General features: G+C 40.0%; 1 protein-coding gene across 3 annotated transcripts; it reads right to left on the reverse strand.

Moving 5' to 3' along the window:
• Positions 1 to 26253: 26253 nt before the first annotated feature.
• On the reverse strand, positions 26254 to 38600 carry LOC109211071 (transmembrane E3 ubiquitin-protein ligase 1-like). Of its 3 annotated transcripts, none has more exons than XM_019374574.1 (15): positions 38156 to 38600; positions 35614 to 35689; positions 35186 to 35313; positions 34140 to 34249; positions 31670 to 31730; positions 31031 to 31097; positions 30873 to 30950; positions 30654 to 30766; positions 30469 to 30528; positions 30255 to 30348; positions 29724 to 29891; positions 28412 to 28740; positions 28075 to 28191; positions 27805 to 27972; positions 26254 to 26622 (listed from the first exon to the last, which is right to left on the reverse strand). In XM_019374574.1, exons 1-14 carry the CDS (start codon positions 38279 to 38281, stop codon positions 27871 to 27873), a joined length of 1629 nt encoding a protein of 542 aa, XP_019230119.1. In that variant the 5' UTR covers positions 38282 to 38600; the 3' UTR covers positions 26254 to 26622; positions 27805 to 27870. The 3 variants fall into 3 exon arrangements, with proteins under 3 accessions (XP_019230119.1, XP_019230117.1, XP_019230118.1); XM_019374572.1 differs by having other exon boundaries at positions 30609 to 30766; XM_019374573.1 differs by having other exon boundaries at positions 30609 to 30766; positions 35614 to 35686; positions 38156 to 38599.
• Positions 38601 to 72089: the final 33489 nt, after the last annotated feature.

Here is a 72089-nt window from a genome sequence, read left to right on the forward strand (position 1 = left end):
AAACTTGAGGGTGCGACGTCTAGGCTCGTTTGTAGACTCGTAAATTATGCCTTAATTGTGCAGACCTTGTCTTGCTTGAACACTCATGTGAGTGTGTTGACAAACTAATTCGGAATGAGTTACATGCCAAGTGTGTGTGAGGAAATACTTGTATTCTGTGCTTGCATGCGATACCTAGAACTTGCCCGGTGTATTTGCAAAGCGAAATAGAAGTTGTTTGGTCTTAGAGATGATTGAGGCATTTCTTTCTGTAGCCGGTCTAATTATGAATCCACCTGTACATATCACCATAGTTAACCCCTTTGAGCCTAAAGCTTGTTTCTTTGATAACCTTGCAATAACCTACATCCATGTGTTGAATAGCTTGACTATTTGACCCTTTGCCTCCTAGAAGCACTTGAATTGTTAAAGATCATGTAAAAGTCAAAGTGTGGGGTGATAAGGGAGTAGAAAAAGGGAATCAGGAAAATACTTGGATGGTGCAATGGTAGTTTAAAAAAAATGTATATATTGAAATATAGAAGAAGGACCTTGCAAATAGATGGTCCTAAAGTAGTGAATGGCAAGAAAAGCCAGTTGCACCTAGAAAAGCGGGGGTAACTTATGAAACAAGTGTGGAAGGATGACTGGGCTGAACATGGAAATCGGAATAAAGGAAAAATGTATTAAAAGTGCTTAGGGAGGGTAGTCACTATATCCAAATATATCCTACCCATCCCTTAGCCTACATTACAACCAAATAAAGACCTCTTGATCTTAGACTAAAACAACTCGATTAGTAGAGTATTACACTAAGGGCAAGCTTATGGTGTATCTGTGTGGCATATGAATGTTCTTTGCTGAGAGTGAGTGAATTCTTTCTATCTAAAGTTCTTTGTGCTTGATTCTATATGTGTGGAACTTCTCTCAATTTATTGATGTGAGGGCATGTGACTCAGGAAGAAACAGCAAGTTTTCACCTATGTAGAGTTACTAGAGTGAGCATGTGTGTGGCATGGCATTAGAGTCTGCATCTGAGGTGTGACAGTTGCACTGCTTAGGTTGTTCTTTCATAATGGCGGGTGTGACATAAAATTGGGTAAACTCGTTGAGCAATTTCGGCCTAGAAGTGTGGTTCAACTTGCTCGAGGACGAGCAAAGCTTTAAGTGTGGGGTGTTGATAATAGGTGAATTGAACTATGATTAAGCCTCAAAAGAACCACCTTCTTGTAGAGTTTTTATTGTAAAAGTGATAGCAAAATGCTCTTATTGGTGCTTTTCATGTTTTTCAGGTTACATACAGTAGAAGAAGGCTATGGAGTGGTTTTGTATCATTTATGAAAGAAAAAGAAGCCAATCTCACCAAAGTCGCCAAATGAACCATGTGAAATACACAAACAAGGCCTGGAGGTGAAGTGCCGCGGTCCCGGCGTAACCGCGGCCGGACCGCGGCGAGCTGCTATATGAGATTCAGAGAGGCCTTTTGGCCGCGGTCCTAGCGTGGGCTCGGCCAGACCGCGGCAGGCGACGAGAAATTGAAGGACTGAAGTGCAAATTCCGGAATTCTTAGCCCAAAACCCTATTTAAATACTAGAACTCGCCCAAGGGAGGCAGGAAATATTTTAGAGAGTACTTTGGCAAGGAAAACAAGTGTGAGAGATCACCCAAAACATCATTACTCTTATTCTTCTTTATTTTTCTTGCAATTTATGATGATGAATCTTTTAGTAGTTTATTTCCCCATTGTCATGAGTAGCTAAAAACCTTAATCTAAGGTTTTGGAGGAACCCGTTGGGGATGACTTGGTTGTTTTATTAATATAATTGAATTTGGTTGTTAATCTCTAATTGTTCATCTATGTTTTGATTGTGGATTAGTTGAAAGAGCCCTCAATTATCCGTTCCTATTTATTATGCATCTACTTGAGAGAGAGTGCATATTTAGGTGATTGTATGAACAACATCACTCCCGGAGTATAGACGAGAGTCATAACCGAGGGTTTAGGGGTTGGATTAGAGATAACGAAACCCCGGGTGCAATCTAAGTGAATTGTATTGTGAAATTAGCTAGCGTAGCTTGAGAGAGTGCATCTAGTAGATTATCATAATTACTTGAGAAAGAATTGTGATAGCTTGAGCGTTCATGATTGTTAGAGACAACTAAATCATAGTTATAAGACATATACAACCAAGGAAAGTACCAACGGGGGAAACCATTGCCTTAGACTTTATTTCTACTGTTTACACATCAAGTTTAGTTAATTTTCAGCTGTTAATTACTTTCAATCTTTAGTTGTTAGAAAATCAACCATTGTGAATCAAAAAGTTTGGGAAAACAGATTGTGTGAATTTAGTAAATCTGACAGTAGTGATTGATAGGTTAGTTCCCTGTGGTTCGACTCTGGGCAATAATACTCAGATTATATTTTAAACGCCCGCATAGTCTTTTGTGAGACTTAGTTGAGCGTGATCAGAGGCCAACCCTGCACTACTATTGAGTAGCGAGAGAGGTCGAAGCAGCTTTTACCCGACTAAGGCCGGGATCGATTTCCACAGGGAGCTAGATATTGGAGTTTGGAGTCTATCAAAAGTGGAGTTGTGTATTTACTCGAAATTGCACTTCTACGCATTTTTGGTTTTGATAATGATTCTAATTTAATAAAACTACAATGCTCAATTAAACTAAAATAAGCTAGGGTTAATGTCACGACCCGGATTTCCCACCCTCGGGAGTCGTGATGTCGCCTACTAATATGAGCTAGGCAAGCCAATTATTGAACTAACTACCTTTTTACCCAATTTATATCTTTAACACTTATAAAACAATAACGTGTAAATAGCGGAAAATTTAGAATAAGCGGAAGAAAGCAATAAAATATATGAACATGTAACTATTACAACTGATTAAGCCTTAACCATCCAAAACTAGTGTCACAGTGTCACAGACAATCTAAGAGTGTTAAATACAAAGTCTGAAAATAAAAGATACACTATTTCTGGATCAAAGAGATGAAACAAGAAATAAAGGATAGAGGAGACGCCAGGGCCTGCGGAGGCCTGCAGGTCTACCTTGGATCTCCGGGTGGACTGAAAGTAGCCATCCAATCTATGGTCCAAAGTCTACAGCACTGGGATCTGCACAAAAGAGTGCAGAGTGTTGTCTCAGCACAACCGACCCCATGTGCTGGTAAGTGTCTAGCCTAACCTCGGCGAGGTAGTGACGAGGCTAGGACCAGACTACCAAATAAACCTGTGCAATTCAACTATATACAGCGGAAAAGAAATACAGGAATAAACAGTCAAGTATGGGAGGGGTAGCATGCTGCGGGAGGGGGGGGGGAGGGGGAGGGGGGAGGGGGGAAGATATCAATTCAGAATAGAAAGACAACAGGTAAATGGAAAAAACAATATATCTCAGATATCCACAGAGGACCAGAAAGCAATAAGTGCACGGCATCACCCTTCGTGCTTTTACTCTCGTCCTCACCAAAACAATCAAGTAATGAAAATGTGCAAGGCATCACCCTTCTTGCTTTTACTCTCGTCCTCACCATATAATCAATATAATCGGCACGGAATGGTACATCGTGCGGCACGGCATCACCCTTCGTGCTTTACACTCTTTCCTCACAATCACACACGGCATCACCCTTCGTGCTCTACACTCTTTCCTCACAAAACAATGCATGACATCACCCTTTGTGCTTTAACTCTCTTCTGCACCCAAACAACAATCACAAGCAATACGGCAAGGAAATAAATGAAATTACAATAAGAACCCCGGCAAGGGAACAATATTTCAACAACAAGTCCCGACAAGGGACAACATCAAAACAACAACAATATCCCGGCAAGGGAATCAATATAATGATTCTTTTCTCTTTTTCACCTTTGTTTCACCATTCACTTCACAACTCGAGCCAATGCTAAAAAAGGTTCCAATTACCGCTCATACTTTCACAATTCGTTATACAACTTGAGCCAACGCTCCTCAATAATCAAACATCACAATTACTTCCACGAACTTTGCCCGACAAATAAAAATCATCACCAAGATATGATTAATACGACGAAGTCATACAAAATTACATTAAGAGACTCACGGGCATGCTAGACACCAACGTATAGATACTCATCACTATGCCTATACGTCGTACTCAATAATTATCACATAGAAAATAGGACTCGACTCGTAATCCCTCAAGCTAAGGTTAGACCAAACACTTACCTCGATTCCACGAACACAATTCACGTCTTAATTATCGCTTTACCCCTTGATTCCACCACCAATTCGCTCGTATCTAGCCATAAGTTACTTAATTATATCAATAAACGCTAAATGAATCAACTCCAATGCATGAAAATAAGTTTTCCAAAGTTTTACCCAAGAAGTAAAAAATTGACCCCGGGCCCGCTTGGTCCAAACCCGAAATTCGGACCAAAACCCGATTACCCATTCACCCCCGAGCCCGGATATATAATTAGTTTTGGAATCCGACCTCAATTTGAGGTCTAACCCCCCAAATTTCAATATTCTTAGGTTTTTTCCAAAATTCCCAATTCCACCATGAAAACCCTAGATTCTAGGATGAAAACTTGTAAAAAGAAGTTAAGTAGTAAAGAAAATGAGATCACTTACCAATGTTTTGGAGAAGAAAGGTTGTTAGAAAAATCGCCTCTTTCTTTTTGGGATTTTGAAAAATAAAAAATAACTAAAAATCCCGTCTAAATATTACCCTCTCAGACCCCCTGTGCGGACCGCACAAAATCTAGTGCCGCCGCACAGCTCTCCATGTGGACTGCAGTGACATGCTTTAGTGTTTTGGTCACAACTTTCTCTACAGATGTCCAAATTATTATTTCTTTACCTTTCTGGAAACTAGACACGAAGGGCTACAACTTTTGTTTTTGAATCATCTCAAAATTCCTTATCGATCAAAAGATATAGGCTTCCGAAGTCGGACCAGCGAACCTGTGCGGACCGCACAAAATCGAGTGCGGCCGCACAACCCCCACCGCGGACAGCACCAAATCCAATGCGGTCAGCACTGGCGGGTTCAGAGATTTGCACTTCTCTGAACCTGCAACATCCATGTCTTAAGCCTAAGACATACCGGAACCTACCCGAAACTCACCCGAGCCCTCGGAACTCCAAACCAAGTGTGCATACTAACTCAAAGACATCATATGGACCTACTCGTGCGATCACATCATCAAAATAACATGTAAAATCATGAATTAAACCTCAAAACTCAACATTTTCATCAAGAACTCTCAAAGTTCATAACTCTTCAACCGGAGTCCAACTCACGTCAAATATACTCCGTTTTTCACCAAATTTCATAGTTATCTTTCAAATACAATAACAAGTTGTACCGGGATCCGGAATCAAAATACGGGCCCGATAACACTGGTTTCAAACATTTATTCTTTTGTTCATTTCTTAGATAATTCAGTAAAACAATTTCTTTCAAAAATTGATTTCTAAGGCTTGGGACCTCGAAATTCATTTCCGATCATACGCCCAAGTCCCATATTTTACTGCGGACCTCCCCGGATCGTCGGAACACGGACCCGGGTCCATTTGCTCAAAATGTTGACCAAAGTCAACCATAATCAAATTCTTAACTCTAGAAATTTCTATTTCTTATATTTTTACATAGAAGGCTTTCCGGATATAGGTCTGGACCACGCACGCAAATCAAGGTGAGGTAAAAATGAGGTTTTTAGACCTCGGAACAATGAATTTACTTGCAACACAAGTGATGACCCAAAGGGTCATCACATTCTCCACCTCTAAAATAGCCGTTCGTCCTCGAACGGACATAAGAAGGAAGTACCTGAGTCGGGAAAAAGATGGGGATAACGGCTCCGCATATCAGACTCGAACTCCTAGGTCGATGCCTTAGCAGGCTGACCTGTCCACTGAACATGAACAGATGGGAAATTCTTACACCTCAACTGACGAACTTGCCGGTCTAGAATAGCCAGCGGCTCCTCCTCATAGGACAATTCCTTGTCCAACTGGACAGTGCTGAAATCTAACACGTGGGATGGATTGCCGTGATACTTCCGAAGCATGGACACATGAAACACTGGATGCACGACTAATAAGATCGGCGGAAATGCAAGTCTATAAGCCACATCTCCCACTCGATCAAGGATCTCAAACGAGCCAATGAATCTAAGGCTAAGCTTGCCCTTCTTCCCAAATCGCATCACGCCCTTCATAGGCGACACTCGAAGAAATACTCGCTCTCCGACCATGAAAGCCAAATCTCGAACCATGCGGTCGGCATAGCTCTTTTGCCTGGACTGAGCGGTACGAAGCCTATCCTGAATAATCTTGACCTTGTCCAAGGCATTCTGTACCAGATCAGTACCCAACAACCGAGCCTCTCCCGGCTCAAACCATCCAACCGGCGATCGACACCGCCTACCCTATAAAGCCTCGTAAGGAGCCATCTGGATACTCGACCGGTAGTTGTTGTTGTAGGCAAACTCTGCTAAAGGCAAAAATTGATCCCACGAGCCTCCAAAGTCAATGACACAAGCTCGAAGCATATCCTCTAAAATCTGAATAGTCCGCTCGGACTGCCCGTCCATCTGAGGATGAAATGCTGTGCTCAACTCAACCCCTGTGCCCAACTCTTGCTGAACTGCTCTCCAAAAATGTGAGATAAACTGCATACCTCAGTCCGAAATAATAGACACGGGCACACCATGAAGACGAACAATCTCTCGGATATAGATCTCAGCTAACCTCTTGGAAGAATAGGAGACTACCACATAAATGAAATGCGCTGACTTGGTCAGCCTATCAACAATAACCCATACTGCATCGAACTTTCTCTGAGTCCGTGGGAGTCCAACAACGAAGTCCATAGTGGTCCGCTCCCACTTCCACTCAGGAATCTCAATCTTCTGGAACAAACCACCAGGCCTCTGATGCTCATACTTAACCTGCTGACAATTCAAACACCGAGCCATATATGCAACGATATCCTTCTTCATTCTCCGCCACCAATAATGCTGCCGCAAATCCTAATACATCTTTGCGGCGCCAGGATGAATAGAGTACCGGGAGCTATGGGCCTCCTCTAAGATCAACTCTTGAAGCCCATCCACATTAGGCACACAAACTCGACCCTACAATCTCAAAACTCCATCATCACCTAAGGTAACCTGCTTGGCACCTCCGCGCTGCACCGTGTCTCTAAGGACACACAAATGATGGTCATCATACTTCCGATCTCGGATACGCTCCAATAATGAAGAACGAGCGACTGTGCAAGCTAACATACGGCTGGGCTCAGAAACATCCAACCTCAAGAACTGATTGGCCAAAGCCTAAACATCCAAAGCAAGCGGTCTCTCACCGACCGGAATATAAGCTAGAGTGTCCATATTGGTTGACTTTCTACTCAGGGTATCGACCACCACATTGGCCTTACCCGGATGGTATAAGATGGTGATATCATAGTCTTTCAACAGCTCCAACCACCTTCTCTGCCTCAAATTGAGCCCCTTTTGCTTGAACAAATACTGCAAACTCTTGTGGTCCGTGAACACCTCGCATGCCATGCCATATAGATAATGCCTCCAGATCTTCAACCCGTGAACAATGGCTGCTAACTCCAAATCATGAACCGGGTAGTTCTTCTCATGAATCTTCAACTGCCGTGAAGCATAGGCAATGACCTTGCCATCCTGCATCAATAGCGCACCAAGTCCAATACGAGATGCATCACAATAAACGGTATATGGCCTAACCTGTGGGCAAAACCAACACCGGTGCCGTAGTCAAAGCTGTCTTGAGCTTCTGAAAGCTCGCCTCACACTCATCCGACCATCTGAACTGGGCACCCTTCTGGGTCAACCTAGTCATCGGGGCTGCGATAGATGAAAACCCCTCTACAAACCGACGATAGTAGCCTGCCAAACCCAAGAAACTCCGGATCTCTGTAGCTGATGCTGGTCTAGGCCAGTTCTTGACTGCCTCAATCTTCTTCGGATCAACTTGAATACCCTCTGCTGACATAACATGACCCAGGAATGCAACTGAACTCAACCAGAACTCACACTTCGAAAACTTAGCATACAACTAACTATCCCTCAAAGTCTGAAGAACCACTCTAAGATGCTGCTCGTGCTCCTCCCGGCTGCGGGAATATATCAAAATATCATCAATGAATACTATCACGAACGAATCCAAGTAAGGCCTGAACACTCGGTTCATCAAATCCATAAAAGCTGCTGGGGCATTTGTCAACTCGAATGACATCACCAAGAACTCATAATGCCCGTACCGAGTGCGCAAAGCTGTCTTAGGGACATCGGATGCCCTAATCCTCAACTAATGGTAGCCAGATCTCAAGTCAATCTTTGAAAATCCCTTGGCACCCTGAAGCTGATCGAACAATCATCAATCCTCAGCAGCGGATACTTATTTTTGATTGTGACCTTGTTCAATTGCCGGTAATCTATACACATTCGCATCGATCCATCCTTCTTCTTTACGAACAACACCGGCTCACCCCAAGGCGACACACTGCGTCTAATGAAACCCTTTTCAAGCAAGTCTTGCAACTGCGCCTTCAACTCTTTCAACTCAGGCGGGGCCATACGATACAGCAGGATAGAAATGGGCTGGGTGCCCAGAGCCAAATCAATGCAAAAGTCGATATCCCTGTCGGGTGGCATACCCGGCATGTCTGAAGGGAATACCTCAGGAAACTTACGAACAACGGGCACAGAATCAATAGAAGGGACCTCAGCACTAGAATCACAAACATAGGCCAAATAGGCCAAACACCCCTTCTCGACCATACGCCGAGCCTTCACATAAGAGATAACACTGCGGGTAGAATGACTAGGAGTCCCTCTCCACTCTAAACGAGGTAAACCCGGCAAGGCTAAGGTCACAGTCTTGGCATGACAGTCCAAGATAGCGTGACAAGGTGATAACCAGTCCATCTCCAATATGACATTGAAATCAACCATGTCCATAAGAAGCAAATCTACACGAGTCTCAAGACCCCCAATCACAACTATACAAGAACGATGGACTCGATCTACCACAATAGAATCACCATCTGTGTAGACACATAAACAGGAGCACTCAAAGAATCACTAGGCATGACCAGATACGGTGCAAAATAAGATGACACATAGGAGTACGTAGATCCTGGATCAAATAAAACTGAAGCATCTCTGCTACAAACCAGAACAGTACCTGTAATAACTGCATCGGAAGCCTCAGCCTCGGGCCTGGCTGGAAGAGCATAACATCGGGGCTGGGCCCCACCACCCTGAAACACATCTCTGGGCCGGCCGGCTGCTAGCTGGCCTCCACCTCTAGCGGCCTGAGCTCCACCACTAACACCTCTACCTCCACCTCTAGCACCTCTACCCCCACCTCTAGCTGGCTGGGCGGGCTGGGGAACGCTCGGTGCCTGAACCATGGCACGGGAGCCCTGATGCTGAGAGCTATTCGGTGCTCGAGGGCAAAACCTAACAATGTGACCCATATCACCACAAGTGTAACAAGCCCTCGGCTGCTGAGACTGCTGACCCTAACGACCTGAATGACCACCCCGAAAACTTTGAAGCGGCGGTGCACTGATAGGAGCTGGTGGTGCACTGTAGGACTGCTGATCGAAATACTGCATCTGAGGACCACGGACACCTGAAGCACCGTAAGAAACCTGAAGTGCCGACTGAAAAGGCCTAGGAGGATGGCCTCTACCATACGAATCCCTACCTCCAAACGAGGTACCACTGAATCGGCCTGAATGACGAGGCCTCTTGTCAGACCCATGACCACTTCCCTGCGATAGAACCATCTCAACTCTCTGGGCCACATTGGCCGCCTCCTGGAAAGATATCTCAGTCCCAGTCTCCCTAGCCATCTGAAGACGAATAAGCCCGTCAATGAACCTCCTCACCCTCTCTCTCTCGGTGGGAAGTATGATAAGAGCATGACGAGCCAAGTTGATGAATCTGGTCTCATACTAGGTAACAGTCATAGAACCCTGCTGGAGACGCTCAAACTGCCTCCGATAGGCCACTCTCTGAGTGATATGGAGAAACTTCTCCAAAAATAGCTGCATAAACTGCTCCCAAGTCAAAGCTGGTGATCCGGCTAGTCTAGCCAAGAAATAATCTCTCCACCAAGTCTTGGCGGATCCAGACAAGCAAAAAGTAGCAAAATCGACCCCATTGGTCTCTACTATCCCCATGTTCCTGAGAACCTCATGACAGCTGTCTAGATAATCCTGGGGATCCTCAGAAGATGCACCGCTGAACGTAGTAGTGAAGAGCTTGGTGGACCTGTCCAATCTCCACAAAGCATCGGCAGACATAGCTGCTCCATCACCGACCTGGGCTACCACACCCGGCTGGACTGCTCCAACTGGCTGAACTGCTAGAGTCTAAAACTGGGGAGCTACCTGCTCTGGAGTGCGAGTAGCAGGAGTTTGGGCTCCTCCTCCAGCCTGAGAGTCGGTTGGTGCTACAGGAAGCAAGCCTACCCACGTGACACTCTCCATAAGGCCCACTAGACGGACCAGAGCATCCTGGAGTACTGGGGTAGCAATAAACCCCTCTGGGACCTGAGCTGGGCCCACCGGAACTGCTGGGGCTGGAACATCATCATCAAAGTCAACTTGAGGCTCCGCTGCTGGTGCTGCTGCCCTGGGCTGAGCTCTTCCCCTACCCCGACCTCTAGTACGGCCTCAGCCTCGCCCTCTGCCCCTCGTGGGAGCTGCTGCTGGGGGCTCGGGTTGCTGGTCAGCGGATGAGGAAGCGCGCTTTATCGGCATCTGCAAGAGAACAGAATAGAAATTCAATCAGCATTGAGAAACCAAACCGCACGACAGGAAAGAAAAGATGTGAAATTTTCCTAGCTCTATAGCCTTGGAGGATAAGTACAGACGTCTCTATACCGATCTCTCAAACTCTACTAAGCTTGTCTGTGAACTGTGAGACCCATGTAACCTAGAGCTCTGATACCAACTTGTCATGACCCGGATTTCCCACCCTCGGGAGTCGTGATGGCGCCTACTAATGTAAGCTAGGCAAGCCAATTATAGAACTAACTACCTTTTTACCCATTTTATACTCTTTAACACTTATAAAACAATAACGTGTAAACAGCGAAAAATTTAGAATAAGCGGAAGAAAGCAATAAAATATCTGAACATGTAACTATTACAACTGATTAAGCCTTAACCACCCAGAACTGGTGTCACAGACGATTAAGAGTGCTAAATACAAAGTCTGAAAATAAAAGATACACTGTTTCTGGATCAAAGAGATGAAACGGGAAATAAAGGATAGAGGAGATGTCATGGCCTGCGGACGCCTGCAGGTCTACCTTGGATCTCCGCATGGACTGAAAGTAGCCACCCAATCTATGGTCCAAAGTGTACAACACTGGGATCTGCACAAAAGAGTGCAGAGTGTATTGTCAGCACAACCGACCCCATGTGCTGGTAAGTGTCTAGTCTAACCTCGGCGAAGTAGTGAAGAGGCTAGGACCAGACTACCAAATAAACCTGTGCAATTCAACTATATACAACGGAAAAGAAATACAGGAATAAACAGTCAAGTATGAGAGGGGTAGCATGCTGCGGGGGGAGATATCAATTCAGAATAGAAAGACAATAGGTAAATGGAAGAAACAATATATTTCGAATATCCACAGAAGACCAGAAAGCAATAAGTGCACGGCATCGCCCTTCGTGCTTTTACTCTCGTCCTCACCAAAACAATCAAGTAATGAAAATGTGCATGGCATCACCCTTCGTGCTTTTACTCTCGTCCTCACCATATAGTCAATATAATCGGCACGAATGGTACATCGTGCGGCACGACATCACCCTTCATGCTTTACACTCTTTCCTCACAATCATACATGGCATCACCCTTCATGCTCTACACTCTTTCCTCACTAAACAATGCACGGCGTCACCCTTCGTGCTTTAACTCTCTTCCTCACCCAAATAACAATCACAAGCAATAGGGCAAGTAAATAAATGAAATTACAATAAGAATCTCGGCAAGGGAACAATATTTCAACAACAAGTCCCGGCAAGGGACAACATCAAAACAACAACAATATCCCGGCAAGGGAATCAATATAATGATTCTTTTCTCTTTTTCACCTTTGTTTCACCATTCACTTCACAACTCGAGCCAATGCTCAAAAAGGTTCCAATTACCGCTCATACTTTCGCAATTCGTTATACAACTTGAGCCAACACCCCTCAATAATCAAACATCACAATTACTTCCACGAACTTTGCCCGACAAATAAAAATCATCACCAAGATATGAATAATACGACGAAGTCATACAAAATCACATTAAGAGACTCACGGGCATGCTAGACACCAACGTATAGATACTCGTCACCATGCCTATACGTCGTACTCAAAAATTATCACATAGCAAATAGGACTCGACTCGTAATCCCTCAAGCTAAGGTTAGACCAAACACTTACCTCGATGCCACGAACACAATTCATGTCTCAATTATCGCTTTACCCCTTGATTCCACCACCAATTCGCTCGTATCTAGCCACAAGTTACTTAATTATATCAATAAACGCTAAATGAATCAACTCCAATGCATGAAAATAAGTTTTCCAAAGTTTTACCCAAAAAGTCAAAATCGACCCCGGGCCGCTTGGTCCAAACCCGAAATTCGGACCAAAACCCGATTACCCATTCACCCCGAGCCTGGATATATAATTGGTTTTGGAATCCGACCTCAATTTGAGGTCTAACTCCCCAAATTTCAATATTCTTAGGTTTTTCCCAAAATTCCCAATTCCACCATAAAAACCCTAGATTCTAGGATGAAATCTTGTAAAAAGAAGTTAAGGAGTAAAGAAAATGAGTTAGAAATCACTTACCAATGATTTGGAGAAGAAAGGTTGTTAGAAAAATCGCCTCTTATGTTTTTGGGGTTTTGAAAAATGAAAATAACTGAAAATCCCGTCTAAATATACCCCTCTCAGACCCCCTGTGCGGACCGCACAAAATCTAGTGCGGCCGCACAGCTCTCCATGTGGACTGCAGTAACATACTTTAGTATTTTGGCCATAGCTTTCTCTACAGATGTCCAAATTGTGATTTCTTTACCTTTTTGGAAAGTAGATATGAAGGCTACAACTTTTGTTTTTGGATCATCTCAAATTTCCTTGTATATAAAAAGATATAGGCTTCTGAAGTCGGACTAGTGAACCTGTGCGGACCGCACAAAATCGAGTGCGGCCGCACAACCCCCACCGCGGACAGCACCAAATCCAATGCGGTCAGCACTGGCGGGTTCAGAGATTTGCACTTCTCTGAACCTGCAACATCCATGTTTTAAGCCTAAGACATCCCGGAACCTACCCGAAACTCACCCGAGCCCTCGCAACTCCATACCAAGTGTGCATACTAACTCAAAGACATCACATGGACCTACTCGTGCGATCACATCATCAAAATAACATGTAAAATCATGAATTAAACCTCAAAACTCAACATTTTCATCAAGAACTCTCAAAGTTCATAACTCTTAACCGGAAGTCCAACTCACGTTAAATAAACTCCATTTTTTACCAAATTTCACAGTTATCTTTCAAATACTATAACAAGTTTGTACCGGGCTCCGGAACCAAAATACGGGCCCGATAACAATGGTTTCAAACATTAATTTTTTTCTTTATTTCTTAGATAATTTAGTAAAATAATTTCTTTCAAAAATTGATTTCTAAGGCTTGGGACCTCGGAATTCATTTTCGGGCATACGCCTAAGTCCCATATTTTACTGCGGACCTCCCGGGATCTTCGGAATATGGATCCGGGTCTGTTTGCTCAAAATGTTGACCAAAGTCAACCATAATCAAATTTTTAACTCTAGAAATTTCTATTTCTTATATTTTCAGATAGAAGGCTTTCCAGATATAGGTCCGGGCCACGCACGCAAATCAAGGTGAGGTTAAAAGGAGGTTTTTAGACCTCGAAACACTGAATTTACTTGCAACACAAGTGAGGTCATCACAGTTAAACTATTGTGAGTTGTTCAAATGATTAAAAGGCACTAGGGTAGTGACTTTCGCCTAGGTGGTTAATTGACGGATTCTTGAGTGTAGAGCTAGATTGTCACATTTGGGGAGTATGATATAACCATTGCTCGATTCTACTCACTCTATACCTCTCGGTAGTTCGAGTGATTTTGCCCGAATTGACTTTCTCAAGACCAATTGGGTAAGCAAATTTGCACAAGCAATTAAGGTTCCAGTCGGGTATTACTATCTCTAGGTTTAACCCTTTAATTGGGGCTGTCAATCTCTTGAGTACACCCCAATTCCTTGTTGGACCAATTTCAGAGACTTAGGCTCTCTTTCTCAAGAAGAGCCAAAGTCAACTAACCACAAACTAGTGTTTGCAACCACTAACTCAGCAATTAAATATGAAATTAGTCCAAATATCAAACACCCTTAGTCAATCAAGACCTAAAACACAAGACCCATCAATTACCCACACTAGGGTTGAGCCACAACCCTAGCTGATGGGTCTAGATACTCATAATTAAAGAGAAAAACAAAGAAATAGATGAAGATAAACTCATAATAATTAATTACTAAATAGAACTTGAAGATTCAATAGTGAAATTAAGCTAAAATTACTCAAAATAGCAAAAGAAACAAAGTCACGAGCGCAACTCTACGTACAAAACTATCTGATGACCTAAAAATGCGAAAAGAATCTATTTATACTAGGCTAAAAATCTCGGACAAAAATACCCCTGCGTAGCTAGTGTGGACCGCACAAAATGAAGTGCGGCCGCACTAAGGCTCTTGACTTGAATATCCAGCTCTGCAATGCGGACTGCACAAAGTCTAGTGCGGCCGCGATGGCTTCTAGTGCGGCCCGCATGAAATGGAGCGCGGACCGCATTGGGCTTCAATCTTCAAACAGGCATCTCTCTGAACCTTGGCTCTGCGGACCGCATTAAATCGAGTGTGGCCGTAGTGACTCCAATGCGGACTGCAGAAAATCCTGTGCGGCCGCAATGCCTTTTTGGCCTGAGATGCACACTCTATGAACTTCACTTGTGTGGACCGCACAGATTGGTGTGCGGCCGCACTGGCCCTGTTTGACTGAGCTTTGCCTTGTTTTGGTACTTGTGCAAGTTTCACTCTTTTTTGAGCTGGTATTTGACACCTTGTCACCTTGTTGATCAAACCTGCAATCAAGCACAACTTGTGAGCCTTTGCAACTATTTTGTATACATTTCTAATATAAACTTGAGCATGAAGGAGTGTAAAATGCATCATATTCCCTAGTTATCAGCCTGCGCCTCTCATATGCCTCCCGCCAAGTGAAGGCAGCTCTGGTAAACTGGAAGGTCGTAAATGCAACCCCGCTGGTCTCCAGAATACCCGCCGTGCGAAGAATCCGCTGACATCTGTCTAAGAAACCCTGGGCATCCTTATTACTCCTTGTTGCGGCACGAGATAGTAATACCTGACTTTCTCTATCCACCCTTATTACTCCTTGTTGCGGCGTGTAACCCGATCCCATCAGACAATCACAAATATCCCTTATTCCTCCTGATGCGGCGTGCAACCCGATCCCAACATATGTATATATCAACACCAATCACAAAGAAAAAACACAAGGTGTTTCACAAGTTAACTCAATTTCCACAATTCTTATACTTCAACTACACTATGGAATTTCGCTACGAATATGAAACTTAACTCATGAAACCAAATCAGCGAGACCAACCAACGTGCACCATAAGGCACCAATAAATCCATATAAACGAATAGGATAATAAAATGAAGCTACGAAACCATTAATACCTCAAACGGAAACATCAACAACTAACATGAAACAATTAGATAATTTAACGAAGAGAACAACAGTTAACATGAAGCAATTAGACATGGAACATTTGTGATCAAGTAGCAATTAAGGCATGGAAGTATTTATGATCGAGTAACAATTAAGGCATGGAAAAAGTTTAAGCAGGTAGCAAATAAGACGAGAAATAGTATAATAGGAAACAGGGAAGGGAAACAAACTAAAAACGGAAATTTGGTGGCGCATAGGTACTCGTCACCACACCTATACGCCACGCACATGAAATTTCATTTAGCACATACGTCGGGGTTTCTTATTCCCTCAAGTCAAGGTTAGACCAAACACTTACCTCAAGCCAACGGACAATTCAACACTGAACCACCGCTTTCCCTCTCGATTCCACCACCAATTCACTCGTATCTAGCCATAATTAATTCAATAACATCAATAAATGCTAATTAAACCAATTTTAATGCATGAATATGAATTTCCCAATGTTTTCCCGAAAAAGTCAAAACCCGACCCCGGGCCCGCTTCGTCAAAACTCGAAGTTCGAACCCAAACCCGATTACCCATTCACCCACGAACTCAAATATGCAATTAGTTTTGGAATCCGACCTCAAATTGAAGCCCAAATTCGAAAATCCTAAGTTCTACCCAAGAACACCCAATTTCCCATGAAAAACCCTAGATTTTGAAGTGAAATCATGTAAAAAGATGAAATAGATTGAAAAAATTGAGTTACCAATCGTTTACCTATGATTTGGGGAAGAACTCTCTTCAAGAAAATCACCTATGGGAGTTTAGGGTTTGAAAATTTGAGAAGTGAAGTGAAAATCCCGTCCAAATGATGTTTTGATCAGCTGCAGATGTTGCAATTGCGAACCTTCGTAATCTCTGCTACCTTCGCATTTGTGACAATTTTGTCGCATTTGCGACTTCTAGCCTACCCGGACAACCTTTGCATTTGCGAAATAAATCTCGCATTTGCGAGAAAAGCTGGCCCTGACCTTTTTTGCATTTGCGAAGCAAAAGCTCGCATTTGCGGTCACTACTTACATCGCAATTGCGAGATCAGGGGCCTGCTACACAGCTGAAACATACCAGCAATCTCCCTAAGTCCAAAATCACTCAGTGGACTATCCAAAACTCACTCGAGCCATCGGGGATTCAAACCAAACATGCACACAATTTTAAAAATATCATACGGACTTGTTCGTGCGATCAAATCGCCAAAATAACATCTCAAACAACGAATTTAACACCAAATCTCATGAATTTCACAAGATAGTTCAAATTTCTATTTTCTCAACCAAGGGTCCGATTTATACCAAACCAACTCCGATTCTTATCAAATTTCACAGGTATGACGTAAATATTATTTAAGCATGTACCGGGCTCAGGAACCAAAATACGGGACCAATACCATCAAAATTTTACACCATTTCATTTCTAAAAGTCCTTATATTTTCCAGCAAATAATTTTCTTTAAAAATTATTTTCTCGGGCTAGGGACCTCAAATTCGATTCCGCGCATACGCTCAAGTCCCATGTTTTACTATCGACCCTACGGGACCGTCAAAATCACGGGTCCGGGTCTGTTTACCAAAAATGTTGACCGAAGTCAACTTTAATAAATTTTAAAGGCCAAATTTAATATTTTTCTTAAAATTCACATAAAAGCTTTCCGAAATCGTGCCCGGACTGCGCACACAAATCGAGGAGAGATACAAGGAGGTTTTCAAGGCCCCAGAACACGGAAATGGACTCTAAAACAAAAGATGACCTTTTGGGTCATCACATTCTCCACCTCTAAAACAACCGTTCGTCTTTGAACGGACATAGAAAAGTACCTGAGTCGGTAAAAAGATAGGTATATCGGCTCAGCATATCGGACTCGGACTCCCAGGTAGCTGCCTCAATAAGCTGACCTCTCCACTGAACACGAACCAACGGATAACTCTTTGATCTCAACTGACGAACCTGCCGGTCTAGAATAGCTACCGGCTCCTCCTCATAGGTGAAATCCCTGTCCAATTGGACAGTGCTGAAGTCTAACACGCGGGATGGATCGCCGTGATACTTCCGAAGCATGGACACATGAAATAATGGATGCACAGCTGGTAAACTCGGCGGCAATGCAAGTCTGTAAGCCACCTCTGCCACTCGATCAAGAACCTCAAAAGGCCCTATGAACCTTTGGCTTAGCTTGCCCCTCTTTCCAAATCTCATCACGCCCTTCATGGGCGATACCCGAAGCAAAACTCGCTCTCCGACCATTAATGCCACATCACGAACCTCACGGTCGGCGTAACTCTTTTGCCTGGACTGAGCTGTACGGAGCCTATCTTGAATGATCTTAACCTTGTCCAAGGCATCCTGTACCAAATCTGTACCCAACAACCGAGCCTCCCCCCGGCTCAAACCACCCAACTGGTGATCGACACCATCTACCATATAAGGAACTGATCCCAAGAACCTCCAAAGTCAATAACACATGCTCGGAGCATATCCTCCAAAATCTGAATAGTACGCTTGGACTGTCCGTCCGTCTGAGGATGAAATGTTGTGCTCAACTCGACCCGTGTACCCAACTCACGCTGAAATGCCTTCGGGAAATGCGAGGTAAACTGCATACCCCTATCAAAAATTATAGACACGGGCACACCATAAAGACGAACAATCTCCCGGATATAGATCTCAGCTAACCTCTCTGAAGAATAGGAGACTGCCACAGGAATGAAATGCGCTAACTTGGTCAGCCTATCAATAATAACCCATACTGCATCGAACTTCCTCTAAGTCTGTGGGAGTCCAACAACGAAGTCCATGGTGATACACTCCCACTTCCACTCAGGAATCTCAATCTTCTGGAACAAACCACCAGGTCTCTAATGCTCGTACTTTACCTGCTGACAATTCAAACACCGAGCTACATACGCAACAATGTCCTTCTTCATCCTCCTCCACCAGTAATGCTGCCGCAAATCCTGATACATCTTAGCGCCGTCCAGATAAATAGAATAGCAGGAACTATGGGCCTCCTCTAGAATCAACTCACAAAGTCCATCCACATTAGGCACACAAACTCGACCGTGTATCCTTAAAACTCCATCATCTCCAACTGTAACCTGCTTGGCACCACCATGCCGCACTGTGTCCCTAAGGACTAGCAAATGAGGATCATCATACTGTCGATCCCTGATACGCTCAAATAATAAAAATTGAGCGACTGTACAAGATAGAACACGACTAGGCTCAGAAACATCCAACCACACGAACTGATTGGCTAACTCATGAATATCCAAAGCAAGCGGACTCTCATCGACAGGAATATACGCAAGGCTGCCCATACTAGCTAACTTCCTACTCAAAGCATCGGCCACCACATTGGCCTTCCCCGGATGATACAAGATGGTGATATCATAGTCTTTTAGTAGCTCCAACCACCTTTCCAGCCTCAAATTGAGCTCCTTCTGCTTGAAAAAATATTGCAAACTCTTATGATCCGTGAACACCTCACATGACGCGCCATATAAATAATGCCTCCAGATCTTCAGCGCCTGAACAATGGCTGCTAGCTCGAAATCATGAACTGGATAATTCTTCTCGTGAATCTTCAACTGCCGCGAAGCATATGCAATAATATTATCATTCTACATCAACACCGCACCAAGTCCAATACGAGATACGTCACAATGTACTGTAAATGGCCCTGAACCTGTGGGCAAAACCAACATCGGTGCCGTAGTCAAAGCTGTCTTGAGCTTCTGAAAGCTGGCCTCACACTCGTCCGACCACCTGAACTGGGCACCCTTCTGGGTCAACCTGGTCATCGGGCTGCTATAGATGAGAACCCCTCCACGAACCGGCGGTAATAACCTGCGAAACCCAGGAAACTCCGAATCTCTGTAGCTGATGTGGGTCTAGGCCAGTCCTTGACTGCCTCTATCTTTTTCAGATCCACTTGAATACCCTCTGCAGATACGACGTGGCCCAAGAATGCAACTGAACTCAACCAAAACTCACATTTTGAAAACTTAGCGTACAATTGACTGTCTCTCAGAGTCTGAAGGACGACTCGAAGATGTTGCCCGTTCTCCTCTCGGCTGCGGGAGTAGATCAAAATATCATCAATGAAGACAATCACGAAGGAATCCAAATAAGGCCTGAAAACTCGATTCATCAAATCCATGAATACTGCTGGGGCATTTGTCAACCCAAATGACATCACTAAAAACTCGTAATGCCCGTACCGAGTGAGAAAAGCTGTCTTAGGGACATTGGATGCCCTAATCCTCAACTGATGGTAGCCATATTTCAAATCAATCTTCGAAAATACCTTGGCACCCTGAAGCTGATCAAACAAATCATCGATTCTCGACAACGGATACTTGTTCTTGATGGTGACTTTGTTCAACTGCCAATAATCTATACATATCCTCATCGATCCATCCTTCTTCTTAACAAACAACACCGGCGCACCCCAGGGCGAGACACTAGGTCTAATAAAGCCCTTATCAAGCAAATCTTGCAACTACTCCTTCAATTCTTTCAACTCTGGCGGGGTCATGCGATACGGAGGAATAGAAATGGGCTGAGTGCCCGGAGCCAAATCAATGCAAAAGTCAATATCCCTGTCGGGTGACATCCCCGGCAGGTCTGCAAGAAATACCTCTGGAAACTCCCGAACAACTGGTACAGAATCCGTAGAAGGACCCTCAGCACTAGAATCACGAACATAGGCTAGATAAGCCAAACACCCCTTTTCAACCATACGCCGAGCCTTCACATACGAAATAACCCTGCTGATAGAATGACCAGGAGTCCCTCTCAACTCCAATCGAGGTAACCCCGGCAAGGCTAAGGTCACGGTCTTGGCGTGACAATCCAATATAGCATGGTAAGGTGACAGCCAATCCATCCCCAAAATGACATCGAAATCAACCATATCGAGAAGTAGGAGATCTACACTAGTCTCAAGACCCCCAATAACAACCACACACGAGCGATAGACACGATCAACCATAATAGAATCCCCTACTGGCGTGGACACATACACGGGAACACTCAAGGCATCACGAGGCACAACCATATATGGAGCAAAATAAGATGACACATAGGAGTACGTAGACCCCGGATCAAATAGAACTGAAGCATCTCTATTGCAAACTGAAACCATACCTGTCATAACTGCATCGGAGGCCTCAGCCTCAGGCCTAGATGGAATAGCATAACATCGGGGCTGGGCCCCACCATCCTGAACTATATCTCTAGGATGGCCTCCTGCTGGCTGGCCTCCACCTCTAGCGGCCTGGACTCCACCTCTAATGGCCTGACCTCCACCTGTAGCGGGCTGACCCCTACCTCTGGCTCCCTGACCCTTACCTCGAGCTGGCTGGGCAGGCGGTGCCTCAATCATGGCACGAGAACTCTGCTGCTGCGACTGAGCACCCACTAACCTCGGACAAGCCCTCCGGATATGACCGTACTCACCACACTCTAAACATCCATCTGAATACTGCGGCTGGGGAAACTGAGACTGACCCTTGCGGGCTGGCTGACCACGACAATAGCTCTAGAGAGGAGGTGCTCTGATAGGAGCTGGCGGTGCACTATGAGCTGGCTGCCCTAAAGGAGGTACATACGGACCACGACTCACTGAAGCTCCATGGGATACCTGAAGCGCTGAATGAAATGGCCTGGGATGGTGGCCTCTACTAAAAGAATCCCTGCCTCTAGACGAGGCACCACTGAACCTCAAAAATGATGTGGCCTCTTGTCAGACCCCTGACCACTACCCTGAGCTAAAACCATCTCGACTCGTCTGGCCACATTGGCTCATCCTGGAAGGAAATCTCACTCCCTGTCTCCTTAGCCATCTGCAATCTGACAGGCTGAGCGAGTCCCTCAATGAATCTCCTCACCCTCTCTCTCTCTCTCTGGGAAGTATAAGAAGAGCATGACGATCCAAGTCAATAAATTTGGTCTCGTACTGAGTATCGATCATAGAACCCTGTTGAAGACGCTCAAACTACCTCCGATAGTCCTCTCTCTGAGTGAAAGGAAGAAAATTCTCTAGAAATAGCTGAGAAAACTGATCCCAAGTCAAAGCAGGCGACCCGGCTGGTCTAGCCAAACAGAAATCCCTCCACCATTTCTTGGCGTAACCTGATAAGCGAAAAGCAGCTAAGTCGACCCCATTGGTCTTCACTATCCCCATGTTCCGGAGAACCTCATGGCAATTGTCCAAATATTCTTGGGGATCCTCTGAAGATTACCGCCATAGGTAGTAGTGAAAAGTTTGGTGAACCTGTCTAACCTCCATAAAGCATCTGTAGACATAGCTTCTCCATCACCGATCTGAGCCACAACATCCGGCGGGACTACCCCAACTGGCTGAGCTGCTGGAGTCTGAAACTGGGGAGCCATCTGCTCCGATGTGTGAGTAGCGGGAGTCTGTGCTCCTCCCCCAGCACGAGAGATGGCTGGTGCTACTGGAAGTATGCCTGCCTGAGTGACACTCTCCATAAGGCCCACTAGACGGACCAGAGCATCCTGGAGTACCGGGGTAGCTAACAACCCCTCTAGGACCTGAGCTGGTCTCGCTGGAACGGTCTGGGCCGGAACCTCATCATCAAACTCAACCTGAGGCTCCGCCGCTGGTGCTGCTGCTCTGGGTTGTGCCCTGTCCCTGCCTCGGCCTCGTCCTCTGCCCCTCGTAGGAGCTGCAATCAGGGGCTCGGACTGCTGATCAGCTGATGAAGCGGTACGCGTTCTCGCCATCTGCGAAAGGACAGAGTAGAGAGTTCAATTAGCATTGAGAGATCAAACCGCACGACAGAGATGAATGGAAGTGAAATTGTTCCTAACTTCGTAGCATCTGGGGGATAAGCACAGACGACTCCGTACCGATCCCTCAGACTCTGCCAAGTTTGTCCGTGAATTATGAGACCTAAGCAACCTAGAGCTCTGATACCAACTTGTCACGACCCAAATTTTCCACCGCCGGGACCGTGATGGCGCCTAACATTGTAGTCGCTAGGCAAGCCAACGTTACAGATTATTTCACTTTTTCTTTATCTTTTAGCAATTTATCAGTTAATATAAGTAAATCAGCGGAATCAAATGAAAGAACAGAATTTAACAAGTTATCTTAATACAACTGCGACACCATAATAAAACTCCATCCAGAACTGGTGTCACAATTTCACGGACCATCTACGAATACTACACATAATAGTCTGAATAAAGAAGTACACATCTGTTTCGAAAATAAATAAAACAGAAAAGAAAGGCAGGATAGAAGGGGACGCCAAGGCCTGAGGACGCCTGCAGGACTACCTCGGGTCTCCACTAGTCTGAAGACAGCAACCTCGAACTACGGTCCGTATGGTCCAACACTCGGATCTACACAAAAAGTCCAGAGTGTAGCATTAGTACTACCGACCCCATGTACTGGTAAGTGCCGAGCCTAACCTCGACAAAGTAGTGACGAGGCTACGGCGGGGCATAATAATATATATAACCTGCAACAGTTTATAATAAATAGAAAAAAAGTACGGAATGAAAAATAACCGGAACTTGCATTAAAGGAACACTGGACCCAACCAGTCTACCAGTATTCAACTATAACCAATCCTTAGGGAATTTCAACACCTCAATAATAACTTCAACTGAAATAAATGCCAAAAATATTAACTGATGCGGCATGCATCCCGATACCGCCATATGAATAATAGCAATATCAATATTTCCAAAAGTAACGGTATCAATATTCTCCCTTATTCCTCCTTGTTGCGGCGTGCAACCTGATCCCACATGTCCTCCCTTATTGCTCCTCAACACATATCACCCTTATTCCTCCTGTTGCGGCGCGCAACCCGATCCCACCTGTCCACCGTTATTACTCCTTGTTGTGGCGTGCAACCCGATCCCACCAGACAATCACAAATCTCCCTTATTCCTCCTGTTGCGGCGTGCAACCCGGTCCCAACATATGTATATATCAACACCAATCACAAAGATTAAACACAAGGTGTTTCACAAGTTAACTCAATTTCTACAATTCTTATACTTCAACTACACAATGGAATTTCGCTACGATTATGAAAGTTCACTCATGAAACCAAATCAACGAGACCAACCAACGTGCACCATAAGGCACCAATGAATCCATATAAACCAACGGGATAATAAAATGAAGCTACGAAACCAATATTACCTCAATGGAAATATCAACAACTAACATGAAACAATTAGATAAATCAACGAAGAGAACAACAGTTAACATGAAGCAATTAGACATGGAGCAATTGTGATCAAGTAGCAATTAAGGCATGGAAGCATTTATGATCGAGTAGCAATTAAGGCATGGAAACAGTTTAAGCAGGTAGCAAATAAGACGAGAAATAGTATAATAGGAAACGCGGAAGGGAAACAAACTAAAAACGGAAATTTGGTGGCACATAGGTACACATGAAATTTCATTTAGCACATACGTCGGGGTTTCCTATTCCCTCTAGTCAAGGTTAGACCAAACACTTACCTCAAGCCAACGGACAATTCAACACTCAACCACCGCTTTCCCTCTCGATTCCATCACCAATTCACTCGTATCTAGCCATAATTAATTCAATAACATCAAAAAATGCTAATTAAACCAATTCTAATGCATGAATATGAATTTCCCAATATTTTTTCCAAAAAGTCAAAACCCGACCCTGGGCCCGCTTGGCCAAAACTCGAAGTTCGAACCAAAATCTGATTACCCATTCACCCACGAATTCAAATATGCAATTAGTTTTGGAATTCGACCTCAAATTGAGGTCCAAATCCCCAAAATTCGAAAATCCTAATTTCTACCCAAGAACACCCAATTTCCCATGAAAAACCCTAGATTTTGAAGTGAAATCATGTAAAAATATGAAATACATTGAAGAAAATGAGTTAGAAATCATTTACCTATGATTTGGGGAAGAACTCTCTTCAAGAAAATCACCTATGGGAGTTTAGGGTTTGAAAATTTGAGAAGTGAAGTGAAAATCCCATCCAAATGATGTTTTGATGAGCTGCAGATGTCGCAATTGCGACTGGAGCTTCGCATTTACGAAGCTCGCAATTGCGAGAAAGGCATCGCAAATGCGAACCTTTGCAATCTCTGCTGCCTTCGCATTTGCGACAATTTTGTCGCATTTGTGACTTCTAGCCTACCTGGACAACCTTCGCATTTGCGAAGTATATCTCGCATTTGCGAGAAAAGCTGGCCTGGCCTTTTTCGCATTTGCGTAGCAAAAGCTCGCATTTGCGGTCATTACTCACATCGCAATTGCGGTGCCTGAGGCTGAAACATACCAGTAATCTCCCTAAGTCCAAAATCACTTGGTGGCCTATCCAAAACTCACTCGAGCCCTCGGGGCTCCAAACCAAACATGCACTCAAGTCTAAAAACATCATACGGACTTGTTCGTGCGATCAAATCGCCAAATAATATCTCAAACAATGAATTTAACACCAAAACTCATGAATTTCACAAGATAGTTCAAATTTATATTTTCTCAACTAAGGGTCCGATTTATACCAAACCAACTCCGATTCTTATCAAATTTTACAGATATGACGTAAATATTATATTAAGCCTGTACCGGGCTCCGGAACCAAAATATGGGCCCGATACCATCAAGATTTTACACCATTTTATTTCCAAAAGTCCTTATATTTCCAGCAAACAATTTTCTTTAAAATTCTTTTCTCGAGCTAGGGACCTCGAAATTCGATTCCGGGCATATGCCCAAGTCCAATATTTTTCTACGAAGTGCTCTTTTTCCTTGCTTATCGTTCGTTATTGTTCATCTGGGGACCGTCAAATCACGGGTCCGTTTACCAAAAATGTTGACCAAAGTCAACTTTAATCAATTTTAAAGGCCAAATTTAATATTTTTCTTAAGATTCACATAAAAGCTATCCGGAATCGCACCCGAACTGCGTACACAAATCAAGAAGACATACAAGGCCTCAGAACACGAAAATAGACTCTAAAACAAAAGATGACCTTTTGGTCATCACACATCAAGAGCGTGGTAGCTCGACCCTTGGTGGATGTTCATAGAACAGAAGGCCTCGCCCGTGGCAGATTTGAACAGAGTCTCGCTTTGATGCTAGGTAGATGAGATCCATAGATCTGAATATTCAGAACGACAGTTAACCAAGACATGAAGAAGTGCAATGCAAAAGAACACCTTTTTTCTAGAGGCCTCGGCAGTGGAAGATGAACAACCACAAAGGAATAACTTGAACTTAGAGGAAGTAAAGTAATACTGGCCAATTCCCCGGTATTCATAGAAGACTTCACACTTACCCCTGCTAATTATTTTTCTAATAGTAAGAAAGTCAAATTTGAAAACCAGTATAACAACAGTTCCAATTCCATCTCTTATTGGACAAATTCCTATAAAAATCATGATTCCTATTTACCTGTAATTCACCTATTGAAAGGTGCTGATCAAAGGCTACATTTCCCAACTTGGAATTTACAACTTGTTTTCTCAACCTATATCTCAAACAAAAACTGAAGTAATGGAATACAGGAAAAGAATCTAGAAATGTTATCACCTTGAACAAGAACTAGAATCTAGAAATGTTATCACCTTGAACAAGAACTACATTGACCATAATATACATTACAAGAACTGCACAAGGCAATCTGGTGAATCTGTGTTAAATTTTTAAAACCTACTGAAGACTTCTCAAGAATGCTCAGATCCACTCCTCCACCAACCTGAGAGAAGGTACAAAAGCTCAGTCACATTACACATTTCTTTCGGAATCACACGGAGGGGGAATTTTTCTATCTGTTGAGGGAAATAATCACATCACGCGTTTGGTCAGACAACTTATTTAAAAAATTTTCAGAGCTCATTGCCACCGGGGGCGGCCCTTCCCTAAAGCAGGTAAAGCAACTGCTTTAGGCCTCACATTTGTGGGACCCTATTTATTGTTACACCTAATAGGCTATATATATATTTTAAAAAAAAGTTATATGAAGTGAAAAAGTTTTATTTTTTTCTTTAATAAATAAAGAGAAGAAGATTTGCAACTGCGGGCAAAGATTTGCAACTGCGCGCTATGATTTCTACCAAGAAAATTGCATTTGAAATGAATATCAAACTCTAATTTCGTAAGAAATGTGTGATATATAAGAAGAAACAATTTGATGAGAATGTTGATAATGAAATTTCAAATCTCTCGAAGATTTTTAGAGTAGATTACTTTTTATACTTAGTAGACCTATTTTTTCACTTCAAAATAGATTTGAATAATTCGAAGCATATGACAATATTTTTGGTTTTCTATTTAACGGTAAATAACCGAGATTGCTAGATGATGGAAATTTGAGAAAAAAAATGCCTTGAATGTTCCTAGAAGCATAATAATCAATCTACTATTGATGGTTTAGATTTATTTTCTGAATTAAAAGTGTTAAGGAAAATATTGCAATTAGAAGATAACAGTTTAATAGATATACTCAATCAAATAAAAAGATTTGATTCTTTTCCAAATGCCTATATTGCTTATAGAATAATGTTGATGACCCATGTTACCGTTGCTTCAGCGGAAAGAAGTTTTTCAAAATTAAAATAGACAAAATCTTATCTAAGCTCAACAATGTCTCAAGAGAGATTAAATGGATTAGCTATATTGTCAATTGAGAAAGACTTATTAAGAGAAATTGATTATAAGAACATTATTAATAAATTTGCATCTAAAGAAACGAAAAAAATAGACTTCATAAAAAAAAAGTTAAGGCCCCTCATAAAGTTTAGCTTTAGGCCACAAAATTTATCGGGCCGACCCTGATTGCCACACTAAATTTCCGCACGTTTTGTATGGTAATATCGCCCACAAGAGTTCTAGAGGAAAGAATGTTACCGTTAAAACATATTCATGTACAGCCATTTACCTCATTTGACAGGTTGGTGGTGATGTGAGTCGCTCCATATCAATAGGAATTCAAAAATAAATCTATTCACGCGGGAGGAAGAGGACGTCGGCATGTTGGGCACTCCATCTTTATGTCCATCCATCTTTGTAAACAACCGGAATGAAAGAAATGATCACAAGGCGTCACCTGCAAATCAGTTGGCGCATTATAACCATATGGATTTTCTTTACCATATTTTGACAGGAATCCTACATTATAGCGAGAAAAGTTCAATACAACTTGCATTACCATCCAGTGATTTGCACGTTGAGTAAGATCAATAGCAGTCATGCAAATGACACAGTCAGAGACACGAGCTGCATCTTGGTTAAACCTTCTATAATAGCTATACTTCTCCGGTAAAATCTGCAAGACCTCAACAAAGCTTACGCAAGATAGATCACTGCAAAACTCAATAGATGATTGATGCTTTATCCTAAGAATCATTTTTTTGTCTAGAGCATCTACTTTTGTATACTTCATCAGAAAAGATCGGTCACCGCAAAACTTATTCTTCTCTGTTGTTTTCTTACTTCTAGTAGCATAATTGTTTCATCGAAAATCAACAAATAGAGCAGCATAATACCTGACGAGGAATGAACCACCGAGATCCAAGATAGTGCTGCAAAAGAAGAACTGATGCTTGGAATGCCATGAAAATTCCCAAGCAGATGCACCAATTTTTGCCGGGCTCTATCCGCATAAAATTGTGAGGACAACCAAAGACATATAGTGGGATTGCTAACCGAGTTATAGTCATTCCCAAGATATAATGAGGATGCAATGGTTTTCTCGAGTCACGAACAACATTAGTTACAACTTGAGGTATCCAAAAAGAGTGTAAAAGGAGAAGAAGAGGCCGCAGAAACTTATGGAACTCGTACATGACCAAAATGCCACCTAAAAGGATCCCATCTGCAAAACAATTTTGGAAAATAAAGATAGAGAAATGATATCCTTTTATCCATAGATTGCTAGTACTACCTAGAGTTTAACTGCTTTCTTAGCTTCGGTCTTATTTTTATCTTGTTGCTGTTCCTACTTGTTGCCATTACTTTTTTCATCCGTTCTCCCACCGAGGATCTATTGGAAACAACCTCTCTGCTCTTCCAGGATAGGGGTAAGACTGCGTACATCTTACCCTCCCCATACCCCACTTGCGGGAATCAGTGGTTTTGTTGTTGTTGTAAAGATAGATTACCCTCCCCATACCCCACTTGCGGGAATCAGTGGTTTTGTTGTTGTTGTAAAGATAGAGAAATGAGTGTGTCGTCCATGACAGTTGAAGCAGATCAAGCTGAGGGGGGGGGGGGGGGGTGTAGGAGGGGGGGATTGCTTTAGTGTTTCTCTACCAAATTTGCATGACTTCTTTCTCTTGAGATTTTTGGATGACAAAACGACATAATGCTTCTGCCCTAAGAGAGAGTTGCATTTGTTTTTGGGACAAAATTTCAATTCGTTAGGCCCATGGCACCCATCTGAAGCAAACCATGAACCATGTTGAACGGTGAAGTTCATTCATTGCTTATATTTTCACCCTAGACACTTATTCGTTTACTTAAACCTGTTATGTCAGATCACAAGTCACCAAATTTTGAAGTCTAGCGTGTATTGGACAAATTATTGCAAATCAGAGGTTAAATCCTTCTTCACTAGGTAGAGAAATGCAATAGAACCAGGAATAGTTCACGAATTCAGCTATATGAAGCAGGTAGGATTATATCAAAGAAAGATTTCCCAGATAAACCCAAATGTGTTATTTACTCTTCAACATCTAATTTCCCCTATCAGAAGAATTCATACCTTGCAGCTTGACAAATTAAAGATACAGGCAGATATAGTTGGTGACACAGTTTATTATTTATGCACATGTCCACATTTCAGCAAGGGATACTTACAGAAACGGCTGTACAGAACTGATAGCTCGCGCCTCATTGCTTCCCAACCCTCTCCACTACTCATAGGTCTATTTGCCTTCCATATTGCGAGAAGATATCTCATCTCAAATATTGAGAACACAACAAACTTGAAAAATGCAGCAGTTGCAAAAGCATTGAACAGGGATTCTGTAAAACAGCGAAAGATTAGCAGAGTGCAGAATTGCAGCTAGAAACAACATGAGTTTCTCAGAGAAAATCTTCAACAAGAGTCTATAAGAAGTAATGAACACATTAGGAACGTAAAATTCACTTGAAGTAGCCATACAAACTTCTAAGAGTAGGTAACAGGAAGGCAAAAGCACAACATAGTAATGACTTTTTAAGGCAAAAGCACGACATAGTAATGACTTTTTAAGAAATTACTAACTAGGAAGTGTTTATCTTAAGAGGGATACGTCATTGTTACCACCACTCTACAATTTCAGATAATAAAACCAGCAAAACGTGTTGGTTACAGTGACCTAGATACCAGCTACCCATCTAACTTACCAACAAGTATGCCTGCAGTCAGATGTAGAAGACAAAGATAAGAATCAATTATTCCCTGTTGTCCGATCATCAGAATTGAAACTTTGGAAGCTCCCTAAAAAAGGAACATCAGACATCATTCATTTGATTTAACACACTGAAATAGCAATAAAAAAAGAAAAAGAAATAAGTGAAGACTTGTATCATTGGATGTAATGGAAAGTGGTGGTCTTACTGATTGAGTGTTGCTATATTCCATTTGCCGAATGAGCAGGAGCACTTGAAGAAAAGATACCTAGGGTTTCCATAAGTTAAGGAACCACACAAAGTTTATAGAAAAAATAAGTCAATGACATAACAACTCTTGTAGGATACAAAGGTGACCATCAACGTATAGTTAACTGCTTTGTTGTAGTAAACCTCTATATTGACAGAAGTAGCATTTAATAGCATGGGTGAGAAACAGTCTCCATCGTCATCCACTGAAGGGCTTTCCATCAATCCTTCTAGATGATAATGATCACGATCTACATCTGGAAATGACAAGTAACCCGTGATAAATCACTTGCTTCCTGGTACTTGCTCAAACTACAGGGAGAAATTGGGTGAAAAGAAAGGTATTTAGGATAAATCAAATACCAGTAGCGGAAGATGACACACGAGAAACTTGTGCTGCAATTTCAACATTACAATGTTTCTCCATTTCATAAATAGGTGCTGCACAGACAGAGATAAACATAGTTATAGACAGGAATTTAAAAAATGTAATTGGATCAAGGTTGAGTAAGGATTATTACAATGTTTCCTTTTCCAAATCTTGTCTCGTGGAGACTCCTGGAAGACCTGAGATGAGAAAAGTCCAAGCTGTCCAGGAAAGGTAAGATAAAGAAAGAAATTGTCATTTCATAAATTATTAATGCCACTCAATATTTGTTTAGAATTCACTTGGATGGGATGTAAATCAATTTTTTAATATAATTCCTGAGCTAAAAAAAAAAACATATAGAGGGGTAAAGGTAACCTATCTGGGAGGGGATATGTGAATAATACAAGAAGCTCCCTCTATGAACTACCACTTTAAGAAGCAAAGTTTTCATAAAATGAGTAGTTTCATTTTTAAATAGATAAATGAGAAAAGATTTCCTAAAAAAGTAAACACCATAGAATTTTTGAATTTGCATCCCAATGCCTCAATATTATATAAAAGCAAAGCATGCCATTCATGGCTGCAAACCTTCAAACCGTCAGGTGCCAAAGCATTACAACTTACAAGCTTCAAATATAAAGGAAAATGCATAATGATAATGGAGAAATTTAAAGTAAAACAATTGATTAGCATGGGTAAAACTCACAAGTGCAGACGTCATAAGTTTGTCTATCAAAGCTACTATTCAAAAATTCATCTCAAAGACATAAAATATGGTCATGATTAATACCAAATGATATGGATTTGATAACAGATAATCGTCTTCCTGCCCAAGCTCACCCTCTTTGCCACTGCAAAAAGAAGCATAAATGTCCATTAATGAAGCATTCCAAATAGTATCTCCAGGCTTGTTATGCGAATTGAGAAGACTGAAGCAATTAGGGTTACTTTGTTAAGAAACAGTTAAAAAGTAAATTATATTCCTTCCCTTTACTTCTCTTTACAACAATATTCTTAAGATATGCAATGTCTAACATCTTTCTTGACAATGCTTCACAAAGCCTACTTGAGGCCTAAATCCTTCACCATGCTAAAAACCTAATAAGAGGACCTTTTACTTTCATGCGCATCCATAACCTAATATAACCAAACTCAACCGTTACAAATCCAAGTTGTAATCATCTATTGTCCTATGTGAGATAAACTGTCATGAGCTTTATAAAGACATTTTTCAGATTGTTATCTTTCAATAAGAAAGTGACCAAAGCTTTAAATTATTTAGGGAAAAGGGTCAATTTTGCCCCTCTACTATTGTTTATTGGTTGCTTGTGCCACCCGTTATACTTTTCGGCCATTCTCGTCCCTACCGTTAACAAAGTTTGCAAAATTACCCCTAACCCTAACGTCCCTCCACTGTGGCAGCTGACTCCATCAATTTTATCCATGTCAGCTGCCATGTCATCGACCCCACCAAATTAAAACCCTAACATAAACGACCCCCCCCCCCCCACTCCTCACCTCTCCACCTTCTCTCATCTTCTCTTCCTCACCTCATACCAAAATCGCCGGAAACCATGGCATTTTGCCGGAAAATTTTCAGCGGGCAGAACTAACTCCACGGTACTGGCTCCCCTCTTCGTCTCCTTTCTCCTTCCATTTTCTCTTTCTCTCTTTCACTCATCGATTGCACTGATTCTCTTCTCTTCTTTAATTTCAATGCTATTTATTTCTATTTTCCTCGAATTCTCAAATTATTAAATTTTCCGTTCATCGATTTGGTTGCTTAATCTTGGAATCTCTACCCTATCCCATTATATCACCCACCCTCAATCCTCTAAGAATGTTCTTCTAATCTCTTCTTGCCACATAAAAATACTCATTTGATTGAATTCTTTAGCCGACCTCTCACTACCACCTCTTTCCAATCCCATTCAGAAAAAATAAGAAGCTATAGTCACCGCCAAAAGAGTCACTCTGATATCGGGGTTTGTTCTTTCTTTTGGTTTGTTCTTCATTTTATTCTGTCTGGTTCTTCATTATTTTGTTGTGGATGAGAATGTGAAAAAATGGAGGAGATACGGTGGGGGTTTATGTGAAGAAGGTGGGTCTGTCAATTAATGGCGGTGTTAATGGTGGCTGGTTAGTACCGATTTGGGAGATGTATTTGAAAGGAGACTAAAATCACCATACAAAGAATTTGAAAAAGGTTGAAGAATACCTGATGGGTCTGTCATGTTCTCCAGAAGTTGTTGAAGTTCATTTTATGTTACTTGAATATAATGTTGAGGCTGAAAATTTTTGATTAAATTCTGATTTTGAAGCTTAAGAACAACTTGGTATGCCCAAATCTATGTTTGATGTTCTATACTTTGTTATGCCTATCATTTTTTAAAAGTTCGTAGAATTGTCATTATGATTTTTGATGGGCTTTCTTTAGATAAAAATATTTCAATGAGTGAGTGAACATGTTTATCAAGCTTATTAAAGTAGATTAGTTAAGTGATTTATTCTTTGTTGTTTTAACCAACATCAGTTGGCAGTGATGTTGAGGCAGAGAAGTGATATTACCATTTTCTTGTACTTCTGTTTGTTCTTTCTTATTTGTTAGTTGAATGCTTTTAATTGCTTTCTGACTGCAAAATAGTGCTAGAATCTGTACTTTGTTGAAGTGGGACGATACTTATGGTGTTAAAGTTCAAATCACAATGATGTTTCGATGCCTTGCTAGGTTTGTGTTAGTAACATAAACTGCATTTTAGTGATGACAAATTTTTTGGTCTCTCAAATATGTATGAACTTCCGGCGATTTTAGTGATGACAAATGCCATGGTTTCCGGCGATTTTGGTATGAGGTGAGGGAGAGAAGATGAGAGAAAGGGTGGAGAGGTGAGGAGTGGGGGGGGTCGTTTATGTTAGGGTTTTAATTTGGTGGGGTCGATGACATGGCAGCTGACATGGATAAAATTGATGGAGTCAGCTGCCACAGTGGAGGGACGTTAGGGTTAGGGGTAATTTTGCAAACTTTGTTAACGGTAGGGACGAGAATGGCCGAAAAGTGTAACGGGTGGCACAAGCAACCAATAAACAATAGTAGAGGGGCAATTTTGACCCTTTTCCCAATTAATTATATTAGTTAGGTGCACTTTCAATTTTCAACTATAAATATAAGGACCTTCCTACATCAATTTGTTCCATGGAGCAAGATAGGTGGCCGAACATACTTAGAGAATTTCCTTTCGGCCAAGTAACAAATTTAGTACCTGTAAGCTACCATCCGAAGTTGTTTGAATGGCCATACATATACACCTTCTACTCTAATTTGAGCACCCCCATGTTCATTGTCAAAAACATCATGGAAAATTATTACACCCTGTTGTCGGCAACAATAAATTATAGGAAGATAATGTCATTGAAATAAGTAATTTCATCATAAAAAGTATATTCAGCTCAGGTTACTTGACTTTTCAAGTACTATAACTATCAGGTTATACATCCCAAAAAATAGCAACCAGAGTAAGCACATCACACTATTCACTATCAGGTTCTGATTGTCGAGCTTACAACATAAGCTAATTCCATGGTTCACAAATTCGCAAGTGCCAAACAAAACTATTTTTTAGACTTCAGAAAACAGCATGTTCGAAGAGTACACAGTACCAGAATGCTAGGGAAACCGAACAGCGTCAGAAAAGTATCATCATAAAACCACCACAACTAAAGACCATGAACAGTAGCATTACAAATATGGAAGATGCACTGCTTGTAATTTTAGTAGGGATGTTAATAAACTATGGTTGTGCTGAAATCTAATATCTAACGGAAGTACAAGATTGAATTTGGAGTAAATGACATAGGCTCTAGGAGAATCATGACATGAGCAATCTTCTATAAATGGAATTTTCAGTTATTTCCAAAACCCAGACTAACATGGAGTAGACACTTCAAAGCTACAGGCATACAGCATCAATGACACATTATGCTTGGACGCCCCCATTCTTTGTCAGAAAAGAAAATATGCAACATAAACAATCATGTCATGCAATTCCTTGTACAAGACTTTCTTTTCTGAGATAAAAAGACAAACGAAGGTGTTGTACTTCATCCAATTCAGTCAAGTAAGTATTAATTCCCTTTTAGCGACACGTTATAGTCCAGTAACCATCATCTGATTTGCAAGTACAGAGATACAATACATTTTTTCATTTTTCTTTCTTTTTTATTCAGGAGACAAGTAATTTTGTGAAAAATGACACCGAGTTAACACAATATTTGGTAAAGAGACTGGTATTTCTGATGGAAGGACTACCTGAACATAATGTACACCAGTTATTTTTGTTGGGGCACTAATCAATTCCAGGACAGAGTTTCCATTGGACTTCTGAAAATCAGGAAATCGAGAAGAGCTATTCTTTGAATCTAGGAACCTCCAAGATCCTGAAGCTCAAATTTCAGAAGAAAATATCATTAGATTCAAGACGATAGTAGCAAGGGAAGTTCATTTACTGAAGGAAGAAAGATTATCTTCCTTCATTTTCTTTGAAATGAGTTATGCTCAATTGATAGCATCACTTTTAACTTCTTAGCCTAGTCTGTTTGACAAGACAAATGAGGTACTTTCACTATCTTAACAAGACACTACTCATCAGAATACGTAAAGGAAGAACATAGAAAGAATATTCTCCTAACAAATGCAACATAAGCATGCACCAGAAAGCAAGTTTACAGTTTACAAACCTCTGTATGTTCCTGTTATATTCCAAGCAGAAAATGGCCCCAACTCATTGTCATTCTTCTTTGCAAATAGCCACTGCTACCAAAAACAAAAAGAATTTGATTAAAGACTAGGCAGGAAAAACAAGCAGCCATACTATGGCCATAGTCACTTTCTTTCTCTTTGTTTATTATTTTGATGACTGAGAAATTTATTCTTTCAGCTCCAAAACTCAATGGACAATAGGCCCACCCCTTTACCCTTCTCCTTTTAAAACTAGATTTGGTTCAGCATCCAGGTTTTGAATTCGTGACGTGCACCTATACATATCCTGTGTTATACAAACTTTGTCGTTGAATAGAAACCCTGAAGCACTACGGTCCTAGTCAGTTTTAGTAGTAATGCCATGAACCCTCATGTTACCTATGCATGAGAAGACATCCTCTCCAGGATTCAATATGCGTAATTTGTAAATGAGCTCCAATGATCCTATATTGAGAATAGAATTTTCATGCTGAACCTGTATCGTAAAGGAAGCTAAATATAGCCAGCTAATAATGTCAATTTATACTTTTCCACTCTATTTGGCATCCTACTTACCAAGAGTTACTTACTTTATAACTCATTAACAAGATAGATCAGGACCATCAGGTCATTCCATCCTACAGTGAGAGGCCAAGACATTCCTTTCTTTTATCTGGTAGGGGTGATTCACTCTTAAATATATACTAGGAGCAGATTGTTTGTTGTTTATCTCACATAACTTTTGGCTCCTCGAATCTCGTCATTGTCTTAACATGGATACCATGTCGATTACTTGGTTTCAACAAGGGTTAGACAAACTAGTATTTGCGAGAGCTTTAAAGTTGAAAGTAAATAGTAACAGTATTTTTGGATATTTGACAAGTAAATGGTAAGAGTCCTAGGAAGATCTCCAACAAGCAATTGCTGCTTCTAGGAGAGCCTTTTCTTATGAAGGTGGTGTCCGGGCCAACGTCAGCTATTCCACTGGGTACCTGCTACCTCCCACTGGGTAACTCTGCCCACTAAACTCAGAATCTGCTAGGTATTGCTTAAAAAAGAACCTTGGCAAAAATTCATGGTATTCAATGCCAGAAAATCACTACGGCTTCAAAATAAACCCCTTGTGAAATTCTTCAAATATTAACCTAAGGGATATGGATTACATTAGCAAGACTCACATGTTGCAAGTCTTCCAGATTGAGTTCCTCTCACAAGCCAATTTTTGAGGCACCTTGGCTGCAGCTAGACATGTTATATCCTTAGGTCCATAGCCCCTTCTATGTGACATGCACTAAAGAAGTGACTACTGTTATATTCTTTGAAAATTAACAACAACCAGATATATGCATTGGTGCTATTGTCAGGTGTTTCTCAACTAAACTAAAGTAACTATCAGACAGGAGATCTTTTGTCCTTTCTCATTTCACCTCTTATTATTATGTGATTTGCCAAGAATGTTCGAGTCCAACTCCTATTGCTATATGACTCCTAGGTCTAGTACAGTGATACAGATTCAAGAGTCTAATTTCCACCTATAGATCACGGATTTCTGGAAAATGGTGTCACCCTATAACTTATAAGTCCAAAAGTCTGGTAAAATTAGTCTGAAAAAAAGAGTAAAATTAGCTCCAAATGATCATACAAAAGATAGATAACCCATGATAATATTTATTTTGACCTCAAATACACCGAAATGACCTTCTATTAATATGGCAAGATGTAGCACCACCATCTTTTTCCTTTTTAATTTTACCGTCATTTCTTTATCGTTAATTTTTCCATCAATTTTGATCCGCATCTTGGCTGCAGAAGTGCCATGACCCGTGATGCCTGCTGAGCTAGGATCAAAGTAGATCAACTGTAAATATCCTTTACTTTCATTAGTTACCTCAATAAATTGAAACTTTGAACTTAAACCACATTATATCAGTTACATCCCGGGTATATGCAGACCATTATGATATTATGCAAACTAAAACAAACACTGCATGCCTGTAAAACCTGACCGGAGTCTCTATTCTCTCTTTCCTAGCAATCAGCTCACCAGGAACCCCTTTGACTTCAAGCTAAGCTAGGGTCTAAACATGTGACCAGGTCACATTTATCATAAACCCACCACAAACACCAAAAATTAAAACTTTTTTGCAAATTCAATTGAAATCTCCGAATTGCACAAGTCAAATGCGTCAAACACCACAAGAATGCTCTCGTTTCAGGCAGCACACGGGAAAGCTAAAATCACTTTCTTCTTTTTTTCTTTTCTCCAACAGAGCTGAGAACATCAATTTCCATAACCATATAAACATCAGTCAAGAGAAGTAAAAAACAAACATGAAAAAGAGGAACAATCATATAACTTAAGGACTTTATAGTACAATCATAGAGTTAAAAATTCTTCCATTTAAGCAAACACCAAGCTTTTGACTTCATAACTTAAGCACCACTTAATTGAGAAAAGTTTCCATTTTTATTAAAGTTGCCTTAACTGGGAACGGGAACCAAAAAAAAATAACAGATATGAAATAACTGTAAGTTACTAACCTCATCACTCCACGAACGAGACCTTTCTCTTAGAGGCCTGAGTCCCTTTACTGAGCAAAACCCTCCAAAGAAGAACCATAAATAGAACAGAATTCTTAAAAAGATCAATTTTTTTGTGGCACCCATTTCAAGATCAGTTCCAATTATTGTCCTTTAAGCAATTCTTGATAAACCCAGATGAAGAAATGAAGCCCATTACAGTTTGAAAGAAGAGATACTATTTAAGAAGAGGTGGGCTGCTTCAAGTGAAGTCAAAAAAACCAAGAAAACTAACGACCCAACAACAAGCACAAAGATACCGAGCAATTTTTCAGAAGAAAAGGAGAGCTCAACGGCTAATCTACAACCTAAATAGAATCATTTGGTGGTTGATTATTTTGGTTACAACAAAAAGGACCTTCACCGGTCAATTCCCGAACAAGAAAATAGAATACCCCAACTAGTACTGTGTTTTTTTTTTTATAATTAAAAAAAATCAACTACTAACAGTTATCGGTACAACATTAATTATAATATTCTGTTTGTTAAGTAGGTTCTAAACAGCTATACAGATATTTGATGAGGGTGATGAAGAGGTGGAGCGAGTGTTATTCTCCATTCGATAACAAGTTCAATTTATGTGACAATGATATAAAATTTTCAGAAAAAAATTACTTTTAAAATTAAAATAAATTATAAATATTTGACTGATTATAAATTTATTTATTAACAATTGTTATTTTTTTTAAAAATATAAAAAAGTTACATTTTATAGTGTTCGTCTTACTTTCTAGGCAAAATGGAAGTCTTATTAGGAAAGACGAAAGAGGTGTACGTGACATGCCGGCATTCAAGAAACTGTGTAACTAAATTTATCTACTCCTATGCTTGTATAGCTGCTGTAGATTATATAATCTCAGTTAGCCATAATATTTAGTACTTGTAAACTTCAATACATGTAAATACTGGTGAAATATTGAAAACATTTCAAATAAGATGATGAATTTTATCCACAATTTTTAAATTTTCATTTTATTCGGATAAAGTTCATGTACAATACAACTTAAACTTGCGAATACTCTCTTTTTACTTAAATATAAATATTATTTTGTCTACATCAACGTTTTTAAACTTGTAAGGTTATCACAGTATGACCTATAGTTACGGGTTCGAGCCGTAAAAACAGCCACTAATGCTTGTGTTCGAATAGGTTGTCTATGTCGTACCCTTGAAATTCGACTGTCCTTTTTATTTTTATTTTCCTGCGTAAATCAAATAATATTACCTAAACACCTAAGTTTTATTCTAATACGATGTAAACATCGGTGTAATTAAATTTATTTTTCCATTGACAATAGATAACGTTGACTCTAGATGAATTATAATTGAGCTGTCATATAAGAAATATGATTAAAGTCTGTCTCTATATCTCTTTTTGTACTTCTGGAGCCAGCTCGACCTTTCGAATGAACCTACTTGTATATTTAGGCCTTTTATTTGGACTGCCTCAAACTACTAATGAGCCACGTCGATGGTCATAAGTTATTTTTTATTTTTCCTTCTTACATTTTCCCCCTGTTCTCAGATTTTTTTTTAATAAAAAGACAGTATAATATGAGAACCTTTCTGTGAGAGCAGAACGTGCAGAGCAGAATAATAGCTTGTTTAATCAAAGTTTTTATGGCCAAGAGTATTTTTTTCCGTTTAAAAGTGCTTTTCCCCCCGAAGATAAGGTATTTGCTAAGTTTTAGAAGGAAAAAAGTATTTTTGGGTAGAAGTTGAAGTCGTTTTTGTCAGGAAAATCAGTAGATAATATTGACTAAGAACAACAAGGAAAGAAGACTACAACTTATCAAAAATACTGTGTCGTGGCAAGCCACTGCCTTGAAAGCGATTTCGGCCCGACTGGGTACAAATCGTTAAGGCCGGTCGCTCCCCAAGGTTCCAGAGCACCTCCAAACACGTGCACTCGTGGCTGGAAGTTTAGAATTTGCACAAAACAGTTGTCCAGGAAGAAGGGAAGATGAAGGTATTTTATGTGTTGGATAATTCACAAAGAAGACTAGGAAGAAAGGAATGATTAGCTAGATGTATTCTTGGTTAAGAATTGAGTGATTATGATGGCTAATTCATAACCTATTTATAGGAAATTAAGGAGGTTGCATGTATGACAAGTGTCTAGAGACTTTTGACACTTGTCCCATTATGTTAGTCCACTTGGCTCCAATATTGACAAGTGTATCTTGTCTTCCATGCATGAAGACATTTGACTCCAATATTGACAAGTGTATCTTGTCTTCCATGCATGAAGACATATGGTAGATTTGCATAGCCATTTGACAAAGCCATTCAACACTTGGCTTTAAGACTTCATGCAATAGGCCACTTGGAAATAGATAGGACATTTGAAAAATAAAAAACTCATGGCTATTGGTTGTCAATGGAATTTCAAAAAGAAATTTTTGATTTTGCATTATGAATAATTCCAACAATCCCCCACTAATGCAAAGACAAAAATAGAACAATTCTGGGCAAAAGAAGGAACATGTACTTAAGTGTCAATATCTTTCTATTTGAATTGACACGTAGTGAAATGAGGCAACAACTAACATCCATAAAGTGAAGTACTCTTGAACTGAATGGACATTAGCTGAGACCCCCACAACACATACTATATCCTTAATTTTATGCAAATTCTGTGATACTAACAAAGTGCTTTTATGGTCATGCACATACCTTGGATCTCATGAGTGCTCTAGAAAGGCATCCCAAGTCTTTCATAAAAGGCGACCGCACCTTTACACTCACGTAGGTGATTCCATCAAGTCTATCTACACATAGACTACCTTAAGGTTATGGAATCATTATGAGCACAATAAGCTCAACCTTATAAAGCACTACCACACACCATAGGGATAGGAAATGTAGTGCATATTGAGGTCTCATATGGCTTCGTTTGACCAGAAACGGATATCTACCATACTTCCTCAATCCATGGGCTTTAGCCCCATCCCCCTTGACGTTTCAAGGATAACTCTCCTTGCCAAACCCTTGGTTAAAGGAGCCGCCAAATTTCTTTCGGAACTTACATATTCCAAGGAAATAACACCATATTTCAACAACTATTTTACCGCACCATACCTAATGCGGATATGTCTTCTTTTTTTATTGTACACACTATTTTTGGCAATTTCAATTGCTGCCTGTGAGTCACAATGTAGAGAAACTGGTGAAGCTTGTCTTCCCCACAAAGGCACGTCTGCCAATAAGTTTCTCAGAGCAATGAATTCAGACTCCATAGTAGACCGTGCTATACAAGTCTGTTTTGAAGACTTCCATGAAATAGTACTTGCACCCAAAGTGAACACATAGCCACTAGTGGAGCTAACTTCATCATTGTCAGTAACCTAGTTTGCATCACAAAATCCTTCTAAAATAGCAGGAAATTTATTAAAATGCAAACATCAATCCATAGTACCTCTCAAATATCTTAGCAAATGATGAAGAGCATTCCAGTGTTCACTACTAGGGTTGTGAGTATATCTACTCAATCTACTAACAGCATAAGCAATATCAGATCGTGTATAATTCATGAGAAACATTACACTACCAATTATCTTAGCATACTCAGTTTGAGAAATACTAGATTCCTTATTCTTTTTCAAGTGTATGCTAGGATCATAAGGAGTTCTCACATGTGCTACATCAAAACAATTAAACCTCTTCAACATTTTCTCAATATAATGAGACTGAGACAATGAAAAACAATTAGAAGTTCTTTCGATTTTAACCCCTAAAATCACATCTGCTTCTCCAAGATCTTTCATTTTAAATTTAGAAGACAAAAAATTCTTAGTCTCATTAACAACATTCACATTAGGGCCAAAGATTAACATGTCATCCACATACAAACATATAACAACACAATCTGATCCTATCATCTTCGAATAAACACAAGTATCAGATGCATTAACAACAAAACCATTATCCACTAATGTGCTATTAAAATTTTCATACCATTGCTTAGGTGCCTGCTTTAGACCATACAAAGACTTTCTCAATTTGCATACTTTATTCTCCTGTCCTTGGATCATAAATCCCTCAGGTTGAGACATATAGATCTCTTCCTCTAAATCACCATTTAGGAAAGCTGCTTTAACATCCATTTGATGTATTGCCAAATTATGAATAGCGGCTACAGCAACAAGAGTTCTAATAGTCGTTATCTTAGTCACAGGAGAATAAGTGTCAAAGTAATCAATGTCTTTCTTTTGATTAAAACCCCTAATAACAAGTCTAGCCTTATATTTCTCAATTGTATCGTCAGGTCTCAACTTCTTCTTAAATATCCACTTGCTACTTATGGGTTTACAACCTTTAGGCAAATCAGACAAGTCCCAAGTATGATTAGAAACTATAGAGTCTAATTCACTTTTAATGGCCTCTTTTCAAAAACTAGCATCTATTGACCTCATTGCTTCACTATATGTCTTAGGGTCTTCTTCTATTAAATAGATTAATACTAATTCATCACTCAAAACATCAAAATCAATATTTTCAGTCAAGAAAGTAGTAATAAAGTCAGGACCAAAGCTAGCTTCAATTCTACGCCTCTTGCTTCTTCTAAGGTTATTTTCATGCTCATTAGCAGTAACACTAGAAGAAGGCACAATATGAGAATTAACATGCATAAATGTAGAAGCATTATTAGTCACATCACTAGGCACATTATTTTTCAATGGAAAAACATGCTCAAAAAATTCTGCATCTCTAGATTCACAAATAAAACTATCATTCAAAGACATAAATCTATATGCAGCACTATTTTGAGCATAACTAATGAAAATAGCATTAAAAGTCGTAGGTTCAACAGTTACTTGTTTAAAATCAGGTAGACCAACCTTAGCCAAACACCCCCACACTTTCAAAAATTTTAAGTTAGGGGCAAACCCTTTCCATAACTCATATGGAGTTTTATCTAACTTCTTATGAGGGACTTTATTAAGAACATAACATGCAGATAAAACAGCTTCCCCCCACATATTATCAGATAAACCCGAACTCAAAAGCATAGAATTCATCATTTCCTTAAGGGTTCTATTTTTCCGTTCGGCTACACCATTTTGTTGGGGAGTACAGGGAGCACTAATCTCATGTATAATACCATTTTCCTCACAAAAGGCTTCTAGAGTATTAGTACTATATTCACCACCCCTGTCAGACCTAAGTCTCTTGATTTTTCTATCTAATTGATTCTCTACTTCTGCCTTGTATTTTAAAAACATGCTTTCAGCTTCATCTTTTGGCTTAAGAAGATATACCTTAGTGTATCTAGAAAAGTCATCTACAAAGGTGATGTAGTATTTCTTTCCACCTTAACTAACAGTGTTTTTGAAATCTGCTAAGTCTGAATGTACTAGTTCAAGCAATTCTGTTTTTCTACTGGTTACATTCGAAAAAGGTTTTTTGGTATGTTTTGCTTCTACACAAACACGACACTTAGAAAAATTACCAATATTAACTGCAGGAATTAATTCTATTTTTCTAAGTCTTTTAATAGAAGCAATATTAACATGCCCTAGTTTACCATGCCACAAATCAATAGACTCAACAATATAAGCAGAATTGGAAGTACTAGCATTATTAGTAATCTCTTGAGCGATGTTTAGTACAAATAAACCCCCACTAAGATAACCTTTCCCAACAAAGTCTTCCCCACGAGAAATAATAACTTTATCAGATTCAAAAACAAGTTTAAGACCTGTTTCGTTGAGAAATGCTCCAGAAACTAAGTTTCTACGAAGGGAGGGTACATACAGAACATTGTTCAAGGCTAAGGTTTTTTCAGAAGTTAGCTTAAGGAGAATTTTTCCTTTACCCATAACCCCAGCTGTAGTGGAGTTACCCATGTAGACACACTCGCCATCAGCATATTTCTCAAAGTCGTGAAACAACTCTTTGTTGGCACAAAGATGCTTTGAAGCGCCTGTGTCCAGTATCCAGTCAGTCTTGTTAGCCACCATGTTTGCCTCAACAACTACAGCAACAATGACATCACCACCCTCAGTAAGGTTGGCTTGGACTGGAGCTTTTCCTCCATTCTTTGAGCTTTGTCCCTGTCTTTGATTGCACTGAAAAGCCTTGTGACCAATTTTGCCGCAGACATAGCAAGGTCCTTTCGACTTTTGAATATGGCCCTCCAGCTTATTGAAGTAATTCTGCTTCTTCACATGTCCTTTCTTCTGTTTTCCTTTAAACCTGTCTTTCACAAAAGTACTAGAAGATTCCACCAGGTTAGCTTTAGAAGAATTAAGAGAGAGAGATTTCATCTTATCCTTAAGTCGTTCAGACTCCTCATCTTTGAGACGGTTTGCTTCCTCGGTCCTCATGTGACTGATTAGTTCTTGAAGAGTTAAGTTTTTCTTCTTGTGTTTTAGTTGATTCTTGTAATCACTCCAGGAAGGTGGAAATTGTTCAAGCAAAACATTAGCCTGAAGAATCTCACACATCTCCATGCCTTCGTTCAAAACATCAGCAGTTAAGTTCTCATACTCGTGAACCTGTTCCATGATTGGCTTATCATTCAACCATCTGAAACTTGATCCACTTTCCAACGACATACTTCTTTTTTCCTGCATCATCAGCACCATATTTCTTCTCCAAACTGTCTCATATGACTTTAGCAGATTTATAATTCATAAACAAATCAAAGAGAAGGTTAGTCATATGGTTAAGCAGATGCCCTCTTAATGTTTTATTATCCTTTTCAAATTTCTTCTTAGCATCATCATCAGCAACATCAATATTAGCAACATTAGAACTATTAACAACAATATCAGCAGGAGGATCGTTAAACAAAACATAATCAACTTCTAATTGTTCAAAGAAAATTAAAAGTTTCTGGGACCAACGCTTATAATTATTTCCATCTAAAGGCTCAAGCTTTGAGAGATCAGGAAGTGTTTTGTTCAAAGTGGTGGCCGTTAGTCAATATTATATGCGAAATCGCTTTCAAATTGTAAGGAAAATCAGTAGATAATATTGACTAAGAACAACAAGGAAAGAAGGCTACAACTTATCAAAAATACTGTGTCGTGGCAAGCCACTGCCTTGAAAGCGATTTCGGCCCGATTGGGTACAAATCGTTAAGGCCGGTCGCTCTCCAAGGTTCCACAGCACCTCTAAACATGTGCACTCTTGGCTGGAAGTTTAGAATTTGCACAAAACAGTTGCCAAGGAAGAAGAGAAGATGAAGGTATTTTATGTGTTGGATAATTCACAAAGAAGACTAGGAAGAAAGGAATGATTAGCAAGATGTATTCTTGGCTAAGAATTGAGTGATTATGATGGCTAATTCATAACCTATTTATAGGAAATTAAGGAGGTTGCAAGTATGACAAGTGTCGAGAGACTTTTGACACTTGTCCCATTATGTTAGTCCACTTGGCTCCAATATTGACAAGTGTATCTTGTCTTCCATACATGAAGACATTTGGCTCCAATATTGACAAGTGTATCTTGTCTTCCATGCATGAAGACATATGGTAGATTTGCATAGCCATTTGTCAAAGCCATTCAACACTTGGCTTTAAGGCTTCATGCAATAGGCCACTTGGAAATAGATAGGACATTTGAAAAATAAAAAAATTATGGCTATTGGTTGTAAATGGAATTTCAAAAAGAAATTTTTGATTTTGCATTATGAATAATTCCAACAGTTTTTCGAGTACTTTTTTGAAAAACACTTTTGAAAAATATACACTTAAAACCAGGGGCGGATCTACTAAGGAGGAAGGGGGTGGCACGCCACCCGCACACCTTGGTCTGAACGTTGTATGTATATATAGAAAATAGATAACAAAGTGGCACCCGTCACAACAAATGATTGTTTGGTGCCACTGGCGCATAGCTTAAAATAGGGGTGTTCATGGTTCAGTTTGGATCGGTTTTTCTCTAAAAAAAAACCAAACCAAGTAAGTCGGTTTTTTAAATGTTAGAACCAAACCAAACCAATTAAGTCGGTTTTTTCTCGATTCGGTTTATGTCGTTTTTTCGGCTTTTTCTGTTATTTGTCGGTTTTTTCTTAAATATAAGACATACACTACCAAACACATATTCCGGAGACCACATTTTCAACGTAACACTATCAAATCAATTGCCCTTTGAGAAATATATTATTTACCAAGATATATTAATGATAATTGAATCAAATAGTGATGAATAATTTAAGGACTCAATTAAAAATATATTATTTTTAACACGAGATGGATTCTTACACTTAACAAAAGAAAACTACCAATCAAACTAGAATGTAAAGGTAAAGAACTATACTAAAAGTGCAAACTATTAACATTCACCATTAAATTTTTGAAACTTTATATAAAAATATACATATATATAGGTGTAATAATGAATTTGAAATAGCTACTCCTATAGTCGGTTTGGTTCGGTTTTTTCTGATTAAAACCAAAACCAAACCAAATTTGATCGGTTTTTAAAATTCAAAACCAAAACCAAACCAAACCAAAAAGTATCGATTTTTTTGGTCGGTTTGATTTGGTTTTCGGTTTGGTTCGGTTTTTCGGGTTTTTATGAACACCCCTAGCTTAAAATTCCTCCCTTAGGGCGTGGGATTGATGCTTGGCCAATTCATTTTTCATATCTAATAATGCTGATTTGCTTGCAGGAGATTCGTTCTCCTTTGTTCTTTATTTTTTTTTTTTTTTTTGTGTGTGCTTATTTTCTTTCTTTTCCTTGATTCTTCTTTTCTTTCCTTTTCTTCAATTGTTGCTGACTCTTTTTTTCCTGATGAGTTCTTGTTGACTTTCTTAATTTTATATATTCTTGCTTCTATTTTCAAAGTTTATGTGTTCTACCCAAAAAATAAAATAAAAAAATTTAGTGTTTATTAAGTAAGTTTTTTGCTTGAAGTATCTAAATATGCATCTATAGAATGTTTTAGTCCTATTTGCGCATCTTTCGTCAAATCATAACTCCATAATATTAAAATTCGTCGAGGACAATAATAAATGAAAAATACTAATTTTTTGTTGATATTAGTTATATTATTGAAGTTTTATGCTTTACATAATTATTATATTATTTTATTTGATCGTTTTATCTATATAAACCCAAAACACAATAACCCGAATCTAAACTCAAAAGAGAACAAGTCAAAGTCCAAAGTAATATGGCACCCGAAACTTTCAAATCGTGGATCCGCCTCTGATTAAAAGTATTTCTTAAAAGTTTGGCCAAATATTAATTGCTGCTCAAAAATGCTTTTCAAATTAATTAGCCAAACAAATAGTAGCGGAGCCACATTCAACCAAGAGGTGTCAATTGACACCCATTCGCCGAAAAATTACATTGTATTGCTAGATAATTTTTTTTATGTATATTTATTATACGTTGACGCCCCTTGACTTTTCGGTGTATATCTTATTTTATGTATATTTTAGTACCCCTCGGTGAAAATTCTGGTTTCAACACAAACTACTTCTCATCAAAAGTATTTTTTTGGAACACTTTTGAGAAAAGTAATTTTCAGAATAAATTGATTTTAAATCTTAGGCCGAATAGGTTATATAGCTCAAAGCCTCAAACTGTTAAGTTGCAACTCAAATTCTTCCACCCTACTCTATTTCTCTTTTTAATTTGACATAGTGGTGGGTGAAATTTGTTTTCTTCATAAATCTATACTATAAACTTTAGATTTGACTGAAATAACACGATATTACAACTGTAATAAGATAATTTCTTCATATTTATTATTCATCTATGTATAACATCGTGGTTTTCTTCATCTTCTCTCCAACTTCTTATTTTTCTTTGTCTTAATTCAAAAGATCTCATTCTTTCCTTTATGTTATTTTAGTAATAAATGTGAATATATTACCATAACAAACCAACAGTTTAATACAACCTACGAGCATCCTAGGTTACACCAGTATAACCAAAAGAACCTCACATATCATCTTTATCCTCCTTCTAATACATTCTGACAGAAGAAAAAAAAAAACTAACAAAAAAAATAATATTGTTTTGTCCTCTATCTATCTACCGATATGTTGAATCAAAGAAATACATTTCCACGCCTTCTTTCTTGTTTGTAAGTCTTTCAGACTTACTCCAATCTCTCTTTGTATCTGTGTTTCCACAAGATCTGTATATCTGTACCTCTAAAAAAAATTCAATTCCTTGCTTTTCATGTATGGTATGTCAGTGCTCCCCACATAGCTGATGCCACTTCCTTCTTCATCTGCTTCTACTTCCTTTTTTCAACCATCACAGTGTTCGAATCACCCCTTTGCTCCCTAATTGTATACCCGACTATGTGCTTAGTTGATCCCTCACTGCTGTAACCTAAGAACACTCCATGAACAAGTATTTTTGCATTTCTATTGCTGCAATATCACATAGTTGACAAGTGCCATCATCAACTGGAATATGCAGCCTTTGTAATCTATCCTTCGTAAGAAGTCTATCTTGGTATGCAAGCCATACTATAAATCTATGCTTTGGCATCATTGCCTTGGTCCATATCAATTCAGCTTCTTGTAATTTGGTTAAGTCTGTTAACATTGCATTATACCTCCTTGTCACACAATATTATATTCTCCATTGGTAGTTAGTGTATACCTACCATTCTGATACCACTCTGCCATATTACCTTTTAGTGCATTTAGCTTCCTCCAATACCAGCTGTTGTCTTGTGGTGGAGTATGCCTCCATATGGTTCCATCTTATTTATATAAATCTCATGCACCTATTTCACCTATAACAAGTCTTTTTTGTCATTCAATTGGCACAATAACTTACCTACTGAAGCTCCGTTCCATTTCCTGCATCCCTTGATGTTAAGACCACCAAACTTATTTGGCTTGCACACCTTTCCCCATGCTACCAAAGTTACTTTACTCTGCTCCTCGAGTTGCCCACTACCAGAAAATAAGCCTATTGGAACGGATGGAAAACCGTTCCAGTAGGTAGATAAACCGTTGCCGTAGCTATATTGGAACGGTTTACAGACCGTCACACCCGCTCGCGTGCCAATAGAGCTATAGGAACGGTTCTTGGAACGGTTTTCATATCCGTTGCTATAGAGACGTCTATCGCAACGGTTTTTCTTTTCTCTATTGGAGCAATTATTCCTTCCAATTGGGACGGTTTAAAACCGTTACTATAATGTGTATGCAACGGCTCATAACTGTTACCATATTTTCTAATGCAACACTTCCGTAAGCTATTGTTACGGTTATTTATGGATATAACAACGATCTCCTTAAGCTATTGTAACGGTTGTTTTTGTATCGCTACGGTTTAAATACCTATTGGAACGGTTTAGAGGGCATTTTGGAACGGTTTACTGGATCTATTGGAACGGTTTACATTCTAATGGTTTGTGTCCTATTGCAACGGTTATGGTAGGCTATTGTAACAGTTCATATAAAACAGAAATATAGCTCCTATTGTAATATATATATATATATATATATATATATATATATATATATATATATAATAAATTATATATAATAAATTATAATAACACTAAAATTTAAATAAATTACAAAATGAAATTATTAATATTATAACTTGTCCAACAGGCTAATAATATCCATAAAAGTAAATGTTCTACCCCAAGTGCATAAGTTTAATACATTTCAAGATAGTAAGTTTCAAAATGTTGACAACAAAAGATTACTAGAACATTCATCTATAGCAATTCAAAATTCATTTTAAGTAAGGTCTAGATCTTCATTGCCTTCATCTTCTATTTCTTGATCTACTCCACCTACAAAAGAGGATAAATAAAGTCATTATGCTGGTCACGAGCCAAGCTCTTCTACAGAAACACATTACCTAGACTCAAATTTGGACATTAAATGTACATGCAAGCTACTAAGAAAGAACATCATATCAAATTAATCCCATTATAGGATTTAAAAGGAAAAGAAGTCAGTTTGCACAAATTTGGTTTTGTGACCACTAGCTAATTCCTGATTTCATATCACAACATACTTTGCTCAGAAGCCTGTACAGGAAAGAAACATGTGTTACCAACATTACCATCTCGATTCAGAATATTTGTGTTTACGTACTAAAACGGAAAGAAAGAAAAGACATCTCATGTGTAGAAGTGCAGAAATGTGTATCTCAAAAGCATCAGTGCAACAAAATTTAGTATCTTTTAAGCAATATGAACTCAACTTCCATTTTAGGCATGTAACTTCTTGGCTTTAAAACCAAAAAAGACATAGAAATACATGGATTTGCTCTTACTTTAGATGAAGAAACATACCATGACAAAATAAACTACTTATAGCCGAGGATAAGCTGATCCTTTAATACCAATGCAGGTTGCATTCATTCAACCAAGTGATGAACGTTATGTACTAGCGGGTGTACAAAATCAATACGGCATGTAACAGACCCTCAAAATACTTTTTATTTTTTTCATTTATCTACCTAAATTCAGATAAATTATGACTACAAAAGGTAACTCCAAAATAGTAATGCATGGACTTACAGACAATTCCATTATTTATTAAACTAAAAAGTATTTTTCTGCTTTCCTGTTCCTGAACCTCTTGATATCCGCTCTATGGACTTCAATTTGTTCTTCTTTAATCATCCAAACCAACTGCTTATACAGCTTCATCAAAGTAAATTGTTGAAGAGTAACACAGATATAAGTGCGCAGAGAGGAAGGAAAAATAAAAAGTTGGAAAAGTTACTCAATATTGTCCGACATAGGTAAAATGGAATTATTACCAATTTTACAGCCCTATGATCTTGTGGAACTGAATGCATAGGTTCCTCTTTCCAAACTGGATTCAAGTTGCTCTTTACCACAGTAGTTTGCACTTTCTGAACAAAAAAATCAGGTAAGAGAAATGTCAGTTCTTTGAGAGAGAGTATGCATAAATAAGAGTATACAGCGTCACAGGGTGTTATAAACTTGCCAAGCAAAATATTTATAAATCATTGTTACCTATTGGGGTCTTCTGCAACTAATCCTTAAGTAATGGTAAGATTGATCAGGTCGATCCAGTTAACTGCTTCAATGTTACAACCAATTTAGTAGATGTTAAATACCAAGGATCAATGAAACTCAAATCTAGAAGTCAAATAATCCTTAGCTTGTTTCTGAAAGAAGCATGTCGGGAAATCTTACACCATATAATGAACTTGAAAGATTGAAAGCTAAAAAGAAGATTTGTCATCTTTCAGCGAACGAACCATAATGCTCCCAAATACTTCGAATACAAGCAGATGGTTTTCCTACAACCAATTTTATCAAACACTTTATGGGTATCAGTAATAATTTCATTGAAATATCATACATGTGGATTTTAAGGAGAGCTGCAAGGGAAAACTGACAAAAAAATAAAGATTAAAGAAAAATATTTAACAGAAATCAGATGCAATGTACACATTCTACCAAAAAACATGGAGGAAAACAGATAAAATGGGTATTCATAAAATATCAAAGATAGTCAAACTATATCAAGAGTACAGGCAAAACAGAGAACAAATCATTAATAACTTCAGAAGATGAACAAACATTTCAAAATCAATAACTTCAACGGCTTACATTAGTCTAGAACAATCAATTATATATACACACACACACATACACTCACACATGCATGTGCAAATCAATACATCAAGCAAGAGGAGAAACAAATTAGAAAGAAACTAACTACAAACCTAGAATAGCCAAAGCAACATTAGGAAATACAACAAACCAGAACACGATTAGAACAACATAAAGTGGAAGAGTAGAAGAGAAAGCAACAGATTTTAAAATAAGGCATAGTGAAAAGGGGGATAATGATAGTGAAAAGGGGTCTGGGGAGGTTAGAGTGTACGCAGACCTTACCCCTATCCTGGGGTAGAGAGGCTGTTTTCAAATAGACTCCCGGCGTCCTTCACTAGACAATTTCAAAAAAAAAGAAAGCAATCTCAACGTGATTCATTCACAATAATACTCCAACAAATTTGATATTACGATAACACTTTAAGCGCTTAAGAGATCTTCACATACTAAGATGTACAGGAAAATTGCTCAAAATGGTTCTCATAAACCTCAGGTAGATTGATTGCTATTAACACTTGATTAAAAGCTAAATAAACTATCAATTTCCCAATCCCCTTCAACTATGGCTCAAATCATATTTGGATCCATTCCCGGAATAACAATTCTGTGTCTGACTAACCAATCAATGAAATAAATATCCAAAATCCAGACATTCAAAGAAAACAGAAGGTCAAAACTAAAACAAAAACTTGGACCTAAATGCTGAAATTGTTTTATCAAATGGTTTCAGTAATCAGTCAAGACATTATATTGAACATCCCACTTGTATATGCATCTATTTTTTGTGATAAATATTGTGATTCCATCCTCCTCTAATCCAGGAGAATATTGAGACCTTTACCCTTTTTTAGAATTTAAACCGAAAGGAGGGAGATTAAATCATCGTGCTATCATTTCCTTAGTGAATTAACTTCATACATTAAACACAATAAGAACTAAATCCAAGACCAGAACTGATTCATATAACGAACTTGACAAATACATATGAAATCAGCAAACAATTAAGAGAATAGGCTAGCAACATATTTCAATCACAACACATGAAAGTATCATCTCAAATAACAGAGAAGAGGGGAAAGAGGAACCTGAACTCTTTTCCAATATATTCAAATTTCACAGTAGCTACACGGACAGGCTATGAGTCATCGCCCTGACCAGATTAAAAATAACAGGAATCCCAAACACGAACCCGAACGGAATCTTGAATCGGCAAATCGAACCTCGTCTCAACTGAATTCCATTTTTGATAAGGAAGCTCTCGTTCTGGACCCTCTCTGTCTCATCACTGTCTTCTCTATCTGTGATAGTATGTGCGTGTTTTATATCAGTGGCTTAGGTTGAAACAGCAGTGGATGAGAGATGAAAGGCGAAGGTTGTGGTGGAATATAACAGGCCTGGAGAGTTTTTCGGATAGATTGTGGTCGATTTTTGGCTAGGGAATTAGAAATTGATGTGATTTTTGGGGATTTTTGGTTTAATCCTTTCTGGGTTTTCAATTAACGTGTAGAGAATAGGGGTTTTAGACTGGGCGCTAGGGAGATAGGGTGGTGCGGCAGAGGTGGCTAATGTCTTTCTAGGGTTCCTCCTGCTGGTTTGGTGAGAGAGAGGGGTCGACGCTGATCTTGATAGGGTCTGCTAGGTTGACAGCTGCAAGAGGTTAGGTTGAAGCTAAGAGAAGGGGCGGATATGTTCTGATGTTTAAGAGGCAAGTTAGAGAATAAAAAAAGGTCTAGGTTGAATAAAAGAAAAAGGTAAATCCAGTATAGTAAAATTAGAAGAGGGAAAATTTGGTGGAAAAGTGCAACCGTTGCAATAGCCTAATTTTTCACATAACCGTTGCTATTGATGATTCGTTTAGAATGGTTAACGTAACCGTTGCCGTAGATTTATCTTTGGCAACGGTTATTATCCTAATGCAATGGTTTACTCTTAGAAGTGTTTCAATAGGGTGGAATATCTTATGCAACGGTAACAACCGTTGCAGTAGATTGTCTATTGCAACGGTTATGTCACCGTTGCTAAAACATCCGTTCCAATAGGCTTATTTTCTGGTAGTGGCCCCACAGGTAATCTCTGCACCTATTGTCTACCTCCTTAAGGATACTTTGGGGCAGTATAAAGAAAGCTTTCCAGAAGTTGTAAATAAAAAATAAAACTGCATTGATTACTTGCAATCTTCCAACATAAGATAGTTGCCTAGAGTATGCCTTTGTGATTCTATCTGTGATCTTGTCCACCAACTGGTGACACTCCATTTTACTCCACTTTTTTAATGATAAAGGCATCCCAAGGTATCTGACAGGCAGAGTCCCAATAGTGAATCATGTCATACTCAATATTCCCTCTTGCACCTCACCAGTCACCCCAGCCAAGAAAATATTTGACTTCTCAGTATTAGCTTCCAGACCTGTCACACTACTAAAATGGTCTAATGCTTCCATTACTCTCTGCATAGATCTTTTTTCTCCTTTACAAAAGATCATAAGATCGTCTGCAAACACCAGGTGTGTGAGTTTGAGTGTTCTGCGCATAGGGTGATGTGTAAAATCAGGCAGTGTACTCATCTTCTTCAACATTCTTGATAGATACTCCATTACAAGAACAAATAATAATGGAGATATGGGATGTCCTTGCCATAATCCTCTCCTCACCTCTTACTTTCACAGAGAACTTTGTTGAGGTAATGCATTTGATAATTGAGGATTTTGACTACTTAGAGCCTTTTAGCTTTCGTTTTAGTCCAAAAGTGTTTTATTATGTTCCCGAAAACTGATGAATTATGCTTAATTTCAGAAATATTAGAAGATGAACCCCTGAGATAACACCCAACTCAAGAAGGAGTAATCTGAACTCAAGGACAAGGGGACAAAAGCTCAGAAGAGCGGTCAAGGCCAGCAGAAAAAGTTGCAAAGTTGGGTCCGCACATGAATTGTGTGGCCACAGAAGCTGGGTCAGGAGAAAAGTTCAGAGAATCTACATTTCAAGACCATCAAAAGTGCGGACCGCACAATTATTGTGCGGCCACAGAAGAAGAGCTATGCGGCTGCAGTTACAATTGTGCGGACCGCAGTCTAGAATTATGCGGTCGCAGATTTCCAATCCTATCAAGCTGAAGAAAAGTGCAGACCGCACATGGAATTATGCGCCCGCAGAACCTCCAAAAGGGTATTTTTGTCCGATATTTCCAGCCCTATACAAATAAAAGAGTTTCATTTTTTAGGTCAACTTTTTACATCAGCAGCTACAGTAGTCGTTTCTCTTTACTTCTTGTAGTAGTTTTTCATATTTTGGAATATTTTAACATAGATTTTTTCATTTTAATTTTGTAATATGAGTTTAATTAGCATTTTCTTCTTCTATTCAATTTCAAGAATGAGTAGCTAGATTTTTAATAGGGTTGTGATCCAACCCTAGTGTGTAAACCTTATGGGTGATTAAGTTTATGCTTTTTTATGAATGGATGTGTGTTATTTAGCTTGGTTTATGCTTTATTTGTGGAATTAGTGGTTGCAAACATTAATTCATGCCTTGACTTAATCTCTTCTTGAGAAAGAGGGATCTAGTCTAGGTTAAACCTAGCTAACAAGAAATAGGGTCAATTGAGAAATTTACTAAGCCAATTAAAGGGTTCAACCTAAAGATAGTAACAACCCGACTTGAGCTCTTATCAACTGCTTTGGTATATACCCATTTGGTCTTGAGAAAGCCAAATTTGGCAAAATCACTCTCTAACCGAGAGGTATTGAGTGGGCAACATAGTGTTGTGAGCTATAATACATGCCAGTCAATAAAATGAGCGTAAAAGTCTTTACCTCATTAGGCAAACACCTAGGTTATGGTAACAACCCTAGGCCCTTTTATATCATTGAAAAACAACAAAAATAATTTCTTAGTTTCAATTCTTAACTCTGCAATCTTAATTTAAAAATAGACATTGAACCAACCTCAATTTGTGGAAGTGTCAATTGAGATAGTTCAAACTCATACACTATAATATATACTCCTAACCCCCACGCATAGCTCCTTGTGAAATTCGACCCCGACTCCTTGTTGGGTGTTACTTTTGCAATCGACCGTTTCATAACCCTGATTTGAGGTGTGAATTGAAGACATCAATTTTTGGCGGTGTTGTCGGAGAGCTAAAAAATGGATTTAGCTATATACTGGGTTTTGTGTGTGGATTGTCTTCTTTTCCTTCCTTATTACTAATTTTTGTGAATCAATTGTAGGTACCATAATGACAAACAACAATGATCAACTCGGAAACATGCCTTTGGGGATTTGGATGTTGATGATGACCAAGTTGATGAGGTTCCTCTTGAACCTCAAGCAAATAGAAGAGGCCGAGCACCTCAAGACAATGTCCTAATTCCACCCCCACCTCCACCAAGAGCAGTTCCACACTGGGTATTTCCGAATGAAGGGTATGCAAGTGCCATTGTCCCGTCTCATATTAAGGCGGGCAACTTTCAAATCACAATGTAATGCTCACATTGCTAGAGCAACGAGGATTCTTCACCGGGGCTCCGAGTCAAAATGCATACAAACACTTGAAGGGGTTTATGGACACTTTTTGGGGGAGTAAACAGACAAACGTCTCCGAGGATGCCTTAAGGTTAAGGCTATTTCCCTTCTCTCTACGGGGAAAAGCCTTAGATTAGTTGGAGAGATTGCCAAACTATTCCATCCATATGTGGGATGAGTTGCGGAGAAATTTATTTCCAAGTTCTTTTCTCTCGGGCATATGGCTACTCTTAGAGACGGGATTCTAGCATTCAAAACAAGAGCCCAATAATGACATGAATGAAGCTATGATTCAACAAACTTTCTATCGGGGGATCATCATGACCAATCAGTGCGTGGTAAATTAACTTGCTGGTGGAAATTTCATGACAACGCTGCATGCGTAAGCTTGTGAGATTTTAGATGAAATGGCGGATACCTCATCGGCATGGCAAAGTCAGGAAAATATTCCTCAAGGTGATCCAAATGTGATTCACCTCCATAAAGAGTTGCATGATCATGGGTAAGCCATTGCCGAATTGACCACCATAATGAATCAATTAGCAAAAACTCAACTTCAACAAGTGCAAAGTCCTAAGCAAGTCAATTCCATGGAGGGAATAAACATGATGATGAACAAAAGAAGGACCAAGGGTCCACAAGGGCATAGCCGAATAGAGAATTAAGTGCAAGAAGATAGTGGGTTTGATCAAGATGAATCTTACAATGAACAAAAGGATGAAGTGCAATATGTGAACAACTTCCAAGGGCAATACTTGATGGGTGCAAAAGTGATTGTCCACACGAATCATGCGGCGCTTTGTTATCTTATGAGCAAGAAAGATTCCAAAGCCCAATTGATGAGATGAGTGCTTTTGTTTCAAGAGTTTGATATAGATATCCAAGATCGAAAAGGAAGTGAAAACCAAGTAGCGGGCCTCTTGTCTCGTTTGGAGGAGGAGGAGAGGCCGCATGATGGACTTGAAATCAATGACTCCTTCCCCGATGAGCAACTTTTGGCTATTTCAATGACGGAGGTGCCATGGTTCGCGGATCTAGCAAATTTCCTTGTGAGTGGTATCATCCCGATTGAGTTCTCTTCAAACTAAAGGTAGAATCTCAAACAGGATTATCAAGATTATTATTGGGATGAACCGTACCTTTTCCGGATTTGTACGGATGGAGTGATTAGAAGATGTGTACCGGAGGATGAGCAATGTGAAATACTTGGGGATTGTCATTCTTCACCGTATAATGGTCACCATGGTGGAGCAAGAACGGCGGCCAAAGTGCTAAGCTGCGGTTTCTATTGGCACACTCTTTACAAGGATGCAAGTGATTTAGTCAAGCGGTGTGATGAATGTCAAAGGGCTAATGGAGTCTCAAAGAAAAATGAAATGCCCTTCACCATTGGAGATTGATATTTTCGATGTGTGGGGTATTGACTTCATGAGTCCTTTTGTGAGTTCTTGTGGAAATACCTACATCTTGGTCGCGGTTGATTGTATGTCCAAATGAGTTGAGGCCATTGCTCTACCCAACAACGAGGCAAGAAGTATGGTGGCATTCTTGAAGAAGAATATTTTCACTAGGTTTGGTACTCTGCGGGCTATCATAAGCGATAGGGGGTCACATTTTTGCAACAAAGCTTTCGACACCTTACTCACCAAGTATGGTGTCACTCATAAAGTCACGAATCCCTATCATCCATAAGCAAACGGTCAAGTGGAAGTCTCCAACCGGGAGGTAAAGAGTATTTTGTCCAAAACAGTGAATGCTAGCCGGACGAATTGGTCCAAAATACTTGATGATGCTTTATGGGCTTACCGGACGGCTTACAAAACACATATTGGAATGTCTCCATACCGGTTGGTATTTGGAAAAGCTTGTCATCTTCTGGTGGAACTTGAGCACAAAGCCATGTGGGCTTTAAAGAAGTTGAATCTTGAGTGGGATGTCGCCGCCAACTTAAGGGTGACACATTTGAATGAGTTGGATGAGTTCTGGTACCAGGTATACACAAGTTCGTCCTTATACAAAGAGAAGATGAAATATCTTCATGACAAGTACATTTGCAACAAAGAGTTCAAAGAGGGTGATCTTGTGTTGCTGTTCAATTCACGGTTGCAGATGTTTTTCGAAAAGTTAAAGTCTAAATGCAGTGTCCTGTTTGAAGTTGCGAGTGTGACACCCTTTGGTGCATTGGACTTGAAGAATAAAAATGATGAGGTGTTTCGAGTCAATGGTCATCGGGTGAAGCATTATTTGGGAAAAGTTTGTGATGGCCATGTTGTGGCGGTGATTCATTTCAAGTGATGGTAATCTGCGTCGTGCCGCGGTGTTAAATCAGGCTCTTCTTGGGAGGTAACCATGTATTTTTCTTTTTCTTTTTCTTTTCTTCTTTAGTAGATAGGTGTTATTTTTGTGCGAACAGGTTTTGAAGTGTGTTGCAGGAATGAGTGTGCTTTGCAGGAACTATGCTTAGAAAATTGGTTAAGTATGGAAAGAAGTGTGGACCGCATGTTTATCGTGTGGATCGCATAATTGTGAGTGCTACAACAAAAAGGGACCTGCAGCCGCATAATTCTTATGCGGACCGGACAAATAGGAAAGGGAAAATGCAAACTCTCTGAAGTTTCTTTGTCATAGAAACGGCCAAAGTGCGGCCACACAGTGAATTCTACGGTCTGCAGTCAAAATCTGCTGTCGCACACCAAATTGTGAGGACTGCAGATCATCAAAGGCATTTGAACCCCCAGGTAACAGAGTCCGGACCGCAGAGGAATTCTGTGGCCGCACTTGTCTATTTGTCCCTTAGCCAAACCCCTTGTGTATAAATAGTGAACCTAGGGCTACTGTACATTTTTTTCACTCTCTGAGCACTCGAAAAGCTAAAACTTTGCAAGCATCTATTCAATCATCTACCACGCTAAATCCACATTTGTGATCATTCCTTAGCAAGCTTCATATCTGGTATGCTTCAATTACTCGTAGTTTTTTCAATTTTTAGTTTAATTTCCAATTTGTTAGTTAGATCAAGCCATTTGTCACTAGAAGTCAATTTTACAACCATGTGGGGTTTAAATTGTGTTGGGTCAACTCATAATTGCTATCTGGGGTATAGGTAACTTGATTATCATGTTTAATTGCTATTACCATGCGAATTTGTGCAAAAATTGAAAACCTTAAGAAGTCTGCCCGAACTTTATTTTGAAATCTGCGGCCGCACAAGAAATTGTGCGGTCCGCAGAAGTTGAAATTAGGGCAACTGGTCAAGCATGATTCTGCGGACTACGAAAATTCCATCGCGGCCGCAGAAAAGTGAGTACGGCCGCAGAACGACCGAATATCTGTCTTGAGAAAGTTGACATTTTGGAATATCCAATGTGCGGCCGCAATGATAAATGTGTGGACCGCACTTCAAATCCGCGGCCGCACTTAAAATTGTGCAGACCGCAGTTCTATCTCTACGGCCGCAAGTTCAAATTGTGCGGTTCGCACAACCCAGTTTGAAACCGTACTTGTAATTGTGCGGACCGCACTTCCCCGACATGCAATCATATTTCACACTGTGTTCATTATCTGTTTTGAACTTGAATTACGACTAACTCATGTGCTATTTGTTACAGATAATGGTTAGATCACGAGGCCGTGGTGATACTTCAAAGGGAAGGGGTGACCCTTCTCGGGGACGAGGGAAGAGGCCTATGCCTAGTTCCCAACAGCTTGACAACAGAAAAAAGATAGCTACAGGCAGAAGGCGAGGTGCAGAGCCCTCTGAATCCAGTTTTTATGCCCCATCTAAGGAAGCATCCGAGGGCAACTCGGTTCAAGAGCTGCCGGCTGTCCAATCACAGCAACCAGGGAGATATCAACTTTGGGACGAGCCTATCACGTCTTAAAGCACCTCCGAGGGTTAGGAGAGTGCCACTCAGGCTTCAGAACCTTCCTTTACACCTGTCCCCGAGGCACCATTGACTTTAGTTGATGAGATCTCGGATGATGGCCGAGGGGGTGATACTAGAGTTGCCAGCCTTGAGCGGTCAAAGAACAAAGAGGCCTGGGAGGACCGGTTTGCTAGTATAGCTGCTTTCACTAGCTTCCGTGAGTGGTTGCCAACCAGATCACTCACCCTTGAGCGACAGTTTCAACTGAAAGACCTTGACAAGTACAATCCAGCAGTCTTGAGACAATTACAAGAGCAGAAGGCGTGGATGTGGTTCACCTAGAGTGTATTAGACGCCAAGAAGTATCTGTTCCGTGAATTGTACGCCAATGTGGCGCCCATAAAGAGAGGGACCAAAGTGACCCATGTGAGGAATCTGAAGGTGCGGTTTGACCATCACACACTGAACACCTACTTGGGGTTTGAGGATGTCGAGTCCACACAGTACTTGGAGAAGTGTGCACTCGGGGAGGTAGCCCATCCCTGGTTAGCAGAGATATTTGTAGCTCCTGGGCTGCCACCACCATGGATTGCAGCAGGGGTGGCTATTCACAAAAACACTCTGAGTTTTGAGACAAAGGGGTGGTAGACTCTTTGTATGCAGCCGACTAGACCCGAGTTAGAATAAGACATACCTTCCGATCCTGCGGGTAGTTCTAGTCGCCTCCATCATGGTCGGGTACCCGATCAATGTATGTGCTACAATGTCGTCCAACATATCTGTGGTTGCCCGGCAGGCTGATACCTCTTACCTGTATCCCAACACCATCATTGAGTACCTTACGGATGCACGGATGGAGCCAAGGAATTTTAATACAAAGGTGCAGGCGAAGAAGCCCTTCTCATGGTATTATTTGATGGGTGATGGAAACCCAAAGAAGAAGGGTCAGCCTCCTACTACAGCGGGCTAGTCTGACGAGCCCGCTGGGGTAGCTGTAGAGACAGTCGATGTGCCATCTGCTTCGGCAGAGCCTTCAGATAGTGCATCAGCTATGCCTCCACCTCCTCCTTTAGGTCCTTCAGCAGCACCTATTACAGGTTCTACCTCGGCTTTGAAGTTAGTGCCTGTGCCCACTCATCCACTATCTGCACTACGAGTCTCCCAAACACTGGCGAGCCTCAACATCTGGATGTAGACAGCCACTGCAAAGCTATCTGACATATCCAGTACTGTTGTAGCGCAGTCATCCAATCCGGCACCCCAGGTTCCTCCGATAGTGGAGGAGACTTTGAAGAAGCTCTTGGAGAACCAGACCACCATAATGAACACCTTAGTACAACATGGATTAGCGATTGCAGAGCTGGGCAAGCAAGTAAAAATGAGGAAATCCCAGGCGTCCAAGAAATCAATTGAAAGGCTGCAGAAAGAGGTGATCAAGATTGCAGCAACTGGAGATCTTCCATTTGACATGCTGATAGATCCAGCTCTTTCATCACCAGCAGCACCATCAGTTCTAGTGGCACCAGCTGGTCAGTCTCACGAGCCAGACCTGGCTGGTGACACTACTGAGGCGGTATGCCAGATATTCACCAACCCAGCTACTCCCAGAGTCGAGGATGATGAGATCCAGTTAGAGGAGACTGAGTGCGGTGAAGCTGCTGTGGACACAGAGATGCCCAAGGCGACATAGGGAGTTTTCTTCATTCTTACCCTTTCCTTTACTCTTATTTTGTTAAGCATAGGGGACAATGCTTACTTTTATTCGAGGGGGTGGAGTTATTTGATCTATTTGGATGATTTTGAGACATTTGGTTTATAATAACTGACAGTATTTTCTTTTTTCTCCTTACTCTGTATTTATTCTCTCATGATATATATATATTCTCTCTTTTGCTCTCTCATTATATAGATTCTTTACACTTTCTGTAGTTTGCGTTGTAGCTTCTTTATTTTGTTTTCTTATTAGTTAGTGTTTAATTTAGTAGCTTCTTTTTAATTTAATAGTTTTTTTTTGTTGTTTTAGTGGATAATAAGTCTTTGGTTTTCTTAATGCCACAGTTCTTTCCAAAGGTTGTTTTTGTGTGAACCGGGTGACTCTTCCCAACAATGGATGGCGTGACAACCTTCTTAGGGGATTGAGCCCGTCTTCGGTGTTTAGGTAAGAATAGTAGTAATAATGAATAAAAAGACCTAATTGAGTCATGCTCGAAGCGTCAAACATACTTCACTCGGTACCAACACACTTAACTACGTGCTTATGGTTAAAAACAAGCTTTTTGGAAAGAAATAACTCTAGTTAGTAACCTTTTGACTCTTGTGTTGACTTAGGCAATCATCGAGTGGTTTAATCAAACCATAGTGATTTTCCATCTCGAATATGGTTGTTGTGAGCCCTCAACTCTATCCTCTTTAACAATCCAGCTGCGTGAAAGGTGAGATGTTATTGTTGCAAGTCCAAGTACCCATGCAAATGATCTAGAACTTGCCCCGAATGTGTTTCTAGGCGAATTAAGTTTTGTTTGGCTTGAGAAGTGATTGTAGGCTCTCGTTGACCCGCTTGAAATTTTCCATTGCCCACCAATGTTGTTATCCACAGTCAACCCATTTGAGCCTAAGACCTTTCTCATTTGATGATGCAAGCCTTTACCCGTTTTGTCGTGACCCTCTCTTGGCACTCGAGCTTTCCTTAACACTCTTGTGAAATAATTGGCTGAAAACTTAAGTTTGGGGGAGAGACGAGGAGTTCGAAAAAGGTATCAAGGCATAAAAAGAGAAGAAATAAAGATAAGTAAAAGCAAGAAAAAGAAAGAACAAAAAGAAAAATATAAAAAGAAAGTGAATAAGTTGAAGAGTCGAAGGGATTCAAAGAAAATTTATGATGCAAGGCATGGAGAAATCAAAGAAGGAGAAAATGAATATCATGACCAAGAAAGAGTGATGTTAAGTCTCTCTAGTTCCCCTAAGAAAAGAAAATGCCTCAAAGAGTTGGCAAAGCATGAGCCGAGAAAAGAAAATGGAGTGCTTAAGGAAATATGAACCCGTTCTATCATAAGCCTTCATTACATTCCGAAAAAGCCCTACATGATTTCAAGCCGAGTGAACTTACATTAGTGGTGATCTATATGAGGGGCAATCCTATGGTACTTAAAGCCATACTTGCGACATTCTTTTGAGAGAGATGAGTGAACCTTTTGCAAATCTTTGAATTGAGTGCCATATTCTTAAGTGAGATATGCAAACGGAGAGTAGAGGAGGAACAATTTGGAATCCACAGTGACCTACACAAAAGAGCAAGCTTCCTTGATGAATAAAGTCAACTCTTGATGCTCAAGTGTCGCATTAGAACTATTTGTGCTTAAAAATTTAACTTGTTGCCTTGTTGATAATTCATAAGTGATGTGGGTAATTGTTGTTCCCAATTAATGTGTGGTTGATGCACCTTTGATTAGCTGGGATGGCTCTTAACTTGTGGAGGTGGGAACTACTTTATTTGCTTGAGGACAAACAAAAGCTTAAGTTTGGGGGAGTTGATAAGTGGAGATTTTGACTATTTATTAGCGCCTTTTAGCTTTCGTTTTAGTCCAAAAGCGTTTAAGTATGTTCCCGAAAACTGATGAATAATGCTTAATTTCAGGAATATTAGAAGATGAACTCCCGAGATGACATCAAACTCAAGAAGAGTAATCTGAACTCAAGGACACAAAGGGGACAAAAGCTCAGAAGTGCGGATCGCAGATTATCATCTGCGGCTGCAGAGTGTGAAGGAAAGGCCAATAGAAAAAGTTGCAAAGTGCGGTCCACACATGAGTTGCGCGGCCGCAGAAGCTGGGTTAGGAGCAATGTTTAGAGAGTCTGCATTTCAAGACCATCAAAAGTGAAGACCGGACCATTATTGTGCGACTGCAGAAGAAGAGCTATGCGGCTGCGGTTACAATTGTGCGGTCCGCAGAAAGAGTTCAGTGCGGCCGCAAATTCCTAGTCATATCAAACTGAAGAAAAGTACTGACCACACACGGAATTGTGCGGCCGCATCGACAGGTTAATATGACTAAGGAAAGAAAGCATTAGTGGTAATTCGAGCAAAGGACTTGAGGAATGTGTGCTATATTTGAGTCTTATCGATTCATGTTCAGTTTTGGGAAGACTTACAGTTTCTGCTTTTGGTGGAAGTAATGTACAAGGGTAAAAGAATTCAGTCGGGTGCTTCTCCGATAGGGTGTTCACGTGCTAGCAGAGCACTAGAGTTTGGCTTATATTCGGGGCCAAGTTAGAGTGGGTAACTCTCAACAGTTGTCCTAGTGGGTTCAAGAATTTGAGTACAGTGCCTAAGGACTTGGAATGTTCTATGTTATCATTGGATATGCGGTGCAGTATTGGAGGAAGGGAAGAAGTAGCTTCGGATTCGCGAAAGATCTTGCAGAATGGGTGTACCAGTTGGCGATGCTATTGTGCGCTCAATGAGAATATGATATGGTTAATAGGTATTGAGACGATGTGGTCTCGTGGACTGGTCCCTCGGGATGAGTGTTGTTGGGTTTTGTTACGTTTATGAATGGAGCTATTATTATTTCTAAAGATAGTTAAGAATAAACTGGGAGAAGACGGGTCGGCTAGTAACGGTTGAATTGACATGATTGTGGCCGTGATCAGTTCCTTCAGCGTGTTTAGTTATATATGTGATTTGTAGCAGAACGTACGAGGCTTGACAACCACCATAATTCGATTGATTTGGGAGGTATTTGGTTCTAAGGACTAGGTTGAGTAAATGGATTCCGGAAGAGTCATGGCGGTTTAGATCGCGACATGAGGTTGTAATTCCCGCGGTTTGAGAATTCAGTGCGTGTTGCAATGGTTCTTCTGAGATGAGCTAAGTAAAAGGTTTCTATATGATGAAGTGTTTATTCTATTTAGTGGTTCATGAGTTATGGTGAAATTCTTGTACTGTCGTGTATTGGTACGTTAGGTGCAGTGAGCGGCATGGGTATTGGAAGTGAGGAGAAAGGTTGTCGTTTGGTGTTGGCAAGAATATCATGAGCTCAGGTGAGCAAGAAAGGATTCAGATGGTTAGAGTAAGCTAGTGTTATCTTTAGCATCACCTGAGATCAGTGTCCTTTGTAAGAGGCTTTGCGTACTGATTACGGATTCTTGATTTGCTTTACGGCATTAGTCTGGCTGGTGGTATGGATGTGCAGACTTGTTACCTGGTGCGGAAGGTGATGAGAGCGTATCTCATAGGAAGATTATATAAGTGTGACATGTAGTCACTTGATTAATTGAAGATTGAAACCAAGTGTGGAGATTTTTGGCACTATCGCTAATGTGAGACTTTAGGCCTGAAAGGCGCTCTATTCAGTTGGTTGTGAATTGTGGAAGTTCGGTCCGAATTCGACGACTATTCTTATGTTTCATGAATAGGTCATTATGGGTCCTTGAGAGGTTATTTGGCCAAGCATGGTATGATCAGAATCGGATGAGGTCCGTTGATGGGTCCAAATGTGGATATGTACTCTACACCAGCCTGGGTGTGTTCATTCAGCATAACATTCCTTATGGAGGAGTATTCGAACGTTGGATGTTATTTCATCGTCGGCTATTTCATCTAATACTCTATTATTCCGTGTGGGTTCTGAGACGGCTTGATTAACTGCACATGTATTGAGATTCCGCATAGCGATGGTGTTATGTGAGCAGGATGGCTCTCGAGATGCAGATCATATATGGCACCTTAGTCGTGTTTAAGTTTTGTGGCATATAGAGCTATTTTTCTCCTCAGGGATGGTATTACGCACTTGGCGTGCTTGTGGTCGATATTCAGGTATTTCGTAGTTATGAGCATTTTAGCTCGGTAAGTATTTCCTTATAGATTATTATATGTGGATCGGGTTGCACGCCACCACGGGTATGTTGTTTGGATCGGGTGGCACGCCGCCACGGGTATCATGGTTGGATCGAGTTGCATGATGCAACGGTATCATGTGTGAATCAGGTTGCACGCCGCAACAGTGTGATGTTGAGTACAGTTTCCCATATCTATTCTTGTGTGTTTTGCTTCTCATTTATGAGGAAGGTTCATAACATCTTTTCTCTTATTAAATTAGTTACGTAGGTTGAGAAGTTCTTTCCAGAGCTCATTTCTCCTTATGTATCGCATTCAAGGTTGTGGTTTGTTAGCACTCTGTGGCATCATATGAGACTTTTTGCAGTGTCTGAGGTGGCTTATCGCATGAGCAGCATGTACTGGGTAAGACGAGATTATTGGACCTGAGATCAGTGCAATCAGATTTAATGAGGCATATTCAGTCCAGAATGAGGTAGGTTCTTGTCAGGAGGAGAGACTCCATGAGTTGTGATTCGGCAGGTGGTTATGAGTTTCTACACATCTCTTCTGTCGTGGTAGTATTGCGAGAGTTGAAATGGGACTTATATGCTTTATAAGGTGTGTTGAGGGCATCAGATTCTTGGGATCTCCGTTGTTATTGTCAGAGGATGTTATTATGGTCATGTGAATAATGTGGTGTACGGTGTGAATTCGGTAAGAGTATATAATCATGTATTGTACATCGTGTAGTGATGGATACGGTGTTTGTATGTTGGAAACAGACCTGGTAGAGGATTTCAGATGTTGGAATTGGGCTAAATAAAAGGGAGAATCTTCACAATTGCTCGAGCTAATGTGCTCAACTGAGTTGTAGTAGCACACGTAGGTGCACGAGCTGTTAAATAGTGATTTCGACGACTCCAGGATAGTTCTTAGCACGTTCGAGGACGAACGTATGTTTAAGTGGGAGAGAATATAACGATCCGGCAGGTCGTTTTGAACACTAGCGCGTCGTTCGGCGGTTTGAGGCTATGAGTAACTTCACTTCAGGTATTATTACTTGTACGTGTGGTCGGAATTGAATTTCGGGAAGCTCGGAGTTAACTTGGAAAGAAAATTCTCATTTTGGAAGTTTTAAGTTGGAAAATTGACTAAGGTGTAATTTTTGAGTAAACGACCTCAGAATCGGGATTTGAAGGTTCCAACAGGTTCGTATGATGATTTTGGACTTGCGCGTATGTTTGGATCGGGTTTTGGATGACCCGGGAGCGTTTCGACGCCTATTGTGGAAAGTTAATACTTTGGAAGAATTTCATGAATTTGGGTTGAAGTGTATTTCAATGTTATCGATATCTGTTTGGGATTCCGAGCCTAGAAATAGCTCTATATGGTGATTCTGGTCGTAGGAGCACGTCCGGGTGTAGATTTGGAGATCCGTAGGTCATTTCGAGGTCATTTGGTAAAAGTTGGAAATTTAGTTTGACCGGGAGTGGACTTTTTGATATCCAGTTCGAATTCCGATTCCGAAAGTTGGAGTAGGTCTATAATGTCAGATGTGACTTGCGTGCAAAATTTGAGGTCAATCGGACTTGATTTGATAGGTTTCGGGATCAAATGTAGAAGTTGAAATTTCTTAGTTTCATTAGGCTTGAATTGGGGTGTGAATCGTGTTTTTAGTGAAGTTTGTTCGATTTGAGGCCTCGACTAAGTTCGTATGATGTGATAGGACTCGTTGGTATATTTGGTTGGGATTTCGGGGGCCTCGGGTGTGTTTCGGATCATTTTGGGCTACTTTGGATATTGATTTTCTGATGTCTGGTGTTGTTCTTCGCGTTCGCGAGGATCTCCTCGCGTTTTCGAAGAAGGATTTGGCTTCTGGGATTTTGTTCTACGCGTTCGCGAAGAGACTCTCGCGTTCGCGAAGAAGGAAATCTTTGTTGCACAGGTCTGACTTCGGAGGCTCATATATCGCAATCTATAAGGAATTTGGAGATGATCCAAAAATAAAAGTTGTATCCCTTTGTGTCAAGTTTTCGGAAAGGTAAATTATTTAGCATTTGGATTTGTGTACAAAAAGTACTGGCTGGTACAGTACAGGTTGTCCAGGAAGATAAAGAAGAAATTTGTGTTGTACATGGCTGATTTTGGCAGTTTATGTCTTGAAATCTATAAGGAATTAAGAGATGACCAAAACATGAAAGTTGTACATCTTGGTGTTTAGTTTTTAGAAGTTAAACAATTTGTCATTTGGAGTTTTGTACAAAATATTATGACCATTATACTAAAGGATGTCTGAGAAGAGTTTGGAAATAACTTTTGAGAATTTTGTTCATCGCGAACGCGATTGGAGGCCCGTGAATGCTAAGAAGGGTCGCCTGGCCAATGTATAAGTTTGCAAAAACATGTTTGGCTCTTTTGATCTCATTTTCTCCATGGGAGCTGACTTAGGAGCGATTTTGGAGCTCCATCTTCATTATCTATGTCAAAGTAAGTGATTCCCACATATTGCAAGTTAAATACTTGGATTATATATAGATTTTAACATGAAAATTCATGGAAAATTAGTGAACATTTGGGGTTTTGGTAGAAAACCTAGAAATTGGTATTTTTGAATTTTGACTACGAATTTGGGCATGGAATTGAGAATAAATTATATATTTGAGTTCGTGATGGGTAATGTCTATCTTCGAAAATTTTCGGAATCCGGACACATAGGCCCGAGGGTTGATTTTATCAACTTTCCGAGTGGAGTGGAAATAAATGTAAATTGGATTATAATAAGTATTGGAGTATATATTTATGTGTTTGCACATTTATTGACTAGTTTTGGAGCGTTGGTCATCGGTTTGAGTTGTTGGAAAGGCTTGGGAGCTAACTTCGGAGCGAGGTAAGTCTCTTTTCTAACCTTGTAAGAGGGAATTAACCCCATAGGTGAATTGAGTTAATATGTGCTTCTATTTGTGGGGGCTACGTACACACGAGGTGACGAGAGTCCGTACGTAGCTACTAATTATGCCTATGTCCTGGTAGATTTAGGTTTACACCATGCCTTGTTGATACTGTTATTTGATTATGTTTATTATTTGCCTTGAAAAGATTGAGATCGAGTATGCCTTGAAAAGAGTTGAAATTGAGGATTTCAAGACTTGAAAGTTTTTATTTGAGTTTCGTATTTTTGAAAAAGAATTGGAGAATACTATAATAACTTGAGAAATTTATGTGCAACCGCGTCGCAAATATATTCGCGAGCAGGGTAAAATTTTCATTACTCTCATGGGAGCGGGTCGTTCGCCTCGGCAGGTTAATAGATGTATCTATGGTTCGTGACGTTCGACCCTCGGCAGTGCACAGTTTATATTTATAAATTGGTTCGTGTCGTTCGACCCTCGAGAGTGCATAATTTATATTTATATGTTGGATCGGGCCGTACGACCTCGGCATGACTTGCGCATGATAACTCTTTGGAACTAATTATAATTGACATTGCTTTATTAGCTTGGGATATAAATTGTTAAATGATGAAAAATGAATTTGGGAATTTATATTAGTACAGAGAATTGTTGAAAATTTCCGATTATTGGATTTTCAGCTATGTTATGTATTCCATGCTTAAGCATAATATCGGCATTTTATTGTTATCCCATAGTGAGTGTCGGAGTCGACCCCTCGTCACTACTTCTTCGAGGTTAGACTGGATATTTACTGGGTACGCGTTGATTTATGTACTCATACTACACTTGCTGCGCATTTTTTGCAGGTGCATATATGTCTAGTGGCCTTGAGGGCGCAGAGGCGTGGTTGATGCGGGGACTTAGGTGAGCTGCATCCTATGTTACGATCCGCAGCCAGCAGAGTCTTCTTCAGAGTAAAAATGTATACATTTCCTGTCTAATTTGTATTCCGGATAGATAAAAATGTATACATTTCCTGTCTAATTTGTATTCCGGACAGATACTGTATTTTATCTCACTCCCTAGTTGATGCTCATGCACTTTGACACCGGATTTCGGGGGCATTTATGGGTTGTTCAGTGTTGTAGTCATAAAAATATTACTTATCATTTACTCTGTGAATTTTATCACTTATCATTTAATGGATGGAAATTATGATTTCAAAAATACTAAAATGAGAACCAAGTTAATTGTTTATTTTTGGCTTGCCTGATAACGATGTTAGGCGTTATCACGGTCTTTAATGAATTTTGGGTCGTGACACTTTCTTTGCAGTTATTAACAGCAAAAGCCAACAATGAAACTTCTCCACATTGTTGAAACAACAACCAATAAGGATAGTCTAACTAAGTTACCAGTTCCATAAGGTTGTAAATGGCCATTAGACGAGACAAAGAAATTAGCAGTGCTTGTATTTGAATGCACAGAGCTTTGTCAAAGAGACAAGCCCGATTTGAAAGAGGAAATTCTCCCTGCATTGGAGGTACTGAAAGAATGATAAGGCCCGAGATTCTGCGTCAACTACTCAGCCTCCTCCTTCTACCTACTACTTGGTGAATCGGCAATGACTTTCATTTTTGGTGAAATCGGGAATGGCCATATCTTTTACTGCTGGGTTTATTCTTTTTCAGTATCACATGAGTAGCACCGTTAAATTTTAAATGGATTCTGTTAGTGAGAATAAAAGTGTTCTAGTTTAGCAAACTTGAAGGTAAAGATGCTCAAGATTATATTTAAGGGACAAAAGTAGACTTAATTTTGACCAAAAATACATACAAGTTTGTCACCCCCCAACCTCAGGAGGCGCGACCAGCGCTCAATCGAGTGAACCCCAACTGAGCAAGCCTTATGAATACTTTTCTACCCAAATCATTATGGTTGAGGGAACCACGCTATCATTTATTTAGACAATTGCAAAATTTGAAAATTCACATTTTTCAACCATTTTCATGCCATAAACCATAAACCATGGTTAAGTTTTCAAGATTTCATACAGTTATAGTTTAGAAGAGCTAGAGTGCAAAGTTACAACATGGTTCTTTGACCTATCCAACACCCGTTCATAAGCCACACAAATGTCTACGGAGCCTCTAAGGATACAAAAGACAATAATGACAATGCCGGCAACAAGGCCCCGGCTATACCTCAAAAGTGGATATCTATAACAAAAGATGTACAAAATAACCCCTTGAAGGAGAAAGGGGCTCACCAAGACTTTGAGAGGAGGATGCTCCGCTATGCGTGACCGGCACTATCCGCTATGGAGCCACCCACATTTATTTAAAAATATAGCGCCCCCGACAAAAAGGACGTTAGTACCATAGAATAGTACTAGTATGTATAACTAAACACCATCCTGTTAGAAAGAACAACCATACAAGAGTAAAGAGGAAATCATAAAGACAACAAAGTTTCAAATAAGCACCACGCCAACAATATAAGAGGTTCACATAGTTCACATAATTTCTGAAATTTTAGATTGGAGCATCCCACATTGCTGCCTCATTATTCACATTACCACCGCTTCCTTGAGTGGAGTCCGATCACGGCCCGATCGGCTAAGCCGTCTCCTCGAGACGTTACCATGACTTCATTCACACCTTCCAGTTTAAATCATCAATACATTACCACCATGTGTATATATCATGGCGTCCGATCACGGCCCGATCGGCTAAGCCGTCTCCCCGAGACATTACTATTATTTCCGTTATTCATCTCACTCCAACCTTTGGTTACACATGTATTAGTTTACCGGCGCTTGGGGCCACAATTTCCACATTCCATAACTCACGTTTCACATTCTTCCCATTTTCAACATTTACTTTTCCACTTAAGATCATAGGCATGTACAAAAGCAATTTAAGTCATAAGCATAAAGAGGAATTCATCTAGTTCGACATATTAGTCCCAAAGTAACCTTGACTTGGCAATTAGGCATTTAGCACATAGATCATGTTCTCCACACATCTTCCATTTACAAAGAATAATACATTAAACACATGAGGAAGTACCTACCACATACATTTTTACAACATCAATTCATTTAACATAACAAGTACTGCATCGATCAAGTTTCGAACTTACAATATTTACACGGGCACCATGGAAGCTCAATTTCTAAGAGGAGGGGAGTGTTTTAGCCATACATACCTCAATGGAGCTTTCCTTAAATTTTTATAATAAATTCCGG

Source organism: Nicotiana attenuata, unplaced genomic scaffold (genome assembly GCF_001879085.1).
Source record: "Nicotiana attenuata strain UT unplaced genomic scaffold, NIATTr2, whole genome shotgun sequence".
In the NCBI taxonomy this organism is placed as follows: Eukaryota; Viridiplantae; Streptophyta; class Magnoliopsida; order Solanales; family Solanaceae; genus Nicotiana; species Nicotiana attenuata.

Coding starts and splice junctions, on each gene's coding strand:
- LOC109211071 (XM_019374572.1), bottom strand. CDS start 38,281: ATGGGTGCCACAAAAAAATTGATCTTTTTAAGAATTCTGTTCTATTTA. Junction 35,690..38,155: donor CTCGTTCGTGGAGTGATGAG/GTTAGTAACTTA, acceptor TGTTTTTGGTAG/CAGTGGCTATTTGCAAAGAA. Junction 30,951..31,030: donor GATTTGGAAAAGGAAACATT/GTAATAATCCTT, acceptor CTGTCTGTGCAG/CACCTATTTATGAAATGGAG.